Source organism: Dipodomys merriami, unplaced genomic scaffold (genome assembly GCF_024711535.1).
Source record: "Dipodomys merriami isolate MVZ:Mamm:240054 unplaced genomic scaffold, mDipMer1.0.p SCAF_1979, whole genome shotgun sequence".
Lineage (NCBI taxonomy): Eukaryota > Metazoa > Chordata > Mammalia > Rodentia > Heteromyidae > Dipodomys > Dipodomys merriami.
Genome location: NW_027203358.1, coordinates 2871 through 74959, shown reverse-complemented (window position 1 = coordinate 74959; position 72089 = coordinate 2871). Strand labels below are relative to the sequence as shown.

Here is a 72089-nt window from a genome sequence, read left to right as displayed (position 1 = left end):
AACAGGTCCCCCTGAATCCTTAAACGACTTGTTTGTCCCCATCTCCTCCACATGTTATACTGACCTCAAATATAGTGAAAGCGGGGGTTACACTGTGGGGGAGGGACATACAAAGCAACAAAGAAATAATCTTATAAATGCATTAGAAACACATGCATGAAAGAAACAAAAACATTAAAATACATATTTAAGGGTTCATTTTCCTAACATCACAATATCTGGCCTTTTCCGCTTGACTCATACCTATACTAGATATTGCAAATAAGGGAAACCATGGGACCTATGCTTCTTTGGGCCTGGCTTACTTCACTTAATATAGTTTTTTCCAAACCTTTCCATTTCCTAACAAATTATTTAAGACATTTTTAAAATTTGTTTATTCCTGGTGCCAGTTATGGGACTTGAACTCAGGACCTGGGCACTGTCGTTTATCTTTTACTCACAAGGCTGGTGCTCTACCACTTGAGCCACAGCCTCACTTTTGGCCTTTTGTTACTCATTAATTGGAGATAAGAATTGCACAATCTTTTCTGTCCAGACTGGCTTTGGATAGCAAGCCTCAGGTCTCAGCCTCTTGAGTAGCTAGGATTACAGATATGAGGTATTAGTGCCCAACAACCAATTATATCTCTAAATGAAGTGAAACATACATAAAATATTAATTTCAATGTTGGACAATAAAGTGCTATAATGAATCCTCCATCTTAGACTGTCTCTTTGTCAATCATATAACTTTCTACTCTGTCAAGTCCCTTAATAATGGCAGCCCTTATGGCCAAATGGTTCCTAACAGGTGACAGCCCCCTCCCCACACACCAGGGAGGGACTCGAGGGAGACACATATTTTGTAAGACAGACATTCAGACAATGGCACTCAATCATCCCCCTAAATTCATGTCTTTTCTACTTTCAAAACACATTAACTCACCTGGCACCAGTGGCTCACACTTGTAATCTTAGCTGTTCAGAATGAGATCTGAGGTTCGTGGTTCAAAGCCAGCCCAGACAGGACAGTCCATGAGACTCTTATCTCCAATTAACCACCAGAAAACCAAAAGTGGTGCTGTGGCTCAAGTGATAAAGTGCTTGCCTTGAGCTGAAGAGCTGAGGGACAGTGCCTGGACCTAGAGTTCATGTGCCATGACCACCAAAAACCCCCAAGAAAACAAAATAGACACATTAACTTCATCGTAGTATTCCCCATCCCTCCATCCACAAAAAAGTAAACTTTGTCATTTATTCCAGCATCAACTTTAAAGTCTAAAATCCCCAGTATGACCAAAGTCACATACAGACAGCTTTAAATAATGCTTCCTTCTGAGTTTGTACACCAGTGGAATCCAATGTATAGTTCTAAAACACAATGGCGAATTGGCATAGAATGGACATCCCCATTTCTAGAGGGCTACATAGAACAGAAGAAAGGAATAGCCATTAAGTCTCCCAAATCCAACAGAGTAAGCAACATTAAATCTCAAGGATGGAGATGTGTCATCTTAATGAAATTCCATTTCATGGACACTTAAGGCCTCAGGAAGACTTTCCTAGGTGATGCTCAAGTTTCTGCTCATGCTGAAATTTCATGCCTATGACTTCTTTAGGTTGAGGCTGTACATTGTGGCTTTGTGCTTGTGTGTGTGTGTGTGTGTGTGTGTGTGTGTGTGTGTGTGTGTGTGTGTGTGTGTGTGTGTGTGTGTATAGCCTGGTCTTCCATCAGTCCTCTCAATATTGTCGTAGCAGAGATCTTGATAAGACTCCAGTGTCACAGCCTGCTCTCTATAGCAGTTCTATGATAAAGTGCTTGCCTTCAGCTGAAGAGCTAAGGGACAGTGTCTGGACCTAGAGTTCAAGCCCCATGACCACAAAAAACCCCCAAGAAAACAAAATAGACACATTAACTTCATCCTAGTATTCCCCATCCCTGCACCCACAAAAAAGTCAACTTTGCCACTTATTCCAGCATCAACTTTGTCTAAAATCCCCATTGTGACCTAAGTCACATACAGACCAGTTTTAAATCATGCTTCCTTTTGAGGCTGTATGCCAGCAGAACCCAATGTATAGTTATAAAATACAATGGCAGACTGGCATAGAATGCACATCCTCAGGCTGGGAAGGTGGTTCAGTGGTAGAGAGCTTGCCTTGCATGCCTGAGGCCCTGGGTTTGATTCCTTAGGACTACAAAAGCAAAAAGAAAAAAGCCAGAAGTGGCACTGTGGCTCAAGTGGTAGAGCACTAGCCTTGAGCTGAAGAGCTGAGGGACAGCACCCAGGCCCAGAGTTCAGGCCCCATAAATGGACCCCCCCCAAAAAATAATGCACATCCTCATTTCTAGAGGGTTACATAGAACAGAAGAAAGGAATAGCCATTAAGTCTCCAAAATCCAACAGAGTAAGCAACATTAAATCTCAAGGCTGGAGATGGGTCATCTTTATGAGATTCCATTTCGTGGACACTCAAGGCCTCAGGAAGACTTTCCTAGGTGATGCTCAAGGTTTCGCTCATGCTGAAATTTCATGCCTATGACTTGTTTAGGCTGAGGCTGTACATTGTAGCTCTGTGCTTGTGTGTGTGTGTGTGTGTGTGTGTGTGTGTGTGTGTGTGTGTGTGTGTGTGTGTGTGTGTAGCCAGGTCTTGTCTTCCATCAGTCCTTTCAATATTGTCGTAGCAGAGATCTTGATAAGACTCCAGTGTCACAGCCTGCTCTCTATAGCAGCTCTGTCCCTGAAGTAGGACCCTGCCTGGTCATCAAGGCTTTTGCAAGCATCCTTTGAAATCTGGCAGGAGGAAGCCATGCCTCCATAACTCCCACCTTCAAATTGCCTGTGGAATTCACTGTATGTGGACACTATACAAACAAGGCTTGCATTGTGCTGGCCTGAGGCAAATCTTGGCCCTTGGAGCCACAGCTGGGGGTGTGGCAGAGGAGTGCTGTGGTAGAATGTAGGGATCAGACACAAGAACACCTCTGGGCAAGGAGCCCCGTAGGTCCCACAGGTACTCTGGGCCTGTGAGGGGATGGGTAACCCTAGAAATCTCAGACATGCCTTCTAGAAGCTTCTTTCTAGCCTTTGCTAATCTCCATATGATTACTTGTTCACAACTTTGCTTTTCTGTCCTCAGCACACTTTGTGTATGTGTGTGTATGTGTTTGTGTGTACGTGCACACTTACTTGTATGCATGCATGTGTGCATCCTGGTCTTGGGGTTTGAACTCAAGACTTTGTGCTCTCCCTTAGCTATTTTGCTCAAGGCTGGTGCACTGGAGCCACACCTCCATTTTTGGCTCTTTGCATGGGTACTAGGACTTGAACTGAGGACTTTGAACTCTTGCTTAGCTTTTATGCTCAGGGCTGGTGCTCTAACACTTGGGCCACATCTCCACTTCTGGCTTTGCTTTTTGGCTTATTAGATGAAGATAAGAGTCTCATAGATTTGTATATAACCAGCCTTGCTTTGAATCGTGATCCTCAGATCTCAGCCTCCCTGAGTAGCTAGGATTACAGGTATGAGCCACTAGTGCTCAGCTTGAACATTCTTTTTTGACTCTTTACATAGACCGTCTCAGAACTTTCCAGATCTTTCCATGCTCATTCCCTCCTGAGTGTAAATACTGGGCTTCAGATCATTTGATAATTCCTCTTTTCTTGCATTTTACAAGAAGCTATTCAGAGAAGCCACATAGATTCATGAACCTTTGCTGCCTGGAGAGATTTCTCCTGCCTGATTCCAGAGCATCACCCCACACATTCTGCCTTCTATAGCTTCTGAGGAGAGGGACAGAATTCACCCAGCATCTTTGCAAGGTCACAGCAAGGCTGGCCTTTCCTCTTGTTTCTTTCTCACACTTTGCTCAGCACGTCTAACTGAGGGTCCATTTCAGCTGATTCTAAGTCCTGACTGCAACTGCTGAGAACACAGTTGTTTTCCCTCCCTACCACTTTATTCTCACAGAACCCATTGCCTAATGCTTCCTTTACAAAAAAGCAAGACTCCTCATGGCATTCATCTCCAAACCCTTCTAGCTTGGGCCCTGTATCCAGCTCCAAACCCACTTCCACATTGTTAGATATTTAGGAGAGCCACCACAGTGTACCCCATGGCTCTGGGCTCCATCTTTTGTTGTTTTAGTCCATTGTTATGACTATAACAAAATACCAGAGGCTATTAACAAGAGAAACTTGTGTTTTATTGCCTTGAAAATGGAGACAAGTTCATGGCCCAGCTGTCAGAGGCTCAATTGTCAGATGATGCTACACTTGGCTTCCAACATGGTGCTTGGAACACAGCATCTTTGGATGGGGACAGACACATGCTGAACATGGACACCAACGGTCAGACTCCCCTTAGATTCCTTTCTGCTAGCATTAATCTCTCCACAAGGTCAGAGCCTTCCTGGCCTAAACACCTTCCCAAGTCACCACCTTCTAACACTGAGAGAATGGGGATTAATTGTTCAGCATGTGAACTCGTGTGTGTGTGTGTGTGTGTGTGTGTGTGTGTGTGTGTGTGTATGTGTGTGTGTGTATGTGTGTGCACTCAGATCACAGTGATCTCACTTTCTGCATCTCTGATATAAAACATTCTGAGTGCTAAACAAGTATATTCAGGACTTCCATGTGAAATCATATGAGCACCAGGAAACATGCCAGGAACTTTAGATAGAGGGAGAAGGGATGATGGTTAGGATTTTTTTTTTTTTGCCAGTCATGGGGCCTGAACTCTGGGCTTGGGCGTTGTCCTTGTACTTTTCAACTCAAGGCTAGTGCTCTACCACTTGAGCCACAGCACCACTTCCTGTTTTTCTAGTAGTTTTTTGGAGACAAGACTCTCACAGACTTTCCAGCCTGGGCTTGTTTTGAATCGTGATCCTCAGATCTCAGCCTCCTGAGTATCTAGGGTTACAGAAGTGAGCCACCAGCGCCCGCCTTTTCTAGGATTTTTATCCCTTTTTGCTGAATAGAATTAAACACACTGTGAACAAAAGTGTCAGTTTGTCCTCTGTATCTTGGTATTATTTCCAGGCCACCATTGTGATTTCTGAGAACTGGGATAAAAAGATTCATGAAGCCAGCTTTCCAAATATATAGCTTGGAGCTATATTTGGTGATGTCCATTCAAACAGCATAAGCTCGTTTATGAATTCTAATTTGTATTTCACTCAGGAATCACATAGAATTAGACACCAGACTAAGGTGAGCTATATGGAAATGAAATGGACAGAACTCGAGACTTCAAAATTCTGTTGGTCAGCCAGGCCCTGGGGGCTTATGCTTGTAATCCTAGCTACTGAGGGGGCTGAGATCTGAGGATTGCAGTTCAAAGCCAGCCCTGGTAAGAAAGTCGATGAGACTCATGAACCACCACAAAACTGGAAGTGGTGCTGTGGCACAAAGTGGTAGAGCACTAGCCTTGAGCAAAAAGAGCTCAGAGACAGCATCTAGTCCCTGAGTTCAAGCTCCACAATAGACCAAAAAGAAAAGAAAAAAAAAACAAGACCAAGGATACTAGCCAGGCCCTGAGTTCAAGCCCCAGGACAAGCACAAAATAATAATAAAAATAGATGCAATCATGGTTCTAATGTCTGAATTAGCTCTTACTTGTTTGAATTCTCTTTATGAAGGGATTGAGCTACTAGGGGATACTGTGAGGAGGTGAGGAGTACAGAAGTCAGGCCATTCTCAACGTTTTTGTGTGACCCAACACTCAGTTCCATAACCTTGATGGCTGAGTTGTGGGGTGAGTTTTATAGTCCTTGCCTTCCCTCTCAGGGGTGCAAAGCATTCATTGAGTTCTTCAGGTAATGATGGTAGTGTGCATGCTCTTAGGAGGTCTCCTCATCTCTATCATCATGTGAATTCGAAATGGGGTTTACACAGCCATGCAAAAAACCACCTCCACCAGCACATTGACCCTATGGGAAGGTAAATATATGGGCATACTAACACTCAGGCTGAGTCTGAAGCAGTGAGACAGATGGCTTGCACCATGAACAGCTCCTCTAGGGTGGAAACCTGCAAGCTGGATTTCTATCTCTATCAACAAAATACTTGACGTCCTACAGGGTCTTCTCATGACAGACAGGGTTGCACCTGGCACCTGTAGGATCACAGATCAGCTCCACAACACTGATTTATGGTTTATAGTGGGTCTAGTAAAAAAAAGAAAAAAAGGAGACAAAGCATTCTCCTCCCTTTCTTCCTTTCTTCCATTTCTCCCTTCCCCTTTCATCGCTCCCTCCCTTCCTCTTTCTTCCTTCCTTTCCTCCCTCCCTCCCTTCCTAGCTTTTCTCCCTTCCCTTCCCTCCCTTCTGCTATCCCTCCTTCATTCTTTCCTTCCTTCTTTGTTTTTCCTCTTCCTCCTCCTCCTTCCTCTTCCTGTTTCCTTTCTCTTTTTCCTTATTTCTCCTTCCTCCTTCTTCCTTCTCCTCCTCCTTCTTTCTCCTCCTCCCACCTTTCTCTCCTTCCTCTTCTCTCTTACTCCCTGCTCCTTCTTCCCCTCTTTTGTCTTCTCCTCCTCCTCTTCCTCCTCATTTTCTTCTCCTTCTCTTGTTCTTCCTCGTCATCTTTCTTTCTGTGTGCCAGTCTCAAGGCTTGAACTCAAAACCTGGGCCTTGTCCCTTCATTTTTTTTAACTCAAGGCTAGTGCTTGCCACAGCTCCCCTTCTTGTCTTTTGGGTTGTTAATCTGTGATAAGTGAGTCTCACAAACTTTCTTGCCAGAACTAGCTTGGAACCATGATCCTCAGGTCTCAGTCTCCTGAGTAGCTAGGATTACAGGTGTGAGCCACCAGTGCCTAATTCTCACATTAACTTTTAGCCCACTTAAAAAAAATTGAATAAAGAATTTGGAATTCTCTCACATCTATTTTCCCCCTCTGTTTTCTCCCAACAGTGGCAGCTATGTGCTGCCTTAAATCAACGCCTTGTTACAGAGTCCTGGGAGAGAAGATGAGGCAACCTCCTGCCTGCTTCTATGCCTCTGGTCTCCATGCACCTTCCAGTCATAAGCTGAGCATGATTGCCAGACTCCAGTTTCTACAGCTCCCTCCCATCCTTCCTCCAAAGTATTCAATAACTCCCTATTGCCAGAATGAAGAGTGAACTGCAAAGGAAGTGCATGCCAGGTTCCAATGTCTATCTCTAATTTTCAATTTTTCATCTATCTATTTATCTATCTATCTATCTATCTATCTATCTATCTATCTATCTATCTATCTATCTATCTATCTATCTATCTATCTATCTATCTATCTATCTATCTATCTATCTATCTATCTATCTATCTAATCTATCTATCTATATTGGTTCTGGTATGAGGACTTGAACTCACGCCCTAGACACTGACTCTGAGCTTTTTCCCTCAAGACTTGCATTCTACCACTTGAACCACAGTTCCACTTCTGGCTCTTTTGGTGGTTCAATGGAGATAAGAATCTCACAGACTTTCCTGCCTGGTCTGGTTTTGAACCAGGATCCTCAGACCTCATCTTCCTGAGTATCTAGGATGACAGACATAAGCCACGGTTCCCAGTAGATAGTATTCATTTCCATTCTTACCTATAAATAGATTTATTGACTGTAAGATGGGACATAGAGCATTGTCTTCAGAGTAATGGCTTTGCCAAGATCTAGGAAATGATGGAAGCATGGCCTCTGCTAGCCAGCCTCTAAAGAAAGCCCTTCTTCTGGCTTGCTCACACTAGAGATGAGAGTAGAGGAGCTCGGAATGCTGCTCCAGGAAGGACGCCATCATGTTCTTCTGTGAGGGGAGAGATGTGGCCCTCCATTGGGCTGTGTCTTCATGGGAGGAGAAGATTGTCTGGCCCAAAGCCCAGGTAAACATCTACTTCTCCCACCATGCATCATTCTTGACTGACAGCAGCTTTTATGAGTGAATAGCTAGGCGTGGTGATAGTCATGGGAAAGCCTGGGAGAGCAAGTGAGGGCCTTTGGCCTTGTGTAGTCTAACCCCCATCCCCTTCTGATGGGGAAACTGAGCTCCTGAGAGGTGCCTCTGTTCTCTCATCTTCTCTTTTCTTAATCTGAGGCACTGAGGGGTTGAGATCACCTTGAAAAAGCAGAGGGCTGTGTTGATCTGCTCAGCCAGGGGCAGAGAACATTCCAGATATACTCCTAAATCCAAGGAGAGCAGAGGCAGAGAAGAGAATAGGAGAGGAGAGAATAGACATGCCTCTGTTTCAGAGAAATAGAATGCAATCCCAGAGCAGAGACAAGAACAGGAGAGACTTCAGAACCTATGTGGAAACTTCCTCGCTTGCTTGCTTGCTTCCTTGCTTTCCTTCCTTCCTTCCTTCCTTCCTCCCTCCCACCCTCCCTCCCTCCCTCCCTTCCGTTCCCTACCTTTCCCTTCCTTTCTGTTCCTTTCACTCCCTTCCTTCCTTCCTTCAATCTTTCTTTCTTTCTTTCTTTCTTTCTTTCTTTCTTTCTTTCTTTCTTTCTTTCTTTCTTTCTTTCTTTCTTTCTTTCTTTCTTTCTTTCTTTCTTTCTTTCTTTCTTTCTTTCTTTCTTTCTTTCTTTCTTTCTTTCTTTCTTTCTTTCTTTCTCTTTTTCTCTTTCTTCTTTTTTTTTTGGGTCAGTGATGGGGCTTGAACTCAAGGCCCAGGCTCTGTCTCTAAACTCTTTTGTTCAAGGCTAATTAGCACTCTACCACTTAGAGCCACAGCACCACTCTGGTTTTTTGCTGGTTCATTGAAGATAAGAGTCTCAAGGACTTTCCTTCCCTGGCTGGTTCTAAACCACAATTCTCATATCTCAGCCTCCTGAGTAGCTAGGATTACAGGTGTGAGCTGCCAGCGTCCAGCTTAGAATTTCTTACTATAAGAACAGAGTCAGTGGCTGGGAAGGTGGCTCAGTGGTAGAGCGCTTGCCTTGCATGCATGAAGCCCTGGGTTCAATTCCTCAGCACCACATAAGCAAAAAGAAAAAAGATGGAAGTGGCGCTGTGGCTCAAGTGGTAGAGCGCTAACCTTGAGCTGAAGAGCTGAGGGACAGCACAAAGGCCCAGAGTTCAGGCCCCACAGCCAGACCCACCCCAAAAAAAAGAGAAAAAAGAAAAGACCAGAGTCAGGGGCTGGGAAGGTGGCTCAGTGGTAGAGTGCTTGCCTTGCATGCATGAGGCCCTGGGTTCAATTCCTCAGTGCCACATAAGCAAAAAGAAAAAAGCTGGAAGTGGCACTGTGGCTCAAGTGTTAGTGTTAGCCTTGAGCTGAGGGACAGCATCCAGCCCAGAGTTCAGGACCCACAAGCGGACCCCCACACACAAAAAAGAAAAACAGAGTCAAGCACCAGTAGCTCACACCTGTAATCCTAGCTGTTCAGGAGACTGAGATTTGATGATCATAGTTTGAAAACATCCCAGGCAGGAAAGTCCATGAGACTCTTTTCTCTAATGAATCAGAAGAAAACTGGTTGTGGAGATTTAGCTCAAATGTTAGCATGCCAACTTTGAACAACAACAACATAGAACTCCTCAGATACAGTGCTCAAGTTTCAAGTTCAAGCCCCAATAGTTGCACACACAAATGAAAAAAAAAAGAATATATTAAGAAGCAGTGATTGCTTTCTACCGAAAACCTGAAAAGGATGAAGAGGTGAACCTGTTAGGAATCTGTGTACCAGAGCTGGAAGTGTGGCTCTAGTGATACAGTACCTGCCTGTCAAATGTAAGACCCTGAGTTCAAATCTCAGTTCTGCCAAAAAAAAAAAAAAATCTAAGCATTTCTATGGGCAGTATTAAGTTGATCAGAGTGTTTGTCAAGGGGAGTGTTTGTGCCTTGAATCACAATGGGGGCAGGCATTCTCTGTCATTAAAATTTGAAGATAGATAAACAGTAAATATTGCTGGGGGTAATTCTTGCAGTGAGGAAAGACATGGAAGTTCCAACTCTGGCTGGCCCAAAGCCATAGTGCCAGGGGTATTTATCTAAAGCTTAACCAAACCATCTGAGCTGCAGAGGTGAGGTACAATTTGGAAGGCACTCTTTTTACACAGTTATGTTTGAGAGGTGTAATAATAACAGTTTGGCTGGATGCTTGTGTCTCATGCTTATCATCCTAGCTACTCAGAAGCCTGAGATCTGAGAATCGAGGTTCAAAGACAGCCCAGGCAAGATAGCCCGTAAGACTCTTATCTCCAATGAACCACCAGCAAAAGGAAGTGTATCTGTGGCTTAAAGCGGTAGAGTACTAACCTTGACCTAAAGAGCTCAAGGGCAGCACCTAGGCCCTTAGTTTAAGCCCTGAGACTGACAAAAGAAAAGAGAAAGTGGGGGAAGGGAGAAAGAAAGGAAAAAAGGAAGGAAGGAAGGAAGGAAGGAAGGAAGGAAGGAAGGAAGGAAGGAAGGAAGGAAGGGAGGAAGGGAGGGAGGGAGGGAGGAAGAAAGGAAGAAAGAAAGGAAGGAAGGAAGAGAGGAAGGAAAGGAGGAAGAAAGGAAGGGAGGAAAGAAAGAAGGAAGAGAACTATAAGAAGAGTTATTTTCATTCATGGAGGAAAGTGGCTTGAATGACAGAATGCTCATCGGATGCAGTCTTAACCACTGACTTTGGGAAATTACTTAATATCTCTGACTTTGAACGTCACCTTTACAGTGTGTGAATGAGCCTGGTGCATATCAGGATCATTGTGTGGATGGGCAGCACACAGTAGGATTTCAGTTGATGGCTGTTCCTCCTCTCCAAGTATCTGTTGTCCACAACATTCCACCAGAACCTCTCTGAGATGTCTGTCTGTTGAGGAGCTGGCAGAGAGGCCTCTCTGCCAACTTCCACAATGCTATATTATGGGATGCAGAAACAGCTTTCTGCCATTAAACCTGTGAGGAATGAACATTTGCTCATTAGAACTGCTCAGTGTGACTCTCCCAAAGGTCATCTCAGTTCTGCAATCCAGACTTGTAGGTTCTTGACATAGACCACTTTGTGCCTCTTGACCTATATAAATGAAAACCTGATACAAACATCTAAATCGAGATCATGGCTGCAGAAGTAATTTTCCTTTCTGGATGGATGGCACAGTCCCAGGTCTTTTGCAATTACAAACAAATGGAAAGCAGCAGGATTAATCAAGAATGGGGAACTTTTAAACCCACAGAAGTTAAAAGCAGGGGAAGTTGACTGACACATGTAATGATAAGATCTAGACTATTTTGGCTTCAAGTATGGCTTGATCCAGGTACTCAATATCATGATTTCTTAGCATTAAAAGTCTTATTGTACTTTTGATCACCCAAGGTAAATACAACTACTGGAATTGACCCATGAGTTATTAGGCTGTTGAAATTCTTCTGTGACCACCTGCCTAGATGATCATTGTCTTCCTAATTGATGGCTTTGATGAGACCGCCTCCAGGTCTCATTAGAATTTTAGAGGAATCTCACTGTACAGAACCATTAAAGAATATGATACTAGGGTAGAAAAATGTCAGTGTACTACACACCCCCACTCCAAACTCCAATGGTTTCATAGAGGATTAAATCGAGACTTAAAAAGTAGTGATTGCCTCTCCCACCCAAATATACAGAAATTCTATGACATATCTGGTGTTGTAATGTAGATTTCTTGATCTTAATGGAATCAGCTTTTTTTTACTTCTATATTTTTGCTGCAACTGGGGTGGAAATAGGGTTGATAATAATAGCCTCTTGAAGATGAAACTAGCTGTCTTTTTTTTTTGCCAGTTTTGGGGCTTGAACTTAGGGCCTGGGAGCTGTCTTTGAACCTGTGTGTGCTCAAGGCTAGTGCTCTACCACTTGAGCCACAGCTCTACATCTGAGCATTTTTTGGAGTAGTTTATTGGAGATAAGAATCTCATGGGCTTTCCTGCCCAGGATTGGCTTCAAACTGAGATCCTCACATCTCAGCCTCCTGAGTTGCTAGGAATACAGACTAGCTGTCCCATTCGGTTCCTTTGCTGAGAATTAGGACTCTTCTGGAAACTCTCAGCAAACAGGAGTCAGCTGTGGAGGGTAGTGTTGGCAGATGGCAGCAGGTGGATGTCAAGCTGCAGAGCACAGGGCCCTGTCCATGTTTGCTGACCCCTCTCCCCTGTGAGCCAGAGGCTCCTGGATCTGGTGTGACTTGTTCCTACTTACACTCTCCAACACGTCTTCCATTAAATGATAACATTGTCCCCACATCATCCACGGTGGTTTTGAACACTCAGATCTCGGTTCTGCTGTGCAGAAAGACCTACTGGGCTAGAATCTCAAATGTTGCTTCCATCTTTGTTTTGTTAGCATCAGGACTGAACCTCTTTGAGGGCTCACTTGGTCCTTTTAAGGGATCTTTTAATCAACATCACCAGACAAGTGAGACAGACCTTCCTTCCTTCTTTCAATAAATTATCTTCCAGCCTTCCTTATCTTCTTGGGGCTCACACCTGTCATCCTAGCTACTCAGGAATCTGAGACTTGAGGATCATGGTTTCCAAACCAGCTTGGGCAGAAAAGTCCGTAAGACTCATCTCCAATAAACCACTCAAAAGCTAGCAGTGGAGGTGTGTCTCAAGCAGTAGAATGACAGCCTGGAGCAAAACAGCCAAATGAGAGTTTGAGGTCTTGAGTTCAAGCCCCATTACTGGCACATACACACAAGAAAATTTGTCTTGTAGACTTGGCCACATATGTCTGAAAATTGGTTCTTCATGGGAACCTAGTGTCAAGTCTGTCTAGCCTTGGGTTTGCCTCAGGTTTGGCCTTTTGTTTTCAACATTTTGACTCTTAGATCTTAGATCTGTCATTCCTTCAGAGAGAGAGAGATCGTATTCCATTCCATTGCAACCTCTAAAATACTACACAGAATGCCACATTCATCTCAGTCACAACATCTTATCACATCTTCACAGGAAAAATGACTTCATGAAGTCTAATTTGCTTCAAGTTCTATTTGAACTGTGTGTGTTTGTGTGTATGACTCCTGGGGCTTGAACTAAGGGCCTAGGCACTGTCCCTTAGCTTTTTCACTCAAAGCTCAGTACTCTACAACTTGAGCCATATGCCTCACATCTGCAGGAGTATTTTGGAGTATTTTTGGTGATTCATTGAGAAATAAAATTCTTACAGACTCTCCTACCTGGGCTGGCTTTGAACTGTGATCTTCAGATCTAAGCCTCCTGAGTAGCTAGGATTACAGGTGTGAGCCACTAGCACCTGGCTCTGGCCCCATTTGAACTAATTCTGTCTAAGAGAGAGAGAGAGAGAGAGAGAGAGAGAGAGAGAGAGAGAGAGACAGAGACAGAGACAGAGACAGAGACAGAGACAGAGACAGAGACAGAGAGACAGAGAGACAGAGAGACAGAGAGAGACAGAGAGAGACAGAGAGAGACAGAGAGACAGAGAGAGGGACGGACAGACAGACAGACAGACAGACAGACAGAGATAGAAGGAAAGACAGAGATAGAGACAAAGATAAAGAGAGAGAGAATGACTTCTCTTTGGCTCCACTGAGCCTTCTTGGGTTAGAAGCAAAGTTTTCCCTTTTTGTTTTGATTTTGGTTTCTGAGGAGTTAGCAGTAGGTCTAATTAATGTCATCAAAAGGAGAGCATTTAATTAACTAAATAACATATTGAGTCTAATGAGAACATACTTCAGCACCCACTAGGTGGTAATGGTCTCTGAGACTAATTCCCAGGAGGCCTGTGATTGGATACAGAGAAATCTCTGTCCACCAGTGTCAGCGATCCCCCTAGAGTTGCCAGAAATGGGGCAGCCATGGTGCCATGCAGGCAGAAGAGGTCTTGGCTTTGCAGTCTCCATCTGGAGAGGGCAGTAGGGGTGATGGTGGCTTCACTTGGAAACCCACAGGCATGTGAAAATGAGCTTTGCTTTTCAAAAGCTCTTTCTATTCCTTGGTGTTTTCCAGTCCCCACTGAAGTCTGACCATGACCTGGTAAGGATGGGGCTGTCTGTCTGAAAGCTGTGATTGCCCACTTCATTCCCTTTGTTGCTGCTGAGTGTGTGGATGTGGGTGCCCTCTGCTGGACACTAGCGGATCAACACCCACGTTTCTTCAGACCCCAAAGCCCTTTTACCAGCTGGGATTAAACCTTCTGAATGAGAACTTTTAGGGGGCTTAAATAGGAACTACCATGATTCATTCATTAAAAGAAAAAAAAGAACAAATGATAAGGAACCTCAGATCTTTTCAGTCACAAACAGACCCCCTGAAAGGATATCCCAAAGAAATGAACTCTGTGTCTGGGGAATGATATGCATCTGTTCTCCCTGCGTTCACGTGTTTACTGAGAACTCCATCTTGGTCTCTCATTTTGTTTCCCCACAGATGTGAGAATATTTTCCTATAAAGTGATCCTGACCCATACTTTGGAGTCCTGGGTCCTGGGTTTGACTTTGTTATGTAAAAGCTGTGTATAGGGTTGTTGTTGTTACTATTATTTGCAAAAGAAGAAAGGGGTTTGTTTGGGATCTTCAGAATTGCAATTCAGGACACTAACATCTGCATATCTCTACAGCCATTTTCTGCAGAAAGCAGGAATGTGGGGGTGGAGCCTCTATTGAGCAGCTGGTGTTGGTTTCTTGCTAGGTGAGGGAAGCTGGTTCATGGGAAATCTTCTATAGGAGTTGGGTGGAGAGACTGTGTGACAGGAGCCATATTACTAATTGGAAGGAAACTCAAGAATGCAGATACATAGTCCAAGGGCCAGAAAAGTACGTAAAAAGAAAGCCTTGGAAGGCATTTTGAGTCATCTTGGCAGCCAGTCTTGTTCTAGATGAGAACGCAGAGGTGGCCCGAATTTACCTTCCCATCAGTGGCTGGTGTTCTGCCTAAGACCTGCTTCACAATGGTCTCCTGATTCCCTTTGGGAAAATCCTCTTCCAATGACATCTTCTCCATGAGCCCATGACTCGTGTCTGTCATCTGAGCTACTCAGGAGGCTGAGATGTGAGGATTGTAGTTCAAAGCCAGTGTAGGGCAAGAAAGTCTGAGAGACTTAAAAATCTCTAATGAATCACCCAGAAAGCCAGAAGTGGAGCTGTGTGGCTCGTGGAGCTAGTGGTAGAGCACAAGCTTTGAGTGAAAAAGCTGAGACACAACATCCAGGTCCTGAGTTCAAGCCTCAGTACTGACACCAAAAAAATTTTAAGGTGATTTTATCATGATTTTTTTCCTATTTTCCTCAAATTGAAGCATCTCTCTGAACACCTGTTTCCTTTTCTCAAGTGTCTCATGGGAGGAACTCTGCTGATGATTTACTTTTCCCAGATTTCCCCGTTATGATGGTGCCATAAAAGCAGCCTTGGTGCTAGCCATCTTCTCAAGCATCTCACATCGAATAGTTCACTGTTGTTATCTCAGGCCCAACTTCTAGCCAATGTGAGGTGGAGGAGCAGAGGGAGGAAAGCCAGGGCTCTCCACCTGTCTGTGTCAGTGTCTTTGGTTGACAACATGCTGGTTTGAGAGATCTCAAGCATTTGAAGTAGGGAAAAAGTTCAGCATCATGTCTGACTGATAGAAGGTGCTCAGTCAGTAAAATGTCTTATTCCTTCTAGGACTGGCCATGTGGATTCACTGGAAGGCATTGCCAGCGGTTCTGTCAAGAGTTCTAGAATAAAGTTCATTTTCAACAGTGTCTTGCACAAATAGACACTGTAGAACATCCAAAGTCTTCTAATTAAATATGGAAGTGTGCCCTCCTTCCAGGGAAGGGGATTCTGAGTGAGAGGGAGGGGTGCAGAGAGTTCTGGGAGATTGTTTGAGTGACTGATGCTTAGGCTTCAAGCTATGGCACACAGGTGGCAAGGAGTCTGGTGCTAGCAGATGGGCAGCTTTCAGTGCAGGGTGTAGCTGATTCCTGCATGGACTGAGGGGGCCCTGACTGGATACAGAACGAGGCCATTTTCTCCTTCCAGTTCTCTGTATGGCGTGTTTCTTTATAACTGGGATGCAAAGGCTGACAATTCTGCCCGCCCCACCAGTGATAGCTGTTCCTAGCATGCATGTGCACACAGACATGCCCACCGTCAACATTTTCAGTATTCCATTCACCTTAGTATTGTCACCAGGGAACACAGTGTGGCTCCCAGCCATGGCAAAAATGAACATTGAGGGCTGGGAAGGTGGCTCAGTGATAGAGTGCTTGCCTGAGGCCCTGGGTTTGATTCCTCAGCACCACATAAGCAAAAAGAAAAAAGCTGGAAGTGGTGCTGTGGGGCAAGTGGTAAAGTGCTAGCCTTGAGCTGAAGAGCTAAGGGACAGTGCCCAGGCCCAGAGTTCAGGTCCCACGACAGGACTTCCCCCCCCTAAAAAATGAACATTGAGCCTGGTTGTCAGGGTCGCCTGGAGGAGGGGTGTGTGGCTTTTAAATGGAAGGTTGGGGTGGGGGAAATCACTTGGGGAAAAAATGGCAAGATGTTGGTTATGGGGACTGAAAGGAGGTACCCATCGCCTGGACAGGGGGGATGGGGAAAGAGAGCTACCTCTCCACATCAGGGAATTGTCTGTGGGCAAGGAAAGCTTCTGTCCCTTCTGCTCCCTGAGGGTACAAAGAGGCTCCCGATGACTTCCCTCTTCCTCCTTTTGTGGGTGCCCCAGTATTGGGGCTTGAACTCAGTGCCTAGGTGTTATCCTTTAGATTTTCCTGTGCTCCAGGCAGCTGGTGCCTTACCATTTGAGCCAAAGCTCCGCTTTCAGATATATATATACACATATGTATTTATATCTGTATATATGTGTATATACATATGTACAAATACATGTATATGTATATATACAGATATATATTCAAATATATATTATGAAAACTTTATTTATTTAATATATTTTTGTAAAGATACTGTACAGAGGGTTACAGTTACATGAGTAAGGTAATGAGTACATTTCCCATGGAAGCATTGTTACTTCCTCCTCTGTTTTTCCCATACCATCCCTTCCCTCCCTACCGGCCCACTCCTCCCACCCCCCCCAGAAGTTGTAAACTTCATTTTCAACACAATTTCTTGTACACCTCATTGTCACAATGGGTCAACCTGTATCTTTATTTCAGCATTTTGTTATTTCCCTTCCCTTCCCCAAATTAGAAAATTGTATATACAAGATGCAGGGCACTACAATCAATGAACCAGGGGTTATACCAATGGGGAAAGAACAGACAAAACAAACAAAAAAATCACATAGTACATTATACATACATTAAAATAACAGCAAGAAAGATAAAACCTCTTGTTTCCCTATCTTGGGGGGGGGGAGGCGGAGTTAATTTCACTTAGCATCATATTATATGGTCATATGACAGGCTTTTTTCTAACCTGGGCTTTGAACTAAGATCATCAGATCTCAGCTCAGATTAAAAGTGTGAGCCACCCATGCTTGGCTTTGCTCAGAATTTTTATCCCAAGGGTCTTCTGCCAGCTCTCATTTGTCTGGGGGAGGAGGAGACACCAGTGGGAAAAGGAATGTGAGCTTTTGGTGGAGGGGGCTAGTGAAGCTAGAACTTTCTGGAAGATGGAGTTCTTTATCTCCATCAGGGCTTCAATGCTTTGGACTTCCAGTATCCACAATCACTTTTTGGGGGGGCTGTAAGTGGGGATTGAACTCAGGGCCTGGATATTGATCTTTAGGCTAGCACTCTACTACATGAGCCATAGCTCCACTCCCATCATTTTGGTGTAAATTGGAGATAAGAGTCTTATAAATTTTCCTGCTTAGGCTAGCTTTGAACCTTGAGCCTCAGATCTCAGTTTCCTGAGTAGCTTGGATTACAGGCCTGAGCCACCAGTGCCCAGCTTACAATGACTGTTTAGTGAGAGGTAGCTATAGGCAGCCTGTAGGTAGATGACTTGTTAGATGGGTTTGGTTTAGTACCAGCGAATTGTTCCTGGAACTTAAGCTTGGAGCTTGGGTGCTGTCCCTGAGTTTTTGTGCTCCGGGCTGCTGCTCTATCACTTGAGCCTCAAGTCTACCTCCAGCCTTTTGGTTAATTGGAGATGAGAGTCTCATGAATTTTCAGGATGGCTTTGAATCATGGTCCTCAGATCTCAGCCTCCTGAGTAGCTAGGATTACAGGCATGAGCCACTGGTGCCTGACTTAAAAATGAGATATTTTCACATGCAATTCACATGTGTTTCTGGCTCCTCTGGGACACCAGATTTTTTTGATAACATTGGTCTTTTTTTGCCAGTCCTGGGGCTTGAACTTAGGACACTGTCCCTGAGCTTCTTTTGATCAAGGCTAGCATGCTACCACTTGAGCCATGGCACCACTTCCGGCTTTTCTATTTATGTGGTACTGAGGAATTGAACCCAGGACTTCATGCATGATAGGCAAGCACTCTATCATTAAGTCACATTTCAAGCCAATATTGATCCTTATACGTCTTCAGTAGTATACTATGAGAAATTGGTTTGTGTGTGTGTGTGTTTGTGCATGCATGCATGTGTGTGCATATGTGTGTGTACATATGAATGAGTATACACCTTGCTTTGCACTTGCCCAGAGCTCTCTAGTTCCAGACCTCTTGACCTGTCTAGCCATTTTAATACTTGATGGCCCAATCATTTATGACACCTGATCCAGGCAATCATTTAACCTTAGAAGTAAGTACATGAGGCCCAGATAAGGTGTGTGACTTTATCAGAGTCACACAGCCTCCTCCACAGACAGAGTAGGCATTGTTTACATAATATGAAGTGGCCCTGTGGCTCAAGTGGTAGAGTGCCAACTTTGAGCAAAAGAAACAAAAAGTGCAAGATCCTGAGTTCAAATCCTAGTACTGACACAAAAGACAAGGCTTTCTCTGCATCTCTATGTTATGGCATCTCATTTACCTCAGAGATGATCGTTGTTAAGATTCCTGAGTGCTTACTTCAACATTTTATTTGGATGAATCTAATAAATTCTTTCTCCCCCAGTATTTTAACACAACAGTAATTAGGCCACTCATGGTGTGTGCAGACCTCTTCAATTTTTGCTTAACATTTTTGCTTTCATTTCAGCACACAGGACTCTTTCATTTATCTCTTTTTTTGGCCGGTTGTGGGGCTTGAACTCTGGGCCTGAACACTGTCCCTCAGCATTTCAGCTCAAGCCAAGTGCTCTACCACTTGAGCCACAGTGCCACTTCTGGTTTTCTGGTGGTTTATGGAAGATATGCCAGCCTAGGCTGGCTCTGAACTGTGACCCTCAGATCTCAGCTTCCTGAGTAGCTAGGATTACAGGTGTGAGGCACTGGCACCTGGCTTTATTTATCTTTGATGGTTGCTTATGACAGATGAACGTAGGCTATTAGTCAGGACCAACAAAGTTAATCCACTAAGAAGCACAGACAAGAAACTTCTTAGATTTTGTGGATCCTAGGATCTCTGGACCTACTCTTCTTCCTTCCTCTTCTTTTGAACACTGCTTTAACAATGCAAGGATTATCACTAGCTCACACCAACAGTCTGATGGGGCTACTACCTCTGGTCTCAAATCACAGCTCATTTACTCAGGCCTAAGGTAGAAAAAACAAAATGTATCTACCAGACACTTTGGGGACACATTTCAAGCAAAATCGTGACCAGTCTTGCCTCAACCTTTGCATCTATGAGTAAGAGAAGAAATCATGTGGAGACAGTGATTCACAGACTCCGGGCTATTCAGTGGGTACAGCAGAGCTGCTGGAAGCTCTTCAGTCATTCCTTCAGAGAGCTCTGTCCATTGTGATGAAGATTTGTCCCCTGCTAGAGGCTTACCTGGAACTTGTCTTGGAATACAAAATTGGAAAGACTCACCATTTTCTCAATTTGAGAGAGAGGCTCAGAGCATAGCCGCACCCCTCCCCCCAATGCTGCTTTATCACTTTCCTCCTTTTTTTTTTTTTGGTACCACTTCTGTTGTTCACAGTCTTTGGTGATAGCCCTGCTACCCACACTTTTAGGGCCAAGAAGTGGATCCATGTGGAATGGAGGGGAAAGGAGTTGTTTCATCACTTTGGAGGCTTCTGGCTACCATGAACAGAACCCTGTGGCACAAATGAATTTAAATAAACAACATCAGATATATACCACGTGCAGGTACAGAAGGAGGGATGTGTCAAGATAAGACGCAGACAGTAGCTGGGTGGGGATGCATCATGGTTTATTTTGGCATATCTATTCAACATATTAAGTCCATCTTTGGGAATAAGATGGTGGCCTTGCTCTAGGAGACATTGTCTGCTGTTGCTTCACAGAGACAGGAAACTTCTCCCCTCCTCCCTTACACCCTTGACATGCATTCCCTCATTCGCCAGAACTGCATCACCTGGCCAATTGCTGAGCCAATCATTGATAAGAGGAATTTAGAAAACAAGCCCTGGCTGAGAAAAATTCTCTGGGGTTGAACAGATAGCTGTTTGGGCTGCCACTGCCCTTTTTAAAAATTCACTGTGTATTTTTGTTTGTCAAGCAGATCACATCTGGGACACTGGCAGAGAGGAAAGTGGGTAGAACTTTTCTTCTTCAGGGGAGAGATAGGGAGAGTTCTTTCTCTGCAAATCCCTTATCTGAGCAAACCTAGGTCCTGGGAATGAATGGACTCGGAGGAAGGCATTAGAGTGACAGGGAGGAAGAGGAAGAGGTGTAGCTTCAGAGTGAAGCCCGCCTCCTACTTCCTTTTCCATCTTTCTTTACTTTTTCTTCTTCTAAAGTTTCTGTTCTCTGCAGAGACCCAAGCATCCAGAATAGAAGCTCCCAATAGATTTATCTACTCATTTATCCTTCTCTGGGAACAATTGCTTTGTTAGCAGTGAAAAGATTTTTTCACCCAATCTTTGTTTTCACACTTGTGGGCTTTCTGCTTATTATTGGTTGTTTTTTTTGTTGTTTTGTTTTGTTTTCTTGCTTTTCCTTTTTGTACCAGTCCTGGACACTGTCTCTGAATTATTTTTTGCTCAAGGCTGGCACTCTACCACTTGAGTCACAGCTCCAATTCTGGTGGTTTCTTTTGTTAAATTTTTTGGGGGGGTCCGGTCATGGGGCCTGAACTCTGGGCCTGGGTGCTGTCCCTCAGCTCTTCAGCTCAAGGCTAGCGCTCTACCACTTGAGCCACAGTGCCACTTTCTGGCTTTTTTTCTTTTTGCTTATGTTGTGCTTAGGAATTGAACCCAGAGCCTCAGGCATGCAAGGCAAGCGCTCTACCACTGAACCACCTTCCCAGCCCTGGTGGTTTCTTTTGGTAGTTAATTAAAAAAGAAGAGTCTCACAGGCTTTCCTACCCAAGCTGGCTTTGAACTGCGATCCTTAGATCTCAGCCTCCTGAGTAGTTAGGATGACAGCGGTGAGCCACAGGCTCCTGGCTCTGCTGATTATATTTTAAGCTTAAAATGGAAAAGCTTCTCTTTGAAATCTTCGCTTATGTGTCAAATGTCACTGGAGAGTTGGAACCAATTTACCATGTGTTTATATCATTTCATTCATTCCCTAATGCATTAATTCATTCATAATCCTGTAATATCATAAGCACAAGTCCAATGCTGGCCCTTCTTTCTTGCCATAGGGGGGATTTGGGCATGCCCTTTGAGGCCAGACTCCCAGGAGAGTCAAATGAAGAAATACCAAGGACTGAGGCAAGTACTGAGAAATATAGTCCCCAAATTCCTTCCATGGAATTTTGCTCCAGAATCCATGCTGCCTAAATCCTGGAATAGGTCACCTGCCTAATCTTGTTTCACAGACAAAGTTGGCACAAGTCAGCTGATGCTTTCTGTTGATCTCTCCTCCACATCTTCAGGAAGGAGACCACATAATTACATGACCAGAAGATCATGTGACCGTGTGACCACACGTCTCTTTCGCTGCTCCAAAGATAGCAGACACGTGGGATGGGGAACCACATTGGTTTCTGCATCAGGCTGACTCATTCCTTCTGTCTCTACTCCTTTCCAGCATCACAAATCTTGAGATAATGTTTGCTTGTTCTTCAGTTTTCTGGTCTACCTAATGGGAACAAAGATAATGTTTACCTCACAGGGTGATTGCAAAGCTAACTCATGGGAAGTCTCTGGTCTAGGCCCTGCCTCTAACAGTGCTCAATACACTGTATTCTTTTTCCTATCTGAAAGTGTATTTTGGTCCCAAACAGTACTATTTTCATAAGCAGAGAAGCATGATCATATGCTGTTGCTGTTCAGAAGGAGGTCATCAGCAAAAGGTTGTTGCTCAGACTGGGTCTCTCTCCTGCTTGGGGGCTCGAGTTGTTTGGTCACCCCATGCCTGTCGCTCCCTCAACATGTTAGAATTGAGCTGCATGTCTCACTTTGAACTATGATTATTGCCAGTAAACACTGGGCATAAACTGCATTGGAAATGATTCTTGAAGAGTTTAGTGGGACAGAAAATACACAAATGCAGAACATAGGCAACTAGACTAAGAGCCTTGACCATTGCCAAATGTAGAGTAGCAAAGAGATCAAGGAGAAAACTCCATGATTATTTCATCCACATGAGTCTCTCTGCCTTCGCTTGTGTGTGTGTGTGTGTGTGTGTGTGTGTGTGTGTGTGTGTGTGTGTGTGTGTTTAAAAGAGACAATATTATGATGATATTATATTGTGCTATAGATCCCCCAGATTAGTACCCACAGACGGTTTTGCTTGACCCACAGAAGATTTTAGACTTTCAAATTAGTTTGTCAGGTCTGGTGCCTGTGGCTCACACATGTCATCCCAGATACTCAAGAGGCTGAGATCTGAGGATCAAGGTTCAAAGCAAGCCTGAGCAGACCAACTGGAGAGGCTCTTATCTCCAATTAATCAGCAAAAAAGACAGAGGAAGAGGTGTGGTTCAAGTTGGTAGAGCACCAATCTTGAATTTTTTAAAAAGCTAAATCAGAGCATGAAAACCTGAGTTCAAGTTTCAGTGCCCACTACCACACACAAATTAGTTTTCAACATTTAAAGAATAGATGGTTTCATTCTGCATCTGGAGGAATAGATAGCTGGAGTTGAAAATTGCTACCATTAAAAAATGTCATTCTAGCTGGGAGCTGGTGGCTCACATCTGTAATCCTAGCTACTCAGGGGGCTGAGATCTGAGGATCTCGGTTCAAAGCAAGCCGGGGCAGGAAAGTCTGTGAGACTCCTATCTCCAATAAACCACCCGAAAACCGGAAGTGGCGCTGTAGCTCAAGTGGTAGAGCGCTAGCCTTGAGCTGAAGAGCTGAGGGACAGCGCCCAGGCCCAGAGTTCAAGCCCCATGACTGACAAAAAAAGAAAAAACATCCTTGTAATTATAAAATAAATGATGCACAGAGGGGTTACAGTTCCATAAGTCAAGTCATGAGGACAATTCTTCTTAGCCAGTGGTCACCCCTTCCCATGCTCTCTTGCAGTGTTTCCTCCACTCCCATCTCCACCAGTAAGTTGGATAGTTCATTTAAAAGTGTCCATTGAGTACTGTTACAGCATTGGTTCACCCTTTGTCCCTCCATTTCTATGCCTCCAACTTCCCACCATTTGAAAGGCCAGAAAGGTGATTGGGGGGGGCAGGGGAAAGGGGGCGCTACATTTCCTGGAACTTCATCTCCACTCACCCATATGGCTCAGTGGAGTTTGCTGCCTGCATCCCTGAGCAGATCATCTGCTTAGCATGATCCAGATTCTTCTGAGGGTTCTAACTACAGCAAGGCTTGCTCCATTCTTCCAGCCAAAAGGGGAAATAAAGGCAGATTGATATTTTCCTGTCTGTCTGACATTTCACCCCCTGTCCCAGAAAGAATGTGTATCATTAACTTTATTGATCATAACAGCCATTATTTAGTAGAATTTAGGATGATTTCAGCACCTTCTCTCAATGGATTCTTTTGAATTGTAGGCATTAACTTCTCCCACTTGGTAGAAGAGGAGACAGAAGTTCAAAGAAGCTAAGGAATTTACTGGGCCAACCTCTGATGCAGATTGACTGACAAAACACAACCCCCTGCCCTGGAACATTAAGTAAATATGATAAACTGTACTTCTCTTCTGTTCTTTATCATATCTAAACTGCTACAGGCAAAAGAAATAATAATCCTTGGAGAAGTATAAGATGTTATAGTTGTCTAAAATGGTTCTCATATGGGGCTGGGAAGGTGGCTCAGTGGTAGAGTGCTTGCCTGCATGCATGAGACCCTGTGTTCTATTCCTCAGCACCACATAAGCAAAAAGAAAAAAATCTGGAAGTGGTGCTGTGGCTTAAGTGGTAGAGCGCTATCCTTGAGCTGAAGAGCTGAGGGACAGCGCCCCGGCCCAGAGTTCAGGCCCAACGACCAGACCCAAAATTTAAAAAAATGGTTCTCATACAACAAAAAGAGATGACTATAAGGTCAACAATTAAATTAAAACAATCCTTTGAAAGACTCATATTACTTAAAGAATAACCTAGATAATCATGTATTTACTACTGAAATTAAGTTTTGAATGTATAAAAATGGCACTGAAGCAATAGAGAATGGCCCTAGTTCTCTCTAACCAAATAGACTTAGGGTCCCATATGCAGTTCCCCCAAGAGATAGACAATAACGAATAAACAAACATGCAGAGAATCACAGGAATTTGCACACACAAAGATGGAAAATCTCAAAGTCCACCCCCTGACCCCTCATGGCAGTGCTGTTAAGCATTGAAAGGGGCCCACTGCTTGTGTCTTCAGGAACACCAGCCAATCTCAAAAGGCAGACACAGAAAACTCCCATAGCACTGGACACAGACCGGGCAGAGACCAAGACCAGAGACCAGGCACAGCAACACCCAGTCAGAGACAGCTCCCACTGCCCCACTGCTCAGCCCACAATTGATATGAAGGAACATAGTGGCCTACCAACCTGAAATCTGCAACAATAGATACAGAAATCTGCCACAGCACTGACAGTCATCCAAAACCAGTTCTAGGATCAGTAAGTATCAGGCTGGAGCCACTCACCCCACACAGGAGACCAGTACTGCAGCACTGGTTAGTGACCCACAGAGGTTGATCTGGACCTCTCTCCCTGCTAAGAAGGAACAACACACTTGAAGCACACAAAGAGGCCTGAGCCCTTCCATATTCCCACCACCCCAACTGCTGGCTTCCAGTGGAAGGCTACAGGAACTCCAACTAGACAGGTGCTAGGACCCTGTATCCCCCATAGCACTGGCTATCCAGAGAAAGGTCAGTGTGAGAACCAACGTTCACTCACCCACAGGGACATGCCCCCTCATCCCAGAGTAGTCCAAATCTCGGCCCTCCCTAACAGACAAGTCAGGCACTGGTAGAGGGCTCTCCTGTCAGAAAACACAAACATGTGTGCTAACCAGCCACCTGTAGAGCATTTCCACCAGGAACAGCCAAGTGAATGCATGCACCAGCCCTATACAGGAGTGCAAGCTGCCTAGGTGCCAAACCCTGACGAGAACTGCAGGCCCATTAAACATTTGCAGGTCAAATCACAGGTACATGCTGTCCACCAACAGAGCACACCCTTGTTGGTAGCTGCAGCACTGAACCCTGCCAGGACCCACTGGTCCCTGTCTGGAACTGCAAAAAGAGTAAATGTATGAGTAACAGGCAGAGCACATGTAAACACATACAAGATGCACCAGACCAACTGCTGGTCACTTGTTGGAAGAGAACCAACCCAGGGCCAAGGCACAAAAAAAGCCCTGTGCACAGTGAGGACCCCAATCCTTCTGAAGCCAATGCCTAACCCAGACTCCTGAAGCTAACTTCAGTCCCCGCTGCAGACCAGACCAAGCTCCTTTCAGTTATCCCAGGGCTGATTATGCACACAGGTGCTAGCCAGCTTGGGGACCCTGCTTCAGTTACCCTACCCAGTGTAAACCAGCCCAGGCAAAGTGAAGGCTGTTGGTACCTGACAGGCAAAAATTGGGCCAACAGACAAAGATTAGACTACAGCACCGACAATCCCTGAACCCAAATGCATATACCAAAAGGAAAGATTACAAGAGTCATGGACAGTCAAGAAAACAAACCAAATCCAAAAGCCAGCAGCAATCCAGGAAAGAACTACAGTAACAAGGAAGAAGAAATGGAGGACAAAGGAACCAGTAAAGAAATGATGGCCAAATTGGCCAATGAAATAAAAGGGAAGATGGAAAAGCAATTTCAAGAACACAAAAAGAAATATCAAAGAAATTCCAACACTTCAAAAAAGATACAGACAAAAATAGACACAGTATATACCTCATTAAAAGATAGAATTAACAATGAGACCTGATATAGGAACCATAAGTTGTCAATTTCCACAATGCAAACCATAATGGAAGCTATAGGTAACATAATAAGTGAGATGGAAAATAGAATATCAGGAGTTGAGGATAAAACAGAGAATCTGGAACAGCAATTAATAGGTATGGAAAAAAGAACTCAAAAATTACCAAAAGGAAATCCAAGAATTGGCAGAAAAAGCCAAGAACTCAAATCAACATATAAACTGGGATAGGTGAGATGGAAAAATTTCAAAAGAGTAATGGAACACCTATTCAATAAGATCATTACAGAAAATTTCCCCAATCTTAAGAGAGAAAATCTCACCTGCATAACAGAAGCATATAGAACACCTAGTAGACACGATCCTAGAACACTTCTATACATATCATAGTAAAACCATTAGACCTGAGTAGCAAGGAACTGATTTTAAATGCCACAAAATCAAAGAAGGAATTACATTACAATGGAAAAATCAAAATCGCTGAGGACCTTTCCACATAAACCCTCAATGCAAAGAGCCTGATAATGTAGTTTCCAACAACTGCCTACTCAAATTGGTGTACCCAGAGAAGCTATCGAAATGAAAACCTTTCATGACAAAAATTAAAGAAATTCATGAACACTAAACCCACACTGCAAAAAATAATAAAAGAAGAATAAAATCTGAAGAAAACAATTAAGATCAGGGAATCATATCAGACAGAAATCACTAGAAGATCAATTTAGTAAGTGCAGGGAAAGGAAAGAAGCAACAAGAAAACAAGAAAATGGCAGATAACATAACACATCTCTCTCTAATAATCCTAAACATTAACACACTCAAATTCTCCAATCAAAAGAAAAAGAACTACAGACTGGCTCAGAAAAGAAGATCCATGGGGGAGTTAGGGGGTGAGGGGAGATGGGAAGGAATGGGAAGGGATGGGAAGGGGAAACAAAGGAGGAGGCAACAATACTTGATAATAAATGTACTCATTACTTTGCCCATGTAATTGTAACCCCTCTGTACAGTATTTTCACAATATAAATAAATAAATAGCAAAAAAAGAAAGAAAACAAGATCTATTAATTTATTGTCTCCAAGAGACCCATCTCACAGCCAAAGTAAAAACAAACTCCAAGTCATGTTATGGAAAAGATCTTCCACCCAAATGTACCCTGTAAGAAGGCAGTAGTCACCATATGGATATCTGATAAAAAACAGACTTCTCATTAAAATCAGTACAAAAAGACAATGTAGGTCCCTACATATTAATAAAGGGAATGATCCATAAAGAGAAAATCATAGTGGTCAATGTCTGTGCACCAAACAATAGCGCATCTAAATGTGTTAAACAAAAACTCTTGGATTTACAGAACAAGAAAGACCCAAACAAAATAATAGTGGGAGAGTTTCACACTCCATTCTCACCAAAGGACAGGTCAATCAAACAAAACAAGCCAAGAAGCCTCTGAACTAAATGACACCATAACCTCTTCTCAGTAGCTTGTGGAACATTCTCCAAAATAGATAATTTTATAGTTCACATAAAGAACCTAAACAAATAAAGAGAATTGACATAATCCCTTGCATCCTATTAGACCATAGTGGAATTAAACTAGTTTGTAAGAACAAAGCATACTGTAGAAATTAGTCAAATACAGGGAGGCTGAACAGCACACTACTGAGTAAGACCTGGGTCACAGAAGAAATTAGAAAGTTCTTCCAATTCAATGAAAATGGAAACACATCACAACAGCACCTCTGGGATACAGCAATAACAGTGCTGAAGGGAAAGACCTAAGCATAAAGAAAACAGAAGCAGCTCAAGTAAATAATCTCATGATATAATTAAAATTGCTAGAAAAGGAAGAAAAAAGTTAAATCTAAAGGGAGAGAGATGTTAAAAAAGGTTATGGCAGAAATCGAGATAGAAATTTTTTAAATATACCTGAAATTAATACAACAAAAAGCTTCTTCTTTAAAAAGTGATTAAATTGACAGACCACTTGTGAGGTTACCAAAAATGAAGAAGGAGGAGGAGGAGGAGGAGGAGGAGGAGGAGGAGGAGGAGGAGGAGGAGGAGGAGGAGGAGGAGGAGGAGGAGGAGGAGGAGGAGGAGGAGGAGGAGGAGACAAAACAACAAGATCTGGGATGCCACATGAAAAATTACAAAGTAGGCTTCATCCCACAGATGCAAGAAACATACACAAGATATATACATACATACCTACATGCCACATATGCAAATCCATAAATGCAATTCAGCACATCAACAGAGCCAAGATCAAGAACCACATGATCATCTCAACCGATGTACAAACAGCCTTTGACAAAATCCATCCACTCCTATTCAAAGAATATAAGGCACTTATATTCAAAGAACAGAAGGAAAATTCTTTAAAGCAACAAAAGTAATATATCATAGACCAACAGCCAAAAGAATACTACATGGGGAAAAACTAAAACCATTTTCCCTAAAATCAGAAACAATGCATAGATGCCCACTTTCTCCATTCTGCTTCAATATGGTTACAGGATCCTTAGCCAGAGAAGTAAGGCAAGAAAAGCACATTCAAGGGATCCACATAAGGACAGAAGAAATGAAACTATCCTTATTTGCAGATGACATGCTGTTATACCTGAAGGACCCCAAATACTCCACTCCCAAACTCATAATAGACCACTTCAGCAAAGTAGCAGGATACAAAATTAATCCACAAAAATGAGCAACCTTTGTGTATGCCAACAATGCTCAAGCAGAAAGGGAAATCATGAAAACAACACAATTTGCAATAGCCTCAAATATATATATATATATATAGGAATTAACCTAACCAAAGATGTAAAAGATCTATTTAGTAAAAACTATATACATCTAAAAAAGAAATCAGACACTAGGAAAGTGAAAGACCTCTCATGTTCTTGGAGAGGTACAATCAATATTGTGAAAAAGGCTATACTGCCAAGCACCAGTAGCTCACACTTGTAATCCTAGCTACTCAGGAGGCTGAGATCTGAGGATCACAGTTCAAAGCCAGCTCAGGCAGGACCAAGGCCCCGAGTTCAAGCCCCATGACCAACCAAAAAAAAAATGAAAAAAAAATGGCCCAATAATATAAACATTCAATGAAATCCCCACCAAAATCCCAATGGTGTTCTTTACTGAAATAGAGAAAACAAATAAAAAAATTCATGTGGAACAACAAAAGACCTAAAATAGGCAAAGAAATTCAAGTTCTACAAGGAGCCATGGTAATAAAAACAGCTTGGTATTAGTACCAAAATAGAACCAAAGACCAATGAGATTAGAAGACCTAGAAATAACACCACATACTTTCAGTTATCTGATATTCAACAATGGATCCAAATACATACAGTAGGGAAAACATAGCCTCTTCAACTATTGGTGCTGGAAAAACCAGGAAGCCACATGCATGTTTGTCAACATGCACTAACATCAATTCAAAATGGATTAAAGACCTCAACCTCAGACTCAAAACTCTGAAACTACTGTAAGACAGTGTAGGAGAGACTTTAGAACTTATAGGCTCAGGCAGGAATTTCCTAAATCAAATCCCAGGGGAACTACAGATTGGAGAAAGACTGGACAAATGAAAAGACATAGGTACTAAACAAGGAAGACAGCCAATCAATTGGGAAAAATCTCTACCAGCAATACATCAGACAAGGCCTAATATTCCATATAAACAGGGAACTCAAGAAACTAAGCCCCTCCCAAGTCTAATAAACCAATCACTAAATGGGCAATGGACCTCAAAGGAGGTTTCTTAGAATACAAGGTAAAAATGGCAAAGAAACTGTCATCCCTGGCCATAAAGGAAATTTAAATCAAAACAGTCCTGAGATACCATCTCACCCCAGTTAGACTGGTCAATATTCTGAATTCAGACAAAAACAAATGCTGGCGGGGATGTGGAGAAAAAGGAACCTATTGCACTACTGGAGGGTGTAAACTAATACAACCACTCTGGAAAGCAGTCTGGAGGTTCCTCAAAAAACTAAACATAGACCTTCCCAAAATCCAGCCATACCACTCCTAGGCATTTACTCTGAGCATCATGAACCAGAATATGAACAGGATACCTGCACATCCAAATTCATTGCTGCAATATTCACAACCTCCCACAAGAAGCACTCAGATGTCCCACAACAGATGAATGGATACAAAAAATGTGGTACCTATAGCCAATGGAATTTTAAACAGCCATTACAAAGGATAAAATAATGGCATTTGTAGGGGAATGGATGTAACTAGAACAAATCATGTTGAGCAAGGTAAGCCAAGATTATGGAGACAAAAGGTGCATGAGCTGGGCGTCAGTGGCTCACGCCTGTAATCCTAGCTACTCAGGAGGATCACAGTTCAAAGCCAGCCCGGGCAGGAAAGACTGTGAGACTCCTATCTCCAATAAACCACTAGAAAAATGGAAGTGGCGCTGTAGCTCAAGTGGTAGAGCACTCGCCTTGAGCTGAAGAGCTGAGGGACAGCGACCAAGCCCAAAGTTCAAGCCTCATGACCAACAACAGCAACAAAAAAGGTGCATGTTCTCTCTGATATGCAGATGTTAGATTTAAAGCACAACAAGATATGATCAAGTATACAGGGTTCTAGACACAGATATATAGTGAGACCAAAAGAGGATAGCCTTAGGAGAAAAGCACCAAAATGTAATACACAAGCAGCTCTTCATATATATATATATATATATATATATATATATATATATATATATATATATATATATGTATATATATATAAATCATAGACATATATATAAAATCATACACATATTGAAAAGAACTCCAAAGAAAACAAAGGACCTTTTCTTAATTTGTCTTATCATTTTTAGATGACTCTATTTTTTTACCTCATATATGGTGTATTCACATGCATATGTGAAAGAAGGTGGGGACAGAGCACAGAATCAGTGGAAGACAAGTAAAAATAGATAGCAGTGGGGCTCATCAACTGCATTGGACATTGATGTAAGTGAACCAAGCAACTAGTGGAGGAGATGGAAAGAAAGGCAAGAGAGAATGAGGGAACAGATGATACTAAGGAAAAGGAAAGAAATGTACTTATCACCTGACATATGTAAATGTAACCTCACTGTATATCACATCTAAAACATCAATAAAGTAATTTTTTAAAGCTATGTATAATGGGGAATGGTAATACTCAGCACTGTGGAGGCAGAAGCAAGGGGACTGCAAGTTCAAAGCCATCTCTACAGTAAAATTTTTTGTCTCAAAAAAACAAAAAAAGGATATGGATGTTACAGGTCTTGATAGACCATGTGAGGTTCTGGGTTAGATCTCTAGCACAAAACAAAACAAAACAACAACAACAAGAACTAGTCTTTGTATAATTAATTTACAGTGATAATTACTGAAAGAAATGGCCTATATAGGGCTGGGAAGGTGGCTCAGTGGTAGAGCGCTTGCCTTGCATGCATGAGGCCCTGGTTTCGATTCCTCAGCACCACATAAGCAAAAAGAAAAAAAACCCAGAAGTGGCACTGTGGCTCAAGTGGTAGAGTGCTAGCCTTGAGCTGAAGAGCTGAGGGACAGCGCCCAGGCCCAGAGTTCAGGCCCCACGACTGGACCCAAAAATAAATAAATTAATTAAAATGCCAAAAAATATTAAAAAAAAAGAAATGGCCTATATAAATAAAAACCAAGAAAGAAACCAACTAAAATGGTGCACAATAGAATCTGGCAGGGGGGAAAACTACAAAGGAAACATCACATCTGCAAAATCTGGTTTCAAGAAACATTAGTATGTATAAAAATCTTCAATATATAATTAATTTTTTAAAAAAGTTTTTAATTCCTCCTAAAACCTCTAGACCAAATTTTTTTTTCACTGAAGAATTCTGTCAGGTGATTTTGACACAGTAAATAATTTTACAATAAATGATGTCCTAGGAGTTGGCACTTGTAGTTATAAAATGTGGCATGGGAAAATTGGGAGGGAGCAGAGGAAGGGGTGATATTGTCCAAAAGAAATGGACTCATTAATTGCCTTATGAAATTGTAACCATTCTGTACATCAACTATATAATTATAAAAATATTTTTAAATATGCCAAGTTAAAAAAAAAACCTCATAGGTCTAAACATAACCCACAAACTACAACACTTTAAATGAAAGCACATGAAACTTCATGTATTTGTGTTGCTTTGAAAATGACCTCTGTGTACACTTTAGTGGGGTTTTTTGTTTGTGGTTTTAGTTTTGTCTTTGGATTGTTGTTCTTCATCACTGATGTCATGAAGCTTGGACTCAGCCTGGGTGCTGTCACTGAGCTCTTTAGTTCGAGGATAGTGGTCTACCATTTTGAGCCACATCTCTAATTTCAGGTTTTGAGGACTGTTCATGAGTGCGCCACTAGCACCCGGCTACACTTCGGATTTTATTATTTTTTGTCGGTTGTGGGCCTTGAACTTTGGGCTTGGGTGTTGTCTCTTCAAAATTCTACCACTAGAAACAGGGTCAATTCCGGTCTTCTGAAGATTATAGTCTTACGGACTTTCTTGCTGGCCAATACTAATACTGTGTCTTTGAGAAATCATTAACGACAGCCCGAGATTTCTATAGGTAACAAAGGCCTGGATATTTTTTCATGACAAGTTGATTAAAGACAAAGCATTGGGGAAGCTTTACAGATATTTAAGAAAAGGACACAAAACACCATCTCTAGAAAGATGGCTTACATTTACATTTTCATTCTAAGAAGGCACCCTCTAAAACTTCCTTTCTATTCATAAAGTACAAGTAATTCCATCAAAAGATAGCAGCAGCACATAAATAGTCTGCAATATGATACAAAAACAGCAAAGATGTAAGCCATAACATATTATGTAAAGAACTGAAAATATTCAAACAAGACCAAGAAAAATGATCCCATTTACACTATGTATCTCCTATAAGCTTACTTATAGTACAGCATTATATGGGCCAACCTTGTCTATCTGCTTGTTTTCATTGCCAATTAGGCAGAAAATAGCCACAAGTGAAGGTGTGATACAAGAGGTAGACCTCAAGCCTTTAACAAAAAGCCAAGTAAGAAAAGCAAGTTCCTGACTTCAAACCCCAGTACTAGCACAAAAAATAAAATAAAACTATTATTATCTCGATGAAAATAATAGGGAAGGTAGTGCCATTACATCAGCATTTTAGAGCTTAAATATAAATAAATTGATGTTATTTAAATGAAATTATGAATGTATATGGAGGAAACAGAGATTATGTTTTCTAACTGTGGAGTCAGGGAGGAACTTTAAAGCAAAATGTAAATATCAGAAACAAGAAAAAAAGATGGACTAATTTTGGCATAAAATAGTACGTTGGTATATATCACTAACAAAAACTAGAATAACATATTTGAAAAAAAATAATCTGCAACATATTTGATAGGTAATATATGTTGTAAAAATATTTTTAAGCTTTCAGATGCAGAGTGGTAGCTCAACAAAATGAAGCTGGAAATTGAAATATAACAGGGGAAAGTAAAGGGGAGGAGTGTAAATGAATGAAGAGTGGGTAGTAATGGCAGTATGCAGTGATAATATTCAATGCATATCCTATGAAATGAGGAAAGTTGAAGAAATGGCTTGGGTTGGTGAGAGGGAGGTGGTAGAATGATGATAGGATTGATATTGAGTAAGATACTTTGTACTTATAAACTGGTACATTGACAGATAAACCCTTTGTACAACTACTTGAAGATAATCAAAATATAAAAAACAAAAAAAATTTAGCTGGGTGCCAGTGGCTACAACTGTAACTCTAGCTTCTTAGGAGGATTTGAGTATTGAAGCCAATCTGGGCAGGAAAATCCATGAGATTTTCACCTCTAATTAATCACCAAAATGTCAGAAATAAAAGTTCTGGCTCAAGTGGTAGAGCACTAGCCCCAAGCAAAAAGAGTTCAAAAATAGTGCCCAGACCCCATTGTTCAAGCCCTGTACCAACAGACACACACACACACACACACACACACACACACACACACACACACACACACACACACACACACACACACACACACACACAAATGTCTCAAAACTCACTAAAAAGAAATCTTCCTAGGCTGGTAGTAGTGACTCACACCTCTAATCCGAGCTACTCAGCTTGATATCTGAGGCACTTAGTTCAAAGACAATCCAAGCAAGAAGATCCTTGAGCCTTATATGTAAATAAATAATAAAAAACCAGAAGAGGGGCTGTGGCAATACACAATACAGGCACAAAAGGCAAAACAAAACTTGTTTCAGTCAAATAACATCATATATTATACTCAGAGTAATATAAATTGTCAAAAAGACCTTTTGAAAATATATACAAAAAGCACTAAAAGTACTAGTACCCTTTAACCCACTGGCTGTAACAAAACAATAAAAGAGAGGCAATTGATAAGCTAAGATGATGTTTACCATGCTAATTCATAACTTAAAAAGTGAAGAAACATATAAACTAGCTAGTAGGTGATTGAATAATACAATACTTTTTATCATGACATTCAGACATACAATGTTAGTCTACGTATATATTTATGTAGATAGATGATAAATAGCTAGATAGGTAGATATATGAGCAGAAATATATTTGCTGCTAATTATTCAATATTAAAAGCCTCCACAAGCATTTATATATTCCTATTCTAAGTTCTTGTCTCCTGCCTCAACATAAAAGGAAAATAAACATCCATAACTAGCATTTTACTTTTACAGGAACTGAGCACAATCTTCTCAAACAGGTCACTCCATCTTTCACCACACAGTCAAGCCCTCTACTTTTTAAATTTACATATCTCCTTTTTAAATTTGAGGCTAGAATTCTTACACTTCTCCCCCCTCCTCTCTCGTGACAACTAAAAGTGTAAATGGTCATCATGTTTTTTAAATACGCTCATTGAAGCCAGGACCCAATCACCTTCTTAGTCTTACTTTATTTCCATTCTTTTTGTTGTTGTTGTTGGTCATGGGGCTTGGATGCTGTCCCTCAGCTCTTCAGTTCAAGGTTAGCACTCTTAACACTTGATGCACAGTGCCACTTCCAGTTTTCTGAGTGGTTTATTGGAGATAAGAGTCTTATGGCCTTTCCTGCCTGGGTTGGCTTTGAACCGTGATCCTCAGATCTCAGCCTCCTGAGTAACTAGGATTACAGGTGTGAGCCACCAGTGCCCAGCCTCACTTTATTTCCAAAAGAAAGCGTCCAGCTCTCAAAGCAGAGCCTTATACAAAACATGTACCAAATAAATTTATTCCATTAACATTTTCTATGTACTTACTGCATGACAGCAGGACAATACAATACTGTGTTTGGATCTCAAAAATCATGAAATATGTTCATGTATAAATATGACTAGTGCTTGGGAAAATTGGGAAGTGGAGTAGAAGTATCAATAGGTTATTGATATATTATTATCCTCACAATAGTATGTATATTAGCTCAAATTCCCAAAAATAGCTCAACAATGTCTTATGCATGTTTTAAATATTTGATAACAATATGTCTATATAAATATATCAAGTATCAATAGATATTTGGGAATAAGAGAGGTAAAATAGAGAAAAAAGGCTTTGATTAACCTAGACATAAACAATAAACAAGTACTACTATACTGAAGCCTGTATCTTGAGAGGTGGAGATTAACACTGTCAAATTCAGATTCACCATACATCTTCCAAGAATACAATTCTGAAGATATATAAGCAAAAGTTATGGTTATAGTTTGGAAAGAATCCAATGATAGATCTGAAGTTTGTCTTCCTTTCTTAGGGAAATAGAAATGTAAGAGGAAGATATCAAAACATTCCCAACACAACAGTTGATTTCCTCCTGGTATCATTTAGTGCATTTTTAATCTAACTTGACTCATTTTCTAAATTGTTACAGTTCCTCAAACTATGGTGCAGAATGACAATATGAAAAGAATGCAAATGCAGTGAGACAAAGGTAATCTCTACAAATTAGTTCATTTAAACTTGCTTGCTATTTTCTCATTCAAAAATGCTATACTGATGCATTTCACTCAAAGTGGATTTCACTCAGTATTCTTTTGCTTGCTTGCATTTTGAGTTCTGCTGCCTACTTTGTTAGCATAGGGTTGAGTAAGGGCAGTTCATGCTGCAAAACACAAGAAAAAAAACAGAATGTCTGTAATCTTAATGCAAAATGTTGCCATCTATTGTTATAGGAAATGATATTGAAATTTCAAAACCTAAATGAGTAAGATGAATCAGTAACTGAATAGAATTTGTCACATAATGTTTCCAATGGGAATAATAAAACAGTACAATCATCAAGGCATTTTTAAAAAGAAAAGAAAAGGTAGGCATGGTGATTCACATCTGCAATCCCTACTCATTAGACTGAGGAAGATCATTGTTCAAGGTCAATATGAGACAAAACTTTACAAGACCCTATTCTCAACCAGAAAGAGTGTAGAGGTGTACACCTATCATCTCAGCTAGGGCACGTAGACACAAACACACACACACACACACACACACACACACATACACACACACACACACACACACACACACACACACACACACACACACACACACACAAAGAACAAGAGGATTACAGCCTATGCTGGCTCATGCCAAAACCAGAGATTTTTATCTCAAAACTCACAAGCACTTCTGTGCTCATAAGAGAGTAATTGAGGGGGCTGGGAAGGTGGCTCAGTGGTAAAGCGCTTGCCTTGCATGCCTGAGGCCCTGGGTTCGATTCCTCAGCACCACATAAGCAAAAAGAAAAAAATCCGGAAGTGGCACTGTGGCTCAAGTGGTAAAGCGCTAGCCTTGAGCTGAAGAGCTGAGGAACAGCTCCCAGGCCCAGAGTTCAGGCCGCACAACCGGACCAAAAAAAAAAAGAGAGAGTAATTGACTACCATGTCAAAGACTTGATTTCAAATCCTAGTATTTCCAGAGAAAAAATACTTTAAATGATGATAATATAGCAACTTTCAATTGACTATCCTTTGAAAAAGGGGACTTAAAGATAGATATTTGAGGCATCTGAACACTGGTTTTAAGGTGAAAGTTTCCAAGAGTTGGCTGGGAAGGAATTCTGGACATGGGTTCTCTGCAGTTTTTCAGTGCATGAAAATACCATGGCAATTCAGAAAATTTCGGCATGAGCCAAGGAGACCTAGGGTTTCTCCTATTCCATCCTGTAATGTTTTCGGAGTGTCTGCTTTGACTTCGAGGTCTTTGATCCATTTGGAATTGATTCTGGTGTAGGGTGATATATAAGGATCTTGCTTTAGTTTTCTACAAGTAGTTAACCAATTTTGCCAGCAACATTTACTGAAGAGGCTGTCTTTCTTCCATTCTATTTTTTTAGCTCCCTTTTCAAAGATTAGATGGCTATAGGTCTGTAGGTTCATTTCTGGGTTTTCAATTCTATTTTATTGGTCCTGAGGTCTGTTCTTATGCCAATACCAAGCTGTTTTGATTACTATGTCTTTATAGTAGAGTTTGAAATTTAGTATTGATATTCCTCCAGCAGTGTTCTTTCCGTTGAGGAGCGTTTTTGCTATTCGGGGTCTTTTATTGTTCCATATGAATTTTTGGATTGCCTCTTCTATTTCCTTGAAGAAAGCAGGCCAAAATTTTCTGAATAGAGACCTGGAAACACAACAAATCAAAGAAAGTTTGGACAAATGGGATTGCATGAAGTTGCAGAGCTTCTGCATGGCAAAGGACATAGCTAGCAAGATCAATAGAAAGCCCACCGATTGGGAGAAGGTCTTCACTAGCCATACAACAGACAAGGGTCTCATATCTAAAATATACTTGGAACTCAACAAATTAAACCCCCACAACAAATCCTCAAAGAAACAACTGTCCAATAAATAAGTGGGCTAAAGACTTAAAGAGAAACTTCTCTGAAGAAGAAAGAAGGATGGCCAATAGACACATGAAGAAATGCTCAACATCCCTAGCCATAAAAGAAATGCACATCAAACAACATTGAGATACCACCTCACTCCAGTTAGAATGGCAAAAATCAAGAACTCTAACAACAACAGATGCTAGAAGGGATGTGGACAGAAGGGATCCTTACTTCATTGTTGGTGGGAATGTAAACTTGTTCAACCACTTTGGAAAGCAGTATGGAGGTTCCTCAAAAGACTTCACATAGAGCTCCCCTATGATCCAGCAATCCCACTTTTGGGCATTTACCCAAATGTTTACAAACAAGACCACACTAAAGCTACCAGCACAACTATGTTTATTGCAGCATTATTTACCATAGCTCAGATATGGAACCAACCCAGATGTCTCTCAGTAGATGAAAAGATCAAGAAAATGTGGTATATATAAACAATGGAATTCTATGCCTCCATCAGAAAGAATGACATTGCCCCATTTGTTAGGAAATGGAAAAACTTGGGAAAATTATATTAAGTGAAGCAAGCCAGGTACAAAGAAACATAGGTCCCATGGTTTCCCTTATTTGCAATATCTAGTATATATATGAGTCAAGCGGAAAAGGTCAGATAATGTGATGTTAGGAAAATGAACCCTTAGATATGTATTTTAATGTTTTTTTTCTTTCATGCATTTGTTTCTAATGCATTTGTAAGATTATTTCTTTGTTGCTTTGTATGTCCCTCCCCCACAGGATAACCCCTGCTTTCACTATATTTGATGTCAGTATAACTTGTGGAGGAGATGGAGAAAAACAAGTCGTTTAAGGATACAGGTGGACCTGTTGCAACAATGAGAAGTACAAGTTGTCATGTCGAAAATGAGCTTTACAACGTTGGTGTGGGGGTGGGAGGTGGGAGGATTGGGTTGGAGGGTGGGGAGGAGGCTGGGAAGGGATGTGAAGTGTAAACAAAGGAGGAGGCTGCAATGCTTGATAAGAAATGCACGAATTATCCTGCGCATGTAATTGTAACCCCTCTGTACAGTATGTTCACAAAAATAAAAAAAAAAAAAATAAAATACCATGGCAAGGGCACTGAAAACCAGTGAAATAGAAATCTCCCTTTTATTTTACTGCAAGTCTTCAGAAATACAAGAGAAGCCTCATTGGTCTAAAGACTGTAACAAGAGTATTGTTTCATTAGGAGATAATGGTGTTTTTCAGCCACTGTCTTCTTCTAATACATGGAACAGATTTTAGTAAATATTGCGCAATTGATTCTGTACAACTTAAAATTTTGAGGCATGGAGTAAAACCAGATCTTTGGAATCAAGAATCAAAAATAGAGCAGTATAACTTGGCAGAGTTAAAGAGGGAACAAGAAACAAAGGAAGTAAACAAGAACGAATAAGGGAAGGGCTAAGAAAATATTATAAGTAAAAGAATCAACACATTAAAAAACTGAAGCCTATCAAAATACATCGAAGTATCCTATTGACTTGGTCAACCCTTCTACATTTAGTTCTATCCTAGTTATTATGGCTGCTCAGTCTCTGAAAGCTCAGATCTACAATGTTTAGAATTAAGAAGTAAATTGATACAATATAAAAAATAGGAAAGTAGCACATTTTTTTTCATTTGCAACTTATTCACATCCTTCAAATTTAAAATACATAATGGGAAAATACAGTTAAATAATTACCTGGTAGAGCCAATAAAATTTGACTCAGTTTGGGGGAAAAGATTAAGGTGGTTATGGATTTAGAATTTCTTACAATGACATTATGTACAAGACATTATGTCGAAAAATGAATCTTACAACTTTGGCGGGGGTGCGAGAGCACGGGATGGGAGGGCAGGGATGGTAAGGTGGAGGCAACAATGCTTAATAAGAATTGTACTCATGGGCTGAGAAGGTGGCTTAGTGGTAGAGAGCTTGCCTTGCATGCATGAGGCCCTGGGTTTGATTACTCAGCACCACATAAACAAAAAGAATAAAGCCGGAAGTGGTGCTGTGGCTCAAGTGGTAGAGCACTAGCTGTGAGCTGAAGAGCTGAGGGACAGTGCCAGGCCCAGAGTTCAGGCCCCATGACCGGACCACCCACCCAAAAAAAAGAATTGTACTCATTACCTTGCTCATGTAATTGTAACCCCTCTGTATGGTATTTTCACAATAATAAAAACTTATTACTAGTAAGTTTTAGCAATGTTTATCTTACATCTCTAATTTTGATGATCATCAAAAGAAGTCTGACTCTTAAAAGAACTTATGTTCTTATACAAATAGAATATTTATCTGAAAAGTAAAGCTTTCCTTTAAATGCTAATTTCTTCAATTGGCTACTTCATCATGAGATTTGAAGTTTATTGTCTTTCTTCTAGAGTTGATTTTTTGTTATCAGCAGTTATAAGAATAAGTCAAATGCATGATTTCAAAAGAACATCTGGATAGTAGAACATTTGCCTAGCACAAGTGAGAGGTCCTGAGTTTGATCCTCAGTAGCCCAAGAGAAGGTGGAGGAGGAAGATGTAGGCAGAAAGGGTGTAATGGGTGTGCAGAAGGATAAAAAGGAAGAGAAAGCAGAAGTAAAGCATCATATTATTCACTGTGAAACTGGTAGAAAAGCATGACCTTATTCTGTTATTTCTGCTGACACTATAAGCAGGAGGATTCATAGATTTCTCATAAGGAACAAAAGTGCTGAGCCATACCCAGGATTGGAAAAAGCAATTGTTCCTGTTTCCATCATGTTAAATGTTTGTATGTTGGTTACCCTGAGGATAATTTCTTTCAAAATTATCTCTATTTTTCCTGCAATTAACTTCATGTCTACGTATCTATAGGTTTAACTTACCTAGGTTTTAGTTTGATGTGTTTTCTCTCTTGAGTTGAAGAGGTAACTGTGAAGAGTATGGGGCTCTGAAATGGAATTAACTTTGTCCAGAATGTTATCTTGTGCTGTCAAAATAGTTACAATAAATATTTAAAGATCTGTGATGTATCATGCATCATATAGCAAGCAGCTAATGTATTAATGACATACTTCTGGTGTACATTAATGACTGAGATTTCTGATGTACTTATTAGTAAAGTTTTTTAATCTCTCTTGTGTACTTACTTGTAAAGTTTTTTTTACTGTCTTCAAGTATAGCTACATATGCATTTGTCTGACCATATATCATTGCAAGTATGGCTAATTTCTTAGGGTTCCTCATTACATGGTCATTTTATGGTACCTCCAAATTTTTTGGTTGTCAGAGCCAAGGGTGTTTTATTTCCCGTCTAACTGCCATGAATTCCCACAATGATGAAAACTCATTGGGTGGTTAGTTGAGATCCTCAGTAATCCGTGGCTTATATTTACATTTTTCTCTTAAGAAGAATTTTTTATTAATATCAGAACTTAATATTAATATTACAATATAATATAATCATATTATAATAACATTATTAGTATTGAGGCTTTTCTTGGCCATTCCTTGAGGATTTTCCTTGGAAATCTATTGTCTTTTTCTAGGTATAATTGTGTATCCTACCCCCAAGGATTTTGAGATCCAAGGTTTCAGAGATCCAAATTTCAAGCAAATCATTCAGAACTCTGTTTATATTGCCTACTTTTATATTAATTTACAGCACTATGCCTTCAAAATACTTTATAAATTTGCCCATTCTTCTGTCCTCAAGAATTTGGACAGGCTTTTAAACAATATCTTAGAAATCTATTCTCTTGGTGCTTTATGTACTACTTCACTTACCTTATTAGGATCTGTTAACCATAATCTTCTGGTACTATTGCTCTTATCTTTTTTCTAATCTTCTCTGTGGGGTATCATGTATCCCCTGAGGTGAGACCAATTTTAGGCCATATATGGTTCCCTCATCTGTCTCATCTTTCTTCCCAGACATAAGTATTAAGAACTAACTTAGCTAGTTTTCTTGCTCACCTGAATGATTTCTCAGTACAATGTAATTCAATAGTACATCTTACAGATGAATAATCAGAGATGTGTGATCTTAGATTTCCTTTTCTTCTTTCTGTTAAGTCAAATATATGCCTTCCCAGTTCTCCAAACCTCAAAACAATCTGTATAAAAAAATAAGGCATCAAAGGTATATGATAATTGGTTATTATTTTTCATGAAGTTTTTTTTTAATGACTGGTAGACAGGACAGACAGAAATGGCTGCCTTGCTTTTGAAGTTTTTTTTTTTTTTTTAATGACTGGTAGACAGGACAGACAGAAATGGCTGCCTTGCTTTCCCTTCATCTGGTTCACCTAATTCCATTTTGGACATTTTGAGATGTGTTATCACCTCAACCTACAGCTACATTCAGAAATCACTAATCATGGAAGTTATTTTGCTACTCTTATTCTGAATGATTATTCAATTATTTTACTGAATATCAATATAAGTTATGATATGCCACTTTCAAAATAAAGAACAGAAAACAATTATCACTCATACAATGCTATTCATTCATTAATCATTTAACAAATATATTTTGAACAGTTTTGTGGGTTGGGGGACATGGGTATATCTGCTGTACTGGAGCTTGAATTCCAGGCCTGGGTGCTGTCCCTGAGCTATTTTGCTTAAAGCTAAAGCTCTACTACTTGAGCCACTTCTGACTTTTACATAAGTTAATTAGATATAAGGGTCTCACAGGCTTTCCTGCTCAGTCTGGCTTTAAATTGTAATTCTCGGATCTCAGACTCCAGAGTGGCTAGGATTGCAAGAATGAACTATTGGGCCGAGCTGAGAGCTAGAGATATAGTGTTGAGCAAAAACATTATATCTAGTCTTATAAACTGTAAGTCTTCTACAGAAAAGGGTCATTAGACAATTACCACACAAAACAAGTAAAGAATAGCATTAATTCCACAAGGTGCAAAGCAATTGTACTCACCTATTCAAGTCCACAATTGAAGGGCAAGCTGATACAAAAAGTTTTCCCAACAGACAAGGAAAGTTTACAGGAACCCAGGAAGCCTGTGAATAACAACTTCCTTTAGATAGGTAGAGTTGAATATCAGCACTTTCCTGTTTCCTCTAAAGATGCTTTTGGTCTAAACCCTTTATCTCTGAGGAGTTAGGTGAGTCACAAAGGAATGGATTGGTCTCAGAGAGCCTTGTTTCCTAGTAGTGATCAAGAACCCTGAGTATCCCATGTTATAACCTCAGGTGAGGGATGTCTTTTTTATACTGTCCTGGAGCAGCTGGAGGTCTATAGACATAATGAGATAAGACAATATTCAGTAAGCTAGAAGACATTTATCTGCACTTGCTGTTAGCAAGGAAGCTTCTCCCCATAGTTTTCAAAGGTCTAGCCTCTCTAGAGTAGGTTCAGTTTTGGACAAGTGGGTGGAAGAGCCATGAAACCGGAGAATCAGCAGGAATTTTGCCAAAAAGAAATTGCCCATTCACTTTAGGGTGAAAAATGTATTTTAGTAAGACTTAGAAGAGTGTGGCTTCTCATCAGTGGCACAAGCTCAGCAGCATCATGGGACAAGCCACTGATACATGCTGCACTGCAGGAACTCCAAAACATGACAAGAAATGTTACAAATGCTATCATACATCATATCTTTTTTGTAATGTGTACAGAAAAGCTATATGCATATATAGAACCAGTAAGTAGTCTCTCTTGGGGCCAAGTATCAGAATGGGGTTTGCCACATTGACCCCAAGATGGGATGCATCATAATTGCATGGGGTATGGCATGGTAGGGTATGTCTGTAATCTAGGCTATTAAAAAATTAGAGGCAGAAAGAATTACTTGAGCCCAGGAACATAAGCCTAGCCAAATATAACATAAGCCAGACAAACAGCAAACAAAAAAGCATTAGTAGCTCCCCAACTGGCAGGGTAAAGAGGCTTCATGGAGGCAGTACAGGTACCAGTCCTTGTCTTTAATTGTTCCAGTCCAGGGACCACACATGAGAGTAATGAAGCCTTTCGATCTGTGAAGATTTGGCCTGAATTATCACAGCATGTAGCACCTAAAATGCATGACCAGTAATAAAACTGCACCATTATATACATCTAATCCAGATAAGCTTTCAGAGAGCAAAAATATTTTTAAAAATACAGAAAAGAAATTCAAATAAACACATGCTCCACTTTTGTATTCTTATTTATTATCTCAGTAGCAAGTTCATAAATAGATGAGGGAGCCATCTGGGGTAGAAATGATAAAGGAATGAAATAGAAGGAAAAAGTTGTTTTTTCTGACTACATTGCCTTATATTTTGTAACGAAAGATCTTCTCAGTCTATGTACTCTCTCAGAAGTTCGTATACAGAACCTTCTATAGAGGAGAAAGAAGATCAACTGACTTGTCTGGATGGGATCCTTACAGATCCCATTTCTCCTAAGCTGGTGGGTCTTAGGATTCTTGCACTGCATATGGAAAAGTCAGACCCATAAAAATACATACTTATATCTATTTTTTTCCAAAAACTTCCATGTATTTATTACTCAGTTCATTCTTAGAGCAAAGTAAAAGAAAAAGGGAAATCAGACTTTTAATTTAAACTACAAATATTTCTGGGTAGTATTAAATATTTCAGTCTGAATTATGTAGAGCATAAATATTTATGAATTATCTTGATTCTTCTCCAATGTAGGAGTTGTGCATAACTTTGTTATGAGCTTTGTATTTTTTTTCTAAAACCATTGGAAAATGGGCCATGTTTGCTTTTGTTTCTTGAATGACTACACTCACTTCATCCTGACAGTCTTTGTAAAAAGACCTGGTAAACAGCCCTTTTAAATATATACATCATGTTGAACGCATAGAAAAACATATCTATTGAAAGTTAAAAATCCATTGTTGTTCTATGTTAAGCAAATCAAACAAATTTGTCACACAATACCCAGTCTTTATAAATTGGTTCTAAATTGATACACTAAAAAAAATCTAGTGATTTTTCATTGTTTATATGGTGAATTTGTCTAAGTTGTCAAATCCCTTTGATTTCTTTTAATTTTATGTCCAAGACTGGAACTCTAAATCAGTATATTCTGCTTTCGCTCATTGGCTCTACCAACTAATCCAAGCTTCCAACCTCAATTTAATCCCCTTTAAAATAAGAATAACTGATTTAGGAGTTACTCTTTTGCTTACTTCTGTTTTTTTCTATAATGTTAAATAATTTTTGATGCAGTTAAATCATATTTCCATTGTTAAAAATGTTTTAGGATGTTGTTCCATTACATAATCCCTGTACTTGGTTTTCTAGAATGATTCTTAAATAACTCTAGTCATTTTAGTTGGACAGAAAGCTCTACAAACTGAGATTTTAACATATATCAAGTATGACTCTATAATCCACAAATCAAACTAATAGATTGAAAGCCAATAAGAGTCAAATTGTAGGTTACTGTCTAAGAACTTGGAAAAATCACCAGGATTGTTATGATGTTGAAAAGATTACGTTACTGCATTGTTGGTGGGATTGTAAACTTGTTCAACCACTTTGGCAAGTAGTATGGAGGTTCCTCAAAAGACTCCACATAGAGCTCCCCTATGACCCAGCAATCTCACTTTTGGGCATTTAACCAAATGTTTACAAACAAGACCACACTAAAGCTACCAGCACAACTATGTTTATTGCAGCATTATTTACTATAGCTAAGATATGGAACCAACCCAGATGCACCACAGTAGATGAATGGATCAAGAAAATGTGGTATATATACACAATGGAATTCTATGCCTCCAGCAGAAAGAACAACATTGCCCCATTTGTTAGGAAATGGAAAAACTTGGAAAAAAATTATATTATGTGAAGTAAGCCAGGCCCAAAGAAACATAGGTCCCATGGTATCCCTTATTTGCAATACCTAGTATATGTCTGAGTCACGCAGAAAAGGTCGATTAAGGTGATGTTAGGGAAATGAACCCTAAGATATGTATTCAAATGTTTTTTTTCTTTCATGCGATTGTTTCTAACACATTTATAAGATTATTTCTTTGTTGCTTTGTATGTCCCCCTCCCCCATAGTATAACCCCTGCTTTCACTGTATTTGATGTCGGTATAATTTGTGGAGGGAAAGGATAAAAACAAATCATTTAAATAGGGATACAGGTGGACCCATTGCAACAGTGAGATGTACAAGTAATTATGTCGAAAAGGAACTTTACAACTTTGGTGCAGGGGGGTAGCAGGGAGCATTGGGTGGGGGATGGGGGGAGGATGGGAAGGGATGGGAAGGGGAAACAAAGGAGGAGGCTACAATACTTGATAAGAAATGTACTCATTGTCTTGCCCATGTAATTGTATCCCCTCTGTACAGTATTTTCACAGTAAAAAGAAAAGATTAGATGATAAAAATGTATTTCAAGTTGTTTAGCATGATTTGTCTAGGCACCAGAGTTCTGTGAGGGGGAAAAAAGGAAATCTATGTTGAAGTTCACATAGATATATAAAAAGTGCTTCAAGTTTATTAGGCATAAAGCCAATAGGCCCCAAAATAAAGTTTAATTATAAAGCCAAGCTGGATATGAAAAACAATGAGGTAAAGTAGAAAATTCTTGAAGGAAATTAATATATAACTGAAATGGCTTCTGGAGCTTTTAAAAAATTATAACTGGCAGACTAAACTAGAAATCAATCATCTTATAAATATGTTAGAAACAATAGCAAGAAAGAAAAACAATTTAAGTCCTTATCTTGAGGTAAATGCTTGATAAGAAATGTACTCATTACCATGCTCATGTAATTGTAACCCCTCTGGTATGGTATTTTCACAGTAAAAACAAAACTTATTAATAAAAAATCAATCAATTGCCTTTAAATCAAACATTGGTTATTCTTCATCAGAAGTTCTTAAAACATGACTGGTGCATATTGTAGAAGGCATGAAATTTTTGTTTTGCTGTTTTCTGGCCCTTCTATACCATTAGGGATACTGTATTATTCTTTGTGTAATCACCTCAAATCCAGATTACTTTAGAATTATTCAACTTGGAAGTTCCTTTGCTATACTCATATCCTGACACACTCTTTAACTATTCTATACTGAGTATTGATATAGTGAAAAATATTCCAGTGTTAAAATAATAAAACAAATAAGCTACCACTAAATGAGAGCTATTCATTCACAATTCAATTAACAAATTATTTTAGGCAGTTTTATATACATAGCCTCTGCTAAGGGCTAAAGAAACAATGATGACCAAGACAAAGGTTATTTCTAGTCTTGTGAGCTGTAAAGTTTTGTATGGAAAAGAGACACTATGCTGGTAGCTCATGCCTATGGTCCTAGCTACTCAAAGCCTCATGTGGTAGAGAACTAGACATCACACACACACACACACACACACACACACACACACACACACACACACACACACACACACACACACACACACACAAACAACCTCAGGGACACTTTTCCAATCCTTAGTTCAAGCCCCAATAATGGTACTAAAGAAAGAAAGAAATAAGAGGCACAAAAAAATATCACACAACCCACATGACTGACATTGTTACACAGCAAGGAAGGAAAAGAAGGTACTCACCTATTCAGATCCACAGTCTAAGAACAAGTTGGTGAAAAAGTGTTCCCAGAAGACCAAACAGGAGACCCAAGAAACTTCCCAATAGCAACCTCTTATGGGTAGGCACAGTTAAGTATCACATCTTCCTTCTTGCTCTGAAGAATGCTATGACTAATTACAGAAAACCTAATGGGTTAGGTGATTCACAAAGGAATAGAATGTTCACAGATACCTTCTATAGTTTTCCAGTAGTGTTATCAAGTACCTTGAATAGGTCTGGGAAGTTGACTCAGTGGTAGAGTGTTTGCCTTGCATGCATGAGTCCCTGGTTTCATCTCATCAGCACCACATAAGCAGAAAAAAGCTGGAAGTGGTGCTGTGGCTCAAGCCACTCAAGCTGAAGAGCTGAAGGACAACACCCAGGCCCAGAGTTCAGGCCCCACAACCAACAACAAATAAAAAAGAAACGTCAGTAGTCCAATGTAATACCTTCAGATCAGAAATATCTTTTTCAGTTATCCTCAACACTGAACAACTCTACAGCCAGGGAATGTGTGGAGGCTGAGCAGGCAGTATTTGAAGGAGGAAGGACCATGCCTCCTGCATCTTTTACAGCAATTATATTCAAAACATAATAAAACTTCAGTAACAAAAAAAGAAATACCTTTTCTCATGATACTTGCATAGCTGGAGGACAGCTACACAAAATCCAACACAAAACATAAGTAAGAAATCCTTTCCTTGTTGTGCTTCACTATCCAGGCTTCTCTAAGGTGAACTCAGTTTTGCCTATTCCCCAGTCGATAGAGAAGCCATGAGTCAGGAGCAAGGGCACGACTTTTGCCAGAAAAAGGACTGCCAGTTTCCTTTAAGGAGAGAGGACAAAATAGGTCAGAGGAAAAGTGTGTTAAGAAATAATGTGAAGTCCCATGGTTTCCCTTATTTGCAATATATAATATATATATGAGTCAAGCAGAAAAGATCAGATAAAGTGATGTTAGGAAAATGAACCCTTAGATATGTATTTTAATGTTTTTTTTCTTTCATGCATGTGTTTCTAACGCATTTATAATATTATTTCCTTGTTGCTTTGTATGTCCCTCCCCCACAGTATAACCCCTGCTTTCACTATATTTGATGTCAGTATAACTTGTGAAGGAGATGGGGAAAAACAAGTCGTTTAAGGATACAGGTGGACCTGTTGCAACAATGAGAAGTACAAATTGTCATGTCGAAAATGAGCTTTACAATGTCGGTGCAGGGGTGGGGGGAGGGGAGGGGAAGAATTGGGAATGGGGGGAGGGGGAGGCTGGGAAGGGATGTGAAGGGTAAACAAAGGAGGAGGCTGCAATGCTTGGTAAGAAATGTGCGCATTATCCTGCCCATGTAATTGTAACCCCTCTGTATAGTATGTTCACAAATAAAATTAAATTAAATTAAAAAAAAAAGAAATAAGGTGAAGACTGGTTTCTCATCAGTGGAATGTGCTTACAGCCATGAAGTACAACCCTGTATAAATGCTGTACTATGGAGGAACCAATAGACAGCTGTCTATTTGCCTATGTGCAAATGGGGATTGGCTACAATGAACATAAGATCATATTATAGAATGATTAAAAAGAATTCTTTTATTAATTTTTTTTTGTCAGTCGTGGGGCTTGAACTCTGGGCCTGGGCGCTGTCCCTCAGCTCTTCAGCTCAAGGCGAGCACTCTACCACTTGAGCTACAGAGCCACTTCTGGTTTTCTGGTGGTTTATTGGAGATAGGAGTCTCACGGTCCCTCTTGCCCGGGCTGGCTTTGAACCGCGATCCTCAGATCTCAGCCTCCTGAGTAGCTAGGATTACAGGTCTGAGCCACCAGCACCCGGCTATTAATAAGTTTTTTTTTGTGAAAATACTGTACAGAGGGGTTACAATTACATGAGCAAGGTAAAGGTAATGAGTATGTTTCTTATCAAGCATTGTTGCCTCCTCCTTTGTTTCCCCTTACCATCCTTGCCCTCCTACTCCCCTGCCTCACCCCACTCTACACCCCCTTCCACTAATGCCCCACACAAACATGCCAAAGGGAACCAGGCACCAGTAGCTCAAACTTGTAATCTTAGCTACTTAGGAGACTGAAATCTAAGGATCAACATTCTAAACCAGCCCAGTCTGTAAGAACCTGATCTCCAATTAACCACCAAATGGCTGGATGTAGAGCTGTGATTCAAGTGGTAGAGCACTAGTCCTGACCAAAATAGTTGAGGGACAGTGCCCAAGGTCTGAGATTAATCTCTAAGACCAACATACACCACACACACACACACACACACACACACACACACACACACACACACACACACACACACACACACACACACACACACACATAAACACACACACACACACACACCAAAAAACTGGATTGAGCCTAACATGGTAGGGGTGTTCCTATAGTCCCAGGTGCACAAAAAGCTGAGAAACTAGAAATAATTGAGACCTTGTACTAAAATGAACAGCAAACAAAAGGCATTAGTTGTTCCCCACCTCAGCTGGAGGGCCCCTATGGTAATAGTTTAGATAAAAGAATGATCTCTGTCTAGTTCAGCACAGATACTACACAGTGAGTAAATAAGTCTTTAGATGATTACACATAGGGCTTTCAGTCATCACAGTGTGTATCAGCCAGCATTAGTGATCCAGAACCTCAAACGCTCCATTATGTACATCTATGCTGACAAAGCTTTCAGATGATGTAGCCCAGAAAATATCTGATAGCCATTGTCTAGAAACTCACTAAAGTATTAAATAATACCTGTCTTGAATTTCTGATTCATAAAATTATGAGCAAATAGTTGTTTTAAACTGCTAGGATTTGGGTAATTTGTTACATGGCAGAAGCCAGGTGAAGGGAAGTGATAGGGTAGAGAGGAAGGTTAACCAAGAGTTAAGTCCTAAAAGATAGTTAAGTCTTCATGTTAGCTGAGAGATGTGGTTCATTATACTACTTCACTACTTCTGTTAATACCTTAATTTTGGCTTTGTAAAACACACTGACATAACCATATTATATACAGCATATTACAATATAGTACAAAATTATAATCACCCCATTTTGTTTATAATCAAAACTATTATCAGCCTATATTAGAATGTTGCAAATTCTACCAACATTTCACAGATTTTTTCAAGTAAAAGATTTTAAAAAGGGGGATTGTCCCCCAACAAAAAATCTTCAAAGAAACAACTGTCCAATAAATAAGTGGGCTAAAGATTTAAAGAGAGATGTTAAGGGAAGATGGCGGAGGAGAAGCTGGAATCTGAACAAGCTCTCGCATAGAAAGGAGTTTTAGAGTTCCAGTGAACAGTCCTAAGCCAGAGAATCACACCAAGTGTGTCATCACAGGACAGAGAGTTAGACAAGAGAGGGGAAACCAAGGAAACGCAGCAGCTGCCGCTCCGGCGGCGGGGCCGCGGCACCAAGGAAACGCAGCAGCTGCCGCTCCGGCGGCGGCGCCGCGGCGGCGGCGACCACCGCCGCGGAGACATACCTGAGACACAGAGAGTCGGGGACGAAGGAGCCAGACGCAGCGGACGAGCAGATTCTACTCAACACCAACAAGAACCGACAAGGAGCGAACATCTTCATCCTGCTGTTTGCAGACCAGAGACGACCCAGGATCCAAGACTCGGCGTGAGTACAAGCCCGACATCCTCACTCCTCAGGGAGCAGAGGAGGGAAGGCCACCCCTCCCCCCCCAGCACCGGTGATCTGCATCTTGGATACCGACAAAGTTCGGAGGAGCTGCTAGCTCCACCTCAGGCCTTGGAATAAAATGAGTCATTTAGCAGGTCACAAGAACTTAACGGCGAAGTGACCTGCCAGACTCAGCTCCATCCAGGGAAAAGTCACCCAGCTCAGGCTCCAGCCATCGGAGTGCCTTGCTTCACTGGGTAACCAGAGCCAGAGGCTGCCCCTCCCTCTAGCAGCCTCGACAATCAATTGAAAAACAGAAACCCTGAGAATGGCTCCAGGCTGGGCGCTGTGAGCTTTATCACAAAATAGCCCCAGGGAAAAGCTACTGTATATTGAAAGGCCTCAACTCTACCCAGAACCTAGCCTCATCACCACATCCCCCTCTTTTGTGACTCTCAAAGCAGACCACCCTCCCAGAAAACTAACCTGGGAGGGGGATCTCAAAATCTTGGGTAAAGCAGAGCATTTTTCTGCCTCTTCCAACCAACCGACTTAAGAAACCAATCAAGCCACAGGACCTCAAGCTGACCAGAGACTCCAACAAGAGACTGGTTGCAGACAAAAGGGAGATACAGGATTCTTCCCACTCCTCCCCCCCCAAAAAAAAAAATCAAAAGACTTTTTTTTCTTTTTCTTTTTCTTTTTTTTTTCTTTTTCTTTCTTTTTTCTTTTTTTCTTCTTCTTCTTCTTTTCTTTTTTTTTTTGCTTGTTTTTTGTTTTTTGTTACCATATATATATATATATATATATATATAAATTTTTTTCCCTTCTAAAACTTTTATTAATCTTTAATCTTTGCCTCTTCTGAAAAAATAATTGTTTTCCAGTAACCTTTTTTTTTTTCTCATCTTATAATTTTTATTTTAGGAATACGTGAATAAGAGTTTTCCTTTCTTTTCTTGTCTTCTTTCTCTTTTTCTTTCTTTCTTAATTATCTTTTTGTTTTTTATCTAGCTCTACTGAACTTCTGATATATTCTTCTCCCGTTCCCATCCTTAAAGCTTTTCACAACTCCTCTATGTCCCTCCCCTTCTCTGAACATATTCACATTCCTCTCTAAATAGACGGTCTTTTAACCTCTATAATAACATTAATTTTTACATTTCTATTCTTTTTCTAGTCTCTCTTTATTCCCCTTTCCGTCTCTTCTTTTTCTCTCTCTCTCTACTTGCATCCTACCCAACTCATTTCCTGCACTGTGATTAGGACATAGTTAACTCTCCCTGTGCCTCCCCACACCAATCTATTCCTATTTTTTACCCACATCTCTCCCTAATCCTAATAATTTCTGGTTTTCCAAATTCTTTTCTGCGGTTCGAAGTCCTTTAACATATAGTCGTTTGATGTTGAATAGATGTATCTGTTGAACTAGATTGTATCTCTAGACTATTGACTGTACAAATGCAAACTTTGGTTGATGGTTGCCTTAAGATAGTGTTCTAGCACAAAACTGGTGCAATCTTTATCTCAAATGGGCCGAGTAAGCCGGAAAAACACAAGAAAAATGGCAAATTCGGGTATCTCAATTCCCAACCTTGATAATCAGGGATTAGAACAGATAAAGAATAATCCAGAGGAGAGTTCCCAAATAGCTCTACAAACACTAAGAGCAAACATGATAAATGAGAAGTTTGACAATGTACAAAGGACTCTGTATGAGCGTGATAGGGAGAGAGAGGAGGCATCCCAGAAGATTATACAGGAATATCATAAGCGTGAGGAAGCTTCTCAAAAACTGATACAGGATTTGCGTGAACAACTTGAGAATACTCAAAGAGAAAGGGAGGAATGGCGTGAGCAGGCAGAGAACACTCAAAGAGAACTGCAGGAATCCCACAGAAGGGAGGAAACTAATCAAAGAGTAATTCACGAATTAAGAGACCAGGTAGAGAATACACAAAGATCACTAAAGACATTCATGGAATCCATTAACAAAGAGCTGAAGGAAGTCAGGGAGACCACAAAGGGAATGCTGAATGGAACCCAACAGAAGGAATGGGAGTCCAAAGAAACCATAACCAATCAACTAAGTGATTTGAGAACAAACACTGAACACCAAATTAAGGAAGTAAAGAAATTCATACAAGACCTAAAACAGAGCTTCAACAAAGAACTTGAAGCCATCAAAGCTGACCAATTAGAAGGAAAAGAGATAAAAAACAAAGTAGAGAGTCTTGACAACAGGTTAGACCATGCACAAGATCGAATCTCAGGGATTGAAGACAGCCTAGATATTATAGAGAAAGAACATACAACCATCCAAGACAAGTCCAAGAAATATGATAGGTCTATCCAACACCTGGAAGACACCATCAGGAGGCCCAATCTAAGGATAATGGGTGTAGAGGAGCACCTAGAAACAGAAGTTAATGGTCTAGGAAATTTGTTTAACAGGATCCTAGCAGAGAACTTCCCAAACATACAAAAAGAGAGGCCTATTCAGATACAAGAAGCTTTTAGAACCCCAAATAGACCAGACCAGAATAGGACATCCCACCGTCACATTATAATCCACACAGGATCAACCCAGACCAAGGAAAAGATCCTTAAAGCTGTCAAGGAGAAAAGGTTAATCACCTATAAAGGGAAACGAATTAGAATTACCTCAGATTTCTCAGCAGAGACAATCAAAGCAAGAAGAGCCTGGAATGACGTATGCCATGCCCTAAAAACAAACAACTATCAACCAAGAATACTGTACCCAGCTAAACTCTCCTTCATAACTGAAGGCCAAATAAAAACCTTCCATAGCAAAGAAAAATTGAAACAATACATCTCCACCAAACCAGCCCTGCAAAAGATTCTTAAAGATGTCCTACACATAGAAAACCAACAAGAACGCAACAAAGGCCAAGAAACTGCACACAAACTGAGAATCCAAGAACCTTAGGAAGAACCCAGATTTCACAGCCCCCAAGAAGGTGGATAACATGGCAGGAACTCCCAAATACCTCTCAGTCCTATCTCTTCACGTTAACGGACTGAACTCTCCAATTAAGCGACATAGACTGTCTAGTTGGATTAAAAAACAAGACCCTTCTATCTGCTGCCTGCAGGAGTCACATCTTGCCCGTAAAAACAAACACATTTTCAAGGTTAAAGGCTGGAACAAAATCTACCAAGCAAACGGCCCTCATAAACAGGCGGGAGTTGCAATCCTAATATCAGATAAAATAGACTTCAAATTAAAATTCGTGAGAAGAGATAAAGAAGGTCGCTACATACTAATTAAAGGATCTCTCCTTCAGGAGGATATTACAATTCTAAATATCTATTCGCCAAACAATGGAGCACCCAAATTTATCAAAGAAACACTACTTTCCCTCAAATCCAATATAGATCCAAAGACATTAATTGTTGGGGATTTTAACACACCACTCTCCCCACTAGATAGATCAACTCGGCAAAAACTCAACAGAGAAACCGCAGATCTAAACAGCTGCATAGATCAACTAGACTTAACAGACATTTACCGAACATTTCACCCAGCAGCATCAGAATACACGTTCTTCTCAGCAGCACATGGAACGTTTTCTAAAATAGATCACATTTTAGGCCACAAAGCAAACTTGTCTAAATTCAGAAACATTGAAGTTATACCTTGCATTCTCTCTGACCACAAGGGAATAAAATTAGAACTCAACACCAAAAGCCACCAAAGAAAGTCCGGTATCACATGGAGGCTGATCAACACACAGCTGAATCATGAGTGGGTCATGGAAGAGATTAGAAAGGAAATTCAAATGTTCATGCTATTCAACAAAAATGAACACACAAATTACCAGCTCCTCTGGGACACAGCAAAGGCAGTACTCAGAGGCAAGTTTATAGCTCTGAGCTCCTACATCAACAAATTGGAGAGATCGGAAACTAACAATTTAATGACACATCTAAACCTCCTTGAAAAAGAGCAGCAAGATAAACCCCAATCCAGTAGACGGAAAGAAATAATCAAAATTAAATCAGAATTAAATGAATTAGAATCCAAAAAAACTATAGAAAGAATCAACAAAACAAAGAGTTGGTTCTTCGAAAAACTTAACAAAATTGATAGACCCTTAGCAAACCTTATCAGAAAAAGGAGAGAACACACCCAAATTAATAAACTCAGAGATGAGAATGGAAACATCACCACGGAAACAACCAAGATTCAGAACATTATAAGGGAATACTTCTCAAAACTTTATGCTAATAAGTTTGAGAACTTGACAGAAATGGACCTTTTCCTAGCAAATATTGACATGCCAAAACTAAACCAAGATGAGTTAAACCAGCTTAACAGGCCCATATCAAGCATTGAAATAGAAACAGCAATAAGAGACCTCCCAGCTAAGAAAAGTCCAGGACCAGATGGTTTTACAGCGGAATTTTACAAGGCCTTCAAAGCAGAGCTCACACCAATACTCCTCCAACTCTTCAATGAAATTGAAAGAGAAAGCTCACTACCGAACACATTCTATGAAGCCATCATAACCCTCATCCCAAAACCAGGCAGGGACTCATCAAAGAAAGAGAACTATAGATCCATTTCTTTGATGAACATTGATGCAAAACTTCTCAACAAAATTTTGGCCAATCGACTTCAACAATTCATCCAAAAAATCATACACCATGATCAAACAGGATTCATTTCAGGGATGCAAAGCTGGTTCAATATATGCAAATCAATTAATATTATTCATCACATCAACAGGAGCAAGAATAAGAACCACATGGTTATCTCAATAGATGCAGAAAAAGCATTTGACAAGATCCAACACCCCTTTATGATGAAGGTTCTGGAAAAATTAGGAATCCATGGAACATTCCTCAATACAATAAAGGCTGTATATGACAAACCTACAGCCAGCATTATACTCAATGGTGAAAAACTAAAGCCATTTCCTCTTAACTCAGGAACAAGACAAGGATGCCCACTCTCTCCACTTCTCTTCAATCTAGTATTAGAATGCCTAGCTACAGCAATAAGACAAGATGCAGACATAAAGGGGATCCAAATAGGGAAAGAAGAAATAAAACTCTCCCTCTTTGCATATGACATGATCTTGTATTTAAAGAATCCCATAGACTCCACTCCCAAATTACTCAAGCTGATTCAAAACTTTGGCAAAGTAGCAGGTTATAAAATTAACCCCCCAAAATCAATGGCTTTTCTATATGCCAACAATGAGAAAAGTGTGGCTGAAATTAGGAAAGCAACTCCATTTGTAATAGCCCCACAAAAAATAAAATACCTAGGAATTAACTTAACCAAAGAAGTGAAGGACCTCTATGATGAAAACTTTAAAATCTTGAAAAAGGAAATCAACACAGAACTTAAAAAATGGCAAAACCTCCCATGCTCCTGGATTGGCAAGATTAACATCGTGAAAATGGCAATACTTCCCAAGGCTATCTACAAATTCAATGCGATACCTATCAAAATTACACCCTCATTCTTCAAGGAAATAGAGGAGGCAATCCAAAAATTCATATGGAACAATAAAAGACCCCGAATAGCAAAAACGCTCCTCAACGGAAAGAACACTGCTGGAGGAATATCAATACCAAATTTCAAACTCTACTATAAAGCCATAGTAATCAAAACAGCTTGGTATTGGCATAAGAACAGACCTCAGGACCAATGGAATAGAATTGAAAACCCAGAAATGAACCTACAGACCTATAGCCATCTAATCTTCGATAAGGAAGCTAAAACAATAGAATGGAAGAAAGACAGCCTCTTCAGTAAATGGTGCTGGCAAAATTGGTTAACTACATGTAGAAAACTAAAGCTAGATCCTTATATATCACCCTGCACCAGAATCAACTCCAAATGGATCAAAGACCTTGAACTCAAAGCAGACACTCTGAAAACATTACAGGATGGAATAGGAGAAACCTTAGGTCTCCTTGGCTCAGGCCGAAATTTTCTGAATAGAGACCCGGAAGCACAACAAATCAAAGAAAGATTGGACAAATGGGATTGTATACGGTTGCAGAGCTTCTGCAGGGCAAATGACATAGCTAGCAAGATCAATAGAAAGCCCACCGTTTGGGAGAAGATCTTTACTAGCCATACAACGGACAAGGGTCTCATATCTAAAATATACTTGGAACTCAAAAAATTAAACCACCCAACAACAAATCCTCAAAGAAACAACTGCCCAATAAATAAGTGGGCGAAAGACTTAAAGAGAAGCTTCTCTGAAGAAGAAACAAGGATGGCCAATAGACACATGAAGAAATGTTCAACATCCCTAGCCATAAAAGAAATGCAAATCAAAACAACATTGAGATATCACCTCACTCCAGTTAGAACAGCAAAAATCAAGAACTCTAACAACAACAGATGCTGGAGGGGATGTGGACAGAAAGGAACCTTACTTCATTGTTGGTGGGAATGTAAACTTGTTCAACCACTTTGGAAAGCAGTATGGAGGTTCCTCAAAAGACTTCACATAGATCTCCCCTATGATCCAGCAATCCCACTTTTGGGCATTTACCCAAATGTTTACAAACAAGACCACACTAAAGCTACCAGCACAACTATGTTTATTGCAGCATTATTTACCATAGCTAAGTTATGGAACCAACCCAGATGCCCCTCAGTAGATGAATGGATCAAGAAAATGTGGTATATATACACAATGGAATTTTTCTATGCCTCCATCAGAAAGAATGACATTTCCCCATTTGTTAGGAAATTGAAAGGTTTGGAAAAAATTATATTAAGTGAAGTAAGCCAGGCCCAAAAAAGCATAGGTCCCATGGTTTCCCTTATTTGCAATATCTAGTATAGGTATGAGTCAAGCGGAAAAGGTCAGATAATGTGATGTTAGGAAAATGAACCCTTAAATATGTATTTTAATGTTTTCGTTTCTTTCATGCATGTGTTTCTAACGCATTTATAAGATTATTTCTTTGTTGCTTTGTATGTCCCTCCCCCACAGTGTAACCCCCGCTTTCACTATATTTGATGTCAGTATAACATGTGGAGGAGATGGGGACAAACAAGTCGTTTAAGGATTCAGGTGGACCTGTTGCAACAATGAGAAGTACAAAATGTCATGTCAAAACCAGCTTTACAATGTCGGTGTGGGGGGGAGGGGGGTATAATTGGGTGGGGGGAGGGGGGTATAATTGGGTGGGGGGAGGGGGGAGGCGGGGAAGGGAGGTGAAGGGTAAACAAAGGAGGAGGCTGCAATGCTTGGTAAGAAATGTATGCATTATCCTGCCCATGTAATTGTAGCCCCTCTGTACAGTATGTTCTCAAATAAAATAAAATAAAAATAAAAATAAAAAGAGAAGAAACAGGAACTAAGTGACATAGGGTTGACTGTATTGGTTTATAGAATATGCAAAGTGAGAACTTCACATAAACAGAGGAAAGAGTTTCCATCCAGATATATCTTTGTCAGCTGGAGACTTGACAGGTTAAGATAAACTTAACAGATCAATGTCTCTTCATCCTAATTGGAACTGAAAAAAAACCCAGTAATAAATGTTTACCTATCTACCAGGTCAGCACAGGCTACACACAGGAACTCAGAGTCGCCTATATCATAAAACAGTGAAAAAGCTATTTACTACAGTTTGGGGAGGTCCTTTATCAATTTTATGCTATTCTAGTAATGGCTTAATCTTTTAGCTTTGCATAAAAGATTTAAAACTGCCTTTTGAATGACCATCTATTTCACAAAGATTCCAGAGTTTAAACTTTTCACCTCTGGCTGCACAGAATGAATCAGTAGTACCTGAAATTTACTAACCACTTATAAACTAGGTATATGGAATGAAAGGGTACAGAATGTAATGCAACACAGGCAGGTTTCAGCAGCTCAGCGTGACATTTAGCCAGTGATACAAATTAAACAGCTAGGTGACATGGAAAGACCTAAACGAATCTAGCAAGGTGCTTATTCTTAAACCAAACAGAAGGAAGTTTGTCAGGTGAACGAACACAGCAACACTGTTATTTCAGAGGTCAGAAGGCTTGCTGTCCAAGCACCAGCTATGTCTGTACTTTCTAACATGCTTAATGCATGATACACACCACTATGTGCACAAGTACACACACTTACACACACACACATTGAAAAACCAGTTGCTTTCATTCTAGTAATTTTTATCTTTAGATGTTCTCTCACTTATTCAGAGTATTCTGAACTGTAAGAGACTTGAAAGCTACTATATTATCTAACAGAAGAAAGAAGAAAACTAAATTCCCATATCTTGGTTCTTTCACTATATTCTCAGAAGGGGATTTCGATATATATAAACATAAACTGCAGACTGTGAGTGTCCTGTAAATGTACAAGTCATTTTTACTTTCTTTCTTTTTTTTTTGGTCGGTCGTGGGGCTTGAACTCTGGGCCTGGGCATTGTCCCTCAGCTCTTCAGCTCAAGGATAGCACTCTACCACTTGAGCTACAGCACCACTTCCATATATATACATACATATACATATACATGTATACATATACAACATATGCATGTATATACATGTTATATATTATGTATGTATATCTACATATATGTTGCATGTGTTATATACATGTATATATGTTATACATACATGGATATATGTTATATACATATATACATGCATGCATAAACGTGTGTATATGTGCATACATACATAAACATGTGTGTATATACACATATATACATGTATACACACATATATACATATACATATATTCATACATCTATATCTTCTCCTGAAGTTGCTTTTTAATCAAAAAAAATGTTTAGACTTCAATTTTGTTAATTTTTTTGAAGAACCAACTCTTTGTTTTGTTGATTCTTTCTATAGTTTTTTTGGATTCTAATTCATTTAATTCTAATTTAATTTTAATTATTTCTTTCTGTCTACTGGATTGGGGATTATCTTGCTGCTCTTTTTCAAGGAGGTTCAGATGTCTCATTAAATTGTTGGTTTCAGATCTCTCCAATTTGTTGATGTAGGAACTCAGAGCTATAAACTTGCCTCTGAGTACTGCCTTTCCTGTGTCCCAGAAGAGCTGGTAATTTGTGTGCTCATTTTTGTTGAATAGCATTAACCTGTGAATTTCCTTTCTAATCTCTTCCATGACCCACTCATGATTCAGCAGTGTGTTGTTCAACATCCATGTGTTACCGGACTTTCTTTGGTGGCTTTTGGTGTTGAGTTCTAATTTTATTCCCTTGTGGTCTGAGAGAATGCAAGGAATAACTTCAATGTTTCTGAATTTAGACAAGTTTGCTTTGTAGCCTAAAATGTGGTCTATTTTAGAAAACGTTCCATGTGCTGCTGAGAAAAACGTGTATTCTGATGCGGTTGGGTGAAATATTTGTTAGATGTCTGTTAAATCTAGTTGATCTATGCAGTTGTTTAGATCTGTGGTTTCTCTGTTGAGTGTTTGCCAAGTTGATCTATCTAGTGAGGAGAGTGGTGTGTTAAAATCCCCAACAATTAATGTCTTTGGATCTATGTGGGATTTGAGGGAAAGTAGTGTTTCTTGGATAAATTTGGGTGCTCCGTTGTTTGGCATATAGATATTTAAAATTGTAATATCCTCCTGAAGGAGAGATCCCTTAATTAGTATGTGGCAACCTTCTTTATCTCTTCTCACAAATTTTAATTTTAAGTCTATTTTATCTGATATTAGGATTGCAACTCCCGCCTGTTTATGGGGGCCGTTTGCTTGGTAGATTTTTCTCCAGCCTTTAACATTGAAAATGTGTTTGTTTTTATGGGCAAGATGTGACTCCTGAAGGCAGCAGATAGAAGGATCTTGTTTTTTAATCCAACTAGACAGTCTATGTCACTTAATTGGATCGTTAAGTCCGTTAATGTTGATAGATAGGACTGAGAGGTATTTGGGAGTTCCTGCCATGTTATCCACCTTCTTGGGGGCTGCAAAAACTGGGTTCTTCCTATGGTTCTTGGATTCTCAGTTTGGGTGCAGTGTCTTGGCCTTTTTTGTGGTCTTGCTGGTTTTCTCCTCACTCCAGTTAAAATGGCAAAAATCAAGAACTCTAACAACAACAGATGCTAGAGGGGATGTGGACAGAAGCGAACCATACTGCATTGTTGGTGGGAGTGTAAGCTTGTTCAACCACTTTGAAAAGCAGTATGGAGGTTCCTCAAAAGACTTCACATAGAGCTCCCCTATGACCCAGCAATCCCACATTTGGGCATTTACCCAAATGCTCACAAACAAGACCACACTAAAGCTACCAGCACAACTATGTTTATTGCAACATTATTTACCATAGCTAAGATATGGAACCAACCCAGATGCCCCTCAGCAGAGGAATGGATCAAGAAAATGTGGTATATATACACAATGGAATTCTATGCCTCCATCGGAAAGAATGGCATTGCCCCATTTGTTAGGAAATGGAAAGACTTGGAAAAAACTTATATTAAGTGAAGTAAGCCAAGCCCAAAAAAACATAGGTCCCATGGTTTCCCTTATTTGTAATATCTAGTATATGTATGAGTGAAGCAGAAAAGGTCAGATAATATGATGTGAGGAAAATGAACCCTTAGATATGTATTTTAATGTTTTTTTCTTTCATCCATTTGTTTCTAATGCATATATAAGATTATTTCTTTGTTGCTTTGTATGTCCCTCCCCCACAGTATAAACCCTGCTTTCACTGTATTTGATGTCGGTATAGTTTGTGGAGGGGAAGGGGAAAAACAAGTTGTTTAAATAAGGATACAGGTGGACCTGTTGCAACAATGAGAAGTACAAGTCGTCATGTAGAAAACGAACTTTACAACTTGGGGGGGGGGAGAATTGGGGGGAGAGAGAGGATGGGTATGGATGGGAAAGGTAAACAAAGGAGGAGGCTACAATGATTGATAAGAAATGTACTCACTATCTTACCCATGTAATTGTAACCCCTCTGTACAGTATTTTCACAATAAAAAAATTAAAAAAAAATTTGGACTTCAAAGATTGCAGAGGCGCACCTAGGAGCTAACTGAGATATCATGAAGAAACCAGTTTTAGTGTTCCAGTGAAAAATCCAAGGCTCAGAGTCACCCAAGTGAGCCATCATAGTACAGAGAGTTTGGCCAGAGAGGAAAATTTCAGGCAGCCTGTTTAAGGAGGCAGATTTGAGCATACACCAGTGACCGAGGTGGCAGTGGCTGTGGCTGCCAACATAACAGTAGACCGAGCCTGAGGAAAAGGTGACAGAAACAGAGTGCAAGCAGCTTCTATTCACTACCAGTCTGAATTTACCAGGAGCAAAAATCTTCATCCTGCTGACCACAGATGGATGCAGATCACAGATAGCCTGAAAAACCAAGGGAAGGTAAGTACCCAAAAAGGCATTCCCATTCCTTCTCACAAAACAGAGTTTGGAAGGTAGCTCTTCCCCTATCATCCCAGAAGAATGTCATCTTTCATATTGGCAAAGACGGAGCCAGGGCAGCCAGTAGATACCTCAGGCCTTAGAATTAGACACTGCTGAGCCATTCAACAGTGCAAAGCAACCCAACCACTGGCACTCAGCTCCATACTGGGGAAAGTTGACCTTTCCAGATGGGGGAAGGACCATCCAAGGCAGGGCAACTTTCTTCACAGAGTAAACAGAGCCAGAGGTGGCCCCACCCTCTGCGGCATGGCAGCAGCAGCTCTCCATGCTGCAGGATGTTAAAAATAAATAAATTCAAAACTGGAGAGTAAGAGAAAAGTCCAGGACTAGATGCATTCACAGCTGAATTCTACAAGGCCTTTGAAGCAGAACTCAATTGATACTACTCCAACTCTTCAATGCAAATGAAAGTTCACTACTAATCTCATTCTAGGAAGCCTGCACAACCCTCATCCTCAAAACAGACAGGGAATCATCAAAGAAACAGAACTCAAGACCCATTTCTCAGATGACCATTAATGCAAAACTACAAAATCCTGGCCAATCAACTTCAACAATTCATCAAAAAAATCATACACTATGATCAAACAGGATTCATTCCATGGATGCAAAGTTGGTTCAATATACACAAAACAATAAATGTAATACATCACATCAACAGGAGCAAGGATAAGAATTACATAGTAATCTCAATAGATGCAGAAAAAAGATTTGACAAGATCCAACACCACTTTATTAAGAAAGCTCTGCAGAAACTAGGAATCCATGGAATGAACATTCCTCAATATAAGAAAAGCTGTGTATGACAAACTTACATTATAACTTATACTATAACTAGTATTATACTTAATGGCAAAAGTAAAGCCATTTCCTCAAATTTCAGGAAGGAGACAGATTGTCCACTCTCTCCATTCCTCTTCAGTATAATATTAGAATACCTAGCTAGAACAATAAAACAAGATGCAAACTTTAAGGGGATCTAAATAGAAAAACTCTTCCTCTTAGTAGATGACATGATCTTGTATTTAAATAATCCCCTAGACTCCACCCTCAAGTTATTCGAGCTGATCTGAAACTTTGGCAAAATGGAAAGGTATATAAATTAACCCTCAAAATTCCGTGGCTTTTCTGTATGCCAACAATGAGAGTAACCCTATATCCTCAAATAGTTATACTTTCTTTCTGTTAAAGCAATCAAACTCCTCTCATTGCTCTTTTGGAAACATGTATATATTTCCGTAGTCAGTCTACCATGAACACTACAAGTTACTTCTACTGAATTATAACTCTCTACATACGGAGCAATATTTTTCCATCTCTCCATTCCCATTCCTAACTTCTATTTCTTATAAAATCACTGTTCTATTCTCAATTTCTGAACATTTAAGTCCTACCACGAGTGAGATTATGCAGCATTTGCTTTTTTGTTCTTGCCTTACCTCACTTAACATGATTTCCAAAGGTCACAGTAATGTCAGCATCAAAGGCCAACACTGTTCCAACCACAATAGAAAACAGTTCTATTCGACGTTCTAAGTAGGTGAGTGACTAGTGTCCCTCCATAGAAAACAGTCACAGCTTCTGGTTCTAAACCTTTGAAAGGCAACTGTAGCCAGAGAATAGGATGAATTAAGCAGTTAATAAAATTTAAAATCCCTACCTAAGTCCTAAGTAACATATTAACCTCAGATTCCTAATTAGAAAATGCATGGCTTGCAATAAAAGCATTTGCTATTAATGAATGTAAATTAATGCAACCAGTTTAATAATGTTTAACTATTGAAACTAATATTGAAACATTTGTTTGCCCTCTTTCTTCACAAGTTAATAAAAAACCAAGTAAATTAGAGCACTGTGACATATCTCAATTGAAGAAAGAAAATCCTTCCTTTTAGAATGACGGATTAATGAAACGAATTAAAATCAACCTCAAAGAAATTATGAGTGAAGGGGCTGGGAAGGTGGCTCAGTGGTAGAGCACTTGCCTTGCATTCATGAGGCCCTGTGTTCGATTCCTCAGCACCACATAAGCAAAAAGAAAAAAGCCGGAAGTGGCACTGTGGCTCAAGTGGTAGAGCAGTAGCCTTGAGCTGAAGAGTTGAGGGACAGCGTCCAGGCCCAGAGTTCAGGTCCCATGACCGGACCCTCTCCTCCCCCCCAAAAGAAATTATGAGTGAAAACTATTGTCTACACTACTCTAGAAGACAAAGCCAATTTCAGTGTAGAACTTTTCTGGCATACAAGAAATTCTTACAGTCTCACTGAATTATTTCACTACTATACTATCCTAGGTGTTACATATAGAAGGCACATAGGATGCGTATACAAATAAGAGATGGTGTTAATAGTCCTGTAGTTAGACTTTTCTTCATGTATCCCATTTCAAACACATCTATCCTCAAAACCTTACCCATGGCTGCACATTGGTGGATATCCATAAAGTAGGCAAATAGCTCTCAAGAAAATTCCACAGCAAGGTCAGACTATGCTCAAGAAAACTCTTAAAACTCATTTTAATAATATTTTGTTTCATTTCTCCTCAGTACTATTTCCAAGTTCCTTCCAAAATTTTCCCTTGTCCTTTGATTGTCACCTAATTAAAACTATTAGTTAATGCACCTAATTCTACGTTTACGAGCCTATAATCATAAATTTAGAAGAGATGTTATAGATGTTCAATACATTTTCCTAAAATTGAACTACACACTATGGAAGCAATAATATCAGGGAAATCTCTAATCTTTTGCCAACCTAATTACTTCCTCAATGTTCTAGTGTCAGACTATTTTGAAAGAGCTATATAATCCATTCCCTGAGAGCTTCTATCTACTGATTGAATCTTGCCATTTGAAGCATATATCGTGTTCTATAACTTTGTTTTCCTAGAGTTTCAGAAAACATAAAATTTTAGCTTCGTTTCCTATAGCACAATAGGAAATTTCTTCCTATCTTGATTTCATTCCTCTGAATATTCTGAGACAACCTTATACTTCTTCACTAAAAGCTATTGTTGGGTTGAACCTGATGCCATCCCTTTCACCTATTAGACTCATTTTTGTAACTTGAGTGCACATTTACTGTATGGGTAAGCCCAGGATATTTTTGATACTTGGTGCTAAGTAAAATTATTCTGCTCCACAGTGAGTGAGATAGTTAACAGTTCTAAATAGAGAATATAACATTTACCTCTACAAAATTTAGTCATTTCATCCTGTTCAAATTTCTTGAAATTCAAATTCCGTAATCCAGCATTAAAAATATAAGTAAGTCACTATTTAAACTTACGGAGTTAGATTTGCATAAATAGGTAAAACATTCGTGTGTGTGTGTGTGTGTGTGTGTGTGTGTGTGTGTGTGTGTTTTAGAAAACATTGGTTTTCTGTGGTTTTTGCCTTTTCTAAAAGTCCATTATATATGTCTAAAAATACTATTTTTAAAAATACAATAATAAGTAGCTTTCAACTGCTATGGATCTTAATATTAAGACTCTATTAGCCTTTGAAATTCTAAATTTAGTCACATATTGTTAATCTAACAAAACTATGTACACCTTCTTTGGAATTAATCTATGAATTAGCAGAGTATGTCAACATATATAGAAATAAAATTAGTTCTATTATTAACTTCATCATGTAAATCATATTAATGATTACAATGTCATGTTCAATTTCAGAAGACACATATGATTTTTGGTAAGATTCTAGAAGTCGTTGATAAATACTCAACAACCAGCATAAAGTCTTCATGCTCTGTGCCAAGCAAGTAAGGTCTAGTTAAAGTGTGATGGGAAGAGTCAGAGTACAATATATCCTAAAGCCATCCACAGCAATTCAGAGCCAGTAAGTCCCCCAAGATTATTCATTTTTTTTGGTGGGGGGAATCCGGTCATGGGGCCTGAACTCTAGGCCTGGGCACGGTCCCTCAGCTCTTCAGCTCAAGGCTAGCACTCTACCACTTGAGCCACAGCGCCACTTCTGTCTTTTTTCTTTTTGCTTATGTAGTGCTGAGGAATCGAACCCAGGGCCTCATGCATGCAAGGCAAGTGCTCTACCACTGAGCCACCTTCCCAGCCCAAGAATATTCATTTTTTATGTCTTAAAAATAACCTGAATTTCAATGGCTTTGCAGTATCCCACTGTATTTGATTTCAACTAGAATTTATGCCTGAAAACTCTTAACTTCTAATGTTAAAACATGTTAGTTTTATGTACCCAAACATTTTCTTAGTGCTCCAAATGAGGAGTTCTGGTCCTCTGACCTACCCCATGAAAAACATTGTGTGGTCAAATAAGCAGAAAATCTATTCCTTTTGGGTATCTATAATCCTCTTTGTCTATAATCCTCATTAGCTTTCTGTTTAAGATGGGTAGAACATTCCTTAACTCACCTAACCATATTAACTTTCCACAGGCTACCCTCAACATTTATTAACATTTCACTGACCTACAGAAACGTGGGGAAATTTTTACTTCTTTTCTTTAGTTATACATTTATCCCAGTAATATTCCATAGAGCTTTGTATTTCGTATTTTAAATTTGTCCAGATTTGTGAAGAAATCCCTCCTATTCCTTTAAGACCCTCTAAAGGTTAGATGCACATACTATTTCTTTTCTAAAAGAAGTTGGCAATATAGGTGGGAAAAAGAAAGTTTAGTGATAATCCTTATCATCTGAGACACTGAAGATCTTTAATTACTTGGATCTTTCTAACATATTCAGAGAGACTCAGAAAAGACATCAAAACGAAGAGGAGTCACCAATACTTTCTGGAAGTCCCTTAAAAGCACTAAAACCCTCATTTCTGTTTGGCTAAGAAAAATTCCCTTTCTCATTACCTAAAATGCTTGACCAACCTTACCTCTCTGAAATGAGGTTCCCCCCCCCTTTTATTAAAAAAAAAACAGTCTGTTACAGATTATTTTGTTTTATTATTTGTAGTTTTTTCCTAGCTGTTCTGAAAGAAAAGGAATTTCTAAAACCATAGAGAGCTAATGCTATTTTTTCAGAAGTACACAGCAAAGAAAAATGAGTTTATAAATAAAAAAAATGTTTTGACAGGACATGTAACTTCAAATTCCAGACTTGTTTAGAGCTTGTACAAAGTTTTTGATAGACTGATAGAATCAAAAGATGGTAAAATTCTTTAAATGACTCTATGTGTGAAAGGATCCATTTGAGAAAATAATCATAGGTTAGCTGAAGAGGGGGGGAAGGAACAAATATCGAGAGTTCTTTTGGACTTTACCCTGAAGCAAGCCAAGTAAAACGAAATGTTTAATGAAATCTGTCTAAATCCAACCAACACATGCAGAAAAATGCCAAGAGGTCACTCACCCGGAGATACTACTAATGGTGGGACAAGTAAAGCAAAGGATGGACTTAATTCTGGGGTGATTTGAATCATAGCCACAATTAAAGCTTCAGTACCATGTCAAATACATTTCAACACTTTAAAATCCTTTGCTTGCATAAAGGTTTTCAAGTCAACTAATGACTAATGACTACGTGGAACAAAAGCAATGTATGAGAATTGCAATTATCACCACAACAAAGGAAAGAAAGCATAGGTGATATTAATGACCCACTGTACAGAACTCACATTAATTTATCTCCATGAGTAAATGAAATAACTCCTTAAATGTGACTCCCTGCCAACATTCAAGCTCAATGCAATCGATCTTTCACACTGTAACCAGGGGAACCTTACAAACCTCATCATGGTTATTTCCCTACCTAAATAATGTCACTAGCATCCTGCTTCTCCAGAACTAAACTACAAATCACTGGTTTAACCTGAAAATCCTTCCCAGTTTCCCTTTGTCCCACCCTCTTCAGCTACATCATTTGCCCTAACTTCTCCATCCTCACCCCATTTCCACAATTTATCCAGAGCTCCACACATAATACACTTCTTAAATTTTTCATACCTGAACCATTTCATCAGCTTTCTCTCTTCTTGGATTGCCTTCCCTTCATTGCATCCCTTAGGAAATGATCTGTTGATCAAATTTATGTTCAAAGATCATTATCTCTTTAGAGGTCTTCTTTGCTCCCCTAGGTCAAATTAATGTTGATCTTCTTGTACCCACAGGAACCCCTTACAATAGATAATAAATTCTAACACATTAACATTATTAAGAAATGATTTTCTAGACATAGTTTTACTCAATTAAATCCTAACAATAACCTCATGAGGCTGGTACTATGATTATTATAATCAATTTTCAAATAAGACAGTCTGAGATATACAGACACTGAGTGTTCTAGATGAGGTCATTCAAGCATTCGCTGACAAACACAAATTTGGATACAGTTGGTCTGTCCCATTTAAAGATTATCCCACAGTTCCATCGCTTGAGGTTCTCCTGGGATCAAGCTAAAAAGAGAATCCAGGGCTTTGTTTGACTAGAGGTTCCATGAGGCAGGAGTCAACTTCCATAGGAAGCCTCAAAATCAGGGGGAAAAAGCAGATCCATGTTCTAAAATGGGCGATTAAGTCAAGCAAACCAAAGAGATAAGATTTCACAAGCCCTCAAATAAAGAGCAAATACAAATGTCAGAAACTGGGCTCTGAAATAAATAAAAAGTGAGAATAAGTCTGGTTCCATAAGCAGGGTAATTTCTAACTCCTTATGTCCTGAAAAATGAGTTAGGAGAAGTTCTCCCTTAGAGGAAGTAGAAATAAATCTATCCATGTGCTTCAAAGTGTCAGGAAACTATAAACTCCCCCTTCAAAGCTTCTTCACTTCCCTGTTCAGGATAGAGGAGGTCAAATTTTGAACAGCTCCTCACTGGCCTGGGCAAGGTTCTCTCCCATCTGAACAGCACATTCCCCATACAGCAAAACAAGAACCACAGTCATTTATTTATAAATCATAGACTACTCAATTTTAAGATTTCTGTGCATGATGCTGGAATTAACTTCTTGTAATTGCTAAACAAGCACTCAATACTGAGCCAAGTCCCTAGCCCTCATTTATAACTTTTATCAGCTTGCTATTTGTCTTAATTGGCACTGCATTTCAGGTCAAATTTCACCAAATTTCTTCAGCAATATCCTTGTTCCCTCTGGCACCCTATTCTGCAAATTGCATTTTTCTTCACAGATTTAGTGGAAAAGGAACACATTTTTTAGGACCCTACTCAAATGCATTTTTCTTCATGAATTGTTACTTTTTCAACTTTACTGAAAGTAAGCTGATTCTCTCAAATTCCTATACACATTCTTTGTACCAATTAAAGGTATTCTCTGTATTTTTCATGTCAATAGCCATGATTGATGATTCTATTCCCAGTGCAACTACCACTAATACTAGAATCTATCTCTTTTTTTCCTGTGCTAGAACTGAGTTTCAACTCATGGCTTGGAATTCTCAAGTTCTCAGTTGACCATACCTTCACTTCCAACATTTTTCTGATTAGTTGAAGGTAAGAATCTCACTGATTTTCCTACTCCAAACCCCTCTTGAGCAGCTAAGCTTATACATGTGAGCCCCCAGAGCCTGGGTTCACTTCTTAAGAATATGCTATGGGGGCTGGGACGGTGGCTCAGTGGTAGAGCGCTTGCCTTCCATGCATGAGGCGCTGGATTCGACTCCTAAGCACCACATAAGCAAAAAGAAAAAAGCTGGAAGTGGTGCTGTGGCTCAAATGGTAGAGCACTAGCCTTGAGCTGAAGAGCTGAGGGACAGCAATCCAGGCCCCAAGTTCAGGCCCCACAATCAGAACACCCCCCATCCCCCCAAAAAAAGAATGTGCTATGTGCCTTTACATATAGTCACTTATTCAGCAACCTGAAATGCAGTTGTTGTTTCATGTCAGTAAATAAGAATAACTTTGAAAAACTATGAAATAATCTTTTGCTGAAAAGACATATTCTTTTTTTTTGGGGGGGGGGTCCGGTCATGGGCCTGAACTCTGGGCCTGGACGCTGTCCCTTAGCTCTTCAGGTCAAGGCTAGCGCTCTACCACTTGAGCCACAGCTCCACTTCAAGCCTTTTTCTTTTTGCTTATGTGGTGCTGAGGAATTGAGCCCAAGGCCTCAAGCATGCAAGGCAAGCGCTCTACCACTGAGCCACCTTCCCAGGCCTGAAAAGTCATATTCTTATCCTTATTTTATAAACAAGAAAACTAAGATACTAAATTATTGACAATCTTGTCAAGTTGACACAGCAGTTAGCCGTAGAGATGTGAAGTGACTCCAGGCCTGATTTCTACATACAGTTATACTTACTGTGTGCTGACTCACTTTTCTTGTCTCCATGTAATAAGGCTAATATCATGTGAACATGGACTGAAAGCAGAACAAATTATAATCAGTAGAAAATGAGTCTCTCTTCTAAGCTGAGGCATTTTAGAGTACAACCCTGGAAACCACAAAAGAAAGAGCCTGGATCTAAAAAACACATTACACAATGCAGATGTGTTTTACATCAGACCTTCAGAAAGCAAAAGACAAACCAGCGATGATCCCTTAGTTCTCTAATTTGTTTTTCTTGTTGTCAATGCTGCTATAATAGAGACTCTCAAACCTAGTTTCTCAACTCTAACTCTACTCCAACTTCTCATTCAACATTTCAGAGTATTTTTCAGCTAACACAGGCAGAAGAAAGAAGAGAAGGAAATGAATACAGTAAAGGCTACTAGCTTCTTCACATGGAAATAAAACAACAGTGAAGCAATCAGATAGAATATGTGAGGAACTCATGGAGAACCTCACAAATCCTATAGTACCTCAAGTGTAATCTCAGATTCCACAAGATCATCTCAGAGTAAGAGAAGAGGACTGAATGCAAACAAGTTATGCAGTTGTCTTACTCCAACAAAAATCTTTTCTAGTCTTTCTACCTATACTACATTTACATATTAGTTTCATTTCCTGTGTATCAGGAAATCTTGTCTAACATTGGAATACAGAGACTAACATTGGAATACAGACTCTAACATTGGAATACAGGAGTCAGAATAGCTTTTAGAAACAGCACAAATTCATTCATGGACTTCTTTATTTCAGTTTCTATAATAGTAGGCATTATCCTCTCTACTGCCTTTCCTATGCATTGGTCATAATAGATACACTCTTTCCAATACTATTAAATTTAGAAATATTAAATGTGTTTTCCTCCCTCCAAGCAAATTCACCATAGCAATTTACACTACTCACAAAAACCCAAATATATACACATTAGTTAATGGCAGTATTTCTCACAATGGTGAAAAACTAGAAACCTCAGTGTTCCACACTAGTTATATTATTGTATTTTCTATAAAAGATTATTTCATAGTGTTTTTAAAGTGATTCTTCTTTACAGACATGAGACAACCACATTTCAGGCTTGTGAGTAAAATTGTAAATTACAAACATCTGTATTTTGATTCTATTTATGTGTGTGTTTGTATATAT

At 39.9% G+C, this 72089-nt stretch overlaps 1 long non-coding RNA gene across 13 annotated transcripts; it reads right to left on the bottom strand.

Annotated features, from left to right (window-relative positions):
* Positions 1–20078: 20078 nt before the first annotated feature.
* Positions 20079–64299, bottom strand: LOC138831465 (uncharacterized). Of its 13 annotated transcripts, XR_011373323.1 has the most exons (11): positions 64126–64299; positions 51123–51224; positions 48253–48454; positions 47854–47993; positions 47610–47759; positions 42988–43070; positions 42024–42163; positions 40934–41037; positions 35135–37831; positions 23526–23695; positions 20079–21933 (listed from the first exon to the last, which is right to left on the bottom strand). It is a non-coding gene; the product is annotated as an uncharacterized lncRNA (long non-coding RNA). The 13 variants fall into 13 exon arrangements; XR_011373318.1 differs by lacking the exon at positions 51123–51224; XR_011373322.1 differs by lacking the exon at positions 51123–51224 and having other exon boundaries at positions 23526–23631.
* Positions 64300–72089: the final 7790 nt, after the last annotated feature.